The sequence below is a fragment of the Zea mays genome, chromosome 4 (assembly GCF_902167145.1).
Source record: "Zea mays cultivar B73 chromosome 4, Zm-B73-REFERENCE-NAM-5.0, whole genome shotgun sequence".
Taxonomy (NCBI): Eukaryota; Viridiplantae; Streptophyta; class Magnoliopsida; order Poales; family Poaceae; genus Zea; species Zea mays.
The window spans coordinates 87,801,171-87,873,259 of record NC_050099.1 but is presented as its reverse complement, the minus strand read 5'-3'; the positions used below and the strand labels follow the sequence as shown (position 1 = coordinate 87,873,259).

Sequence of the window (72,089 nt, the reverse complement as noted above, 5' to 3'; positions counted from 1 at the left end):
ATTTTAAGCTTCGGAAGCGTGAGGCAGGAATTCTGAAGGGATGTCTGAGGAGAAGAAGGTTGCTGCCGAGATGAAGCTGAGCCTTTCTGAGGAGAAAAATCTTGGCTTTCTTGAGTCAATATCAAAGACGAATATGGAGAAGATTACAAGGGAGATTTTAGAAGGTTTGTCTGAAGATACCGGTGATAGTGACAGTTATGATGCAGACAGTGGGGGTGAAGATTCCGAAGATCGACCATGGCGACCAAGCCATTCAGTCTTCGGAAAATCAACTATTGGGCAAAGTCACCTTGAAAACATGAGGGGGAGATATTTTCGAGATATGTCCATTGTGAGAGCAGATGACGGAGAAAGAACTGTGCCGACTCCCGAAGATAATGAAGTCGTTATCTTCCGAAGCTTTTTTAAAGCTGGGCTACGATTTCCTATAAGCAGGTTTGTGGTAGAAGTTCTGAAAATATATCAGGTTTACCTTCATCAACTTACCCCTGAAGCAATAATAAGAATGGGAATCTTCGTCTGGGCTGTGAAGAGTCAGGGCCTAGAGCCAAGTGCGAAAAGCTTTTGCAATATACATGAATTGTTATACGAAACGAAACCCTGGGGTAAAGAGCAATATCATAACAACTTTGGTTGCTACAACTTCGGTGCTCGCTCTGGATCAAGCTGTCCCGTGCCCACCTTTCGGAAGAGATGGCCCGGAGAATGGATGAAAGAATGGTTATATGTAAAAATGATTTGAAGGTTCGAGAAGATATTAAGGATGTCATCATGTGCCCCATCTGGCAGCGCTTTGGACTCCGAAAACCGAAGGTAGAAATGGATGAAGTAGCCGAAGAATGCCAACGGGCCTTCGGCGTAGTCTGCTCTTTTATTGGGACAAGGGATTTAATACAAGAACACATTGCCTTCAGAGTGTGGCCTCTTGCAGATAATTGGGAAATGCCGAAAGAAACTGTTAAAGAAACTGACGAAGGTGGGCTAGTCAGGCTGAAGTATACATTCAAGTACGGAGACAAGTTCGTTGAACCAGATGATGATTGGTTAAAGAGCATTGAGACTGTAAGTGATGAATTGCTTGGGGTATATTCGAAGGCCGAAGACACTGCATTGTCAGCGGCCTTCAGAGGCCAAAAAAAGAAAAGACTCAACCGAGTGTTTGACGCAGTCGGGTTTGTCTACCCCGACTATCGCTATCCAGTGCAGGGGCAAAAAAGAAAAGGCACAACTTCTACGAAAGAAACAGCTGCAGCTGCTCCTAGCGAGCCAGCGCCGAAGAGAAAAAGGGTAAAGGTTCTCACACACCGGCCACGCTACATTGAACCGGCCACGGTGCCTGCATTCGCCGGTGAGACCTCTTCAGCCACCAAAGCTAAAGAGCCAACCCTGCTGCCAGAAGTCAAAGAAATGGCCGAAGTGCCAGCGACAGAAAAGATGGAAGAACCAAAGACGGAAGAAGCGAGAGCATCAGCTGAGGGAGTGAAAATATTAGAAATTTTAAGTCCTTCAGAAGAAATTGAAGCAGCAAAAATTAAAAAGGGGCCAACAGTGACCCCAAAAAGAAAAAGAATGGTTAATGTGTTGGATGTTTTGGAAACAATTAAACTTCCAAGCACAACCCCAAAGAAGACTGCTGAAACTTCTGAGGCGCTTGCTGAAGTATCCGTTGCTGAAGCTCCAAAGCAACAGACTGGAGTTGAAACCGGGCCTCCAGAACCAACCAAGGTAATACCTTTGGAAGCAGAAGAAGCAAAAATTGCAAAGGCAACCGAAGAAATGAAAATGTCAGAGCCAGCTTTGGTCGAAGAAATTGATACCGCTGCCCCCAAAGCATCTTCAAAAATATATGATTATATCGTGCGACATGCTTCGGGGAAAAAATTATCGGAAGAAGAAGTTTTTGAAGCTAATCACTATGCCAAAGAATTGAAATATCCGAAGGGGGCACTAGTGTTCAATGGGACGAACGAAGAAGATTTCCTATACTGCCTCCCAGACAACAAAGAATTATCCGTCTGTCGGGAGATGGCTAGAAGTATGGGGTTTCCGAAGCTCGAAGCTGGATTATGTGCTATGACGAAGGACGATCTCGCGGATAGTCTTGCGTACAATAGCCTGAAGGTATGGGAATTGGGCGTTTGGAAATTTTATAATTCGCAACTCATTCTTTTATTCTTATACCAACTCTTTTACATATAGGGTTTAATTCTAAGCAACGCATTGAGAGCACAAAAGAATGCCGAAGACGAGAGCTATGAAATTGCGTTCAACAACCTACGATCAGAAGTTATTAAACTGAGAAACGAAGCTCTGGAAAAGGATAAAATCCTGCTTACATTAGTGGACAAGGTAAAAAAGGACGAAGCTGCCTCAAAGGCCCAGGCCGAAGCCCAAAAACGTGAAATTAAAGATCTTCAGAAACAGCTAGCTAGAGCTAAAGAAGAACGTATACTTGAAGAAACAAAACGAGAGCTTAGTGATCAATTGGCCAATCATTTAGAGATAAGTGTTAAGGAGCTTCGTGCATCCCAGAGAAAATGCTATGTTAAATCCATAGAGTGCGTTAAGAAGATAAAATCCAGCTTCGCCAGCGTTGGCGCATTCTCTAGTGAAGAGAATTTCTTAAGAGGCAATCCTGAAGGTCCAATGGAATGGATCAGTCACGAAGCAGAGGCCTTCAACGAAATCCTGAATAGCCGCGGTGACATCTGCGCTTTTTTGGGTGCTAGAGGGATTGCTGCTGTTTTGGAGAGGAAAGGTTGCGAGCATGTAAAATCCTTAGCGCAGTCTGAAGCTACCTTGTCCTCTGAAGACATTAAAGACCCCTCACCCGAAGCAAGCATGGTCGGCGGGAAATTCTTCACCGATATCTGGGATAACGGCGGCCGAGAAATGGCACAAGAAATTATTCAAAAGAGTGAAAAAGGCATCCACGTTGCTAGAAAAGTAGCAGAAGCTGCCGAGAATAGTACAGAGCCCGAAGGGCAAATAGGTATTAATTAGTGGTTTTTATCATGCTGTAATTTTTAATTCCAGACTTTGTTCGCGGTTTGTAATAGTAATATAGCTGTATCTTCTCTTCCCTCAGAACCTGCTGAGGCATCTCCAGGCCCCCACCCGAAGGGGGATGATGAAATTAGAAAAATGGCCGAAGCCATTATGGACAAGGTTGTCGACCAGCTACTGAACGAAGCTGCGGAAATAGTTCTTAAGGAGGACTAAACGCTATTGTAGAAACATTTGGAACGTAACATGTGTAATACATTGTAACTTTGAATGTAATATATAATTTATTTATAGTTTAATTCTTTACGATGCATGAAATTTTGCATACATACCATTTTTTGAGCCTTCGGCGAAAAAACACCTTCCCTTCTTTTCATGGTTCGTGAAGAAAATCTTTTCTATATCACAAGAATTTGCTTACGTATCTGATGAAGAATATCCAAGCTTCGTGAAATATTCTCCGAAGCTATAAAAAAGTTTTGCGTTGTATCTCCGATGAGGCTACACTTCGTCTCGATTTGTCTTGTGCCTCAGCACAATTTTCTCTTTTCCGAAATATTCTCCGAAGACCAACACTGTATCCCCTTCTTGTTCCTCATGCAATATGTTGTATGATGCTTATGTTATGCAGAATGATGTGATGATGTTATGTTATGCAAAATGATATTTGTGCCGTAGATACACATCCCTATAATAGAGCACACACACTTTTATCTCAGCGCTGACTTTTCGCTGTAAGCCTCCCTTAGGAGCTTCTTCGCCTTTTACTTTCAGCGGAATCAGCGTTTATTTTTCGCTGTAAGCCTCCCTTAGGAGCTTCTTCGCCTTTTACTTTCAGCGGAATCAACGTTTATTTTTCGCTGTAAGCCTCCCTTAGGAGCTTCTTCGCCTTTTACTTTCGGTGGAATCAGCGCTTATTTTTCGCTGTAGTTTCAGAAAACTTACACTGCGTTCCCTTAGGAATGACTTTTTACTGTTTCGAGGAATTTGTACTATGTCCGTTAGAACAAATGTTTGATAATACAAAGGTCCTTCATGCCACCATAAATTTGTATGCTTCGGCAAATCAAGCCTATGGAAAAGACATATTTTTATTACGGTAATAGACGAAAGTGTTACAAGAAATCAAAAAACGATAAAAGACACTTAAACTCCTCATAATTGTTCCTTATGAACAAAAAGGTAGTACTGAATGTAAGAATGCGAAAGAACTGTTGTTGAGGTAGGATATTTATCAATAAATGTGCTTCGACTCTGGCACAGTGCTATTGACTGTGCGAGCTTCGGACTCCTCTCTGAAATCCCTCTGAAGGTGATTGTGCTGACTCCCTTCTGCCTGCTGTCCTCGCTGCGTCGGCGGTGGTGGTGGAGGGTGCTGCCAAGATGCTTGGGGTTGGCTTGCCGAAGCAACAGAAGCTGCGGGGTGGTTGCCTACATATTCTGGAATATAAGGCGAATGATACGAAGCAGTATGCATGACCTGCTTCGGCTGACTTTGTTGCGCAGCTGCTTCTGCTATCTCCTTCTGCTTCTGGATGGTAAGGTGACACATCCTGGTGGTATGGCCCTTGTCTTCACCACAGAATAGGCAATAAATTTTTCTTGGCTGATCTCCAAACTTTCCCCCAAAGCCCCTAGCGCCTCTGCCCCTTGGTGCTGGCGGCCGAAAAGAACTTTGCTGCTGGCCCGAAGCTTGTGAAGAGTATTGTGGCCTTTGCTGCTGACTCCCTCGATCATCAGTTTGAGCAGAGTTATGAATCGACCTGACGTGCCTTGGGTGAAATCTTCCTCCGAAGCCCCTGGTCATTTCAGAGAACCTGAATGCTTCCTCCCTTCTTTGGCGGAAGTCATTGTCAGCTCGAATGTATTCGTCCATCTTCTGGAGCAGCTTCTCCAACGTTTGTGGTGGTTTCCTGGCAAAGTACTGCGCTGAAGGTCCCGGCCGAAGCCCCTTAATCATGGCCTCAATGACAATTTCATTGGGCACTGTTGGCGCTTGTGCCCTCAGACGCAGAAACCTTCGGACGTACGCCTGGAGGTATTCTTCGTGGTCCTGGGTACACTGAAATAAAGCTTGAGTAGTGACTGGCTTCGTCTGAAACCCTTGGAAGCTAGTTATCAGCATGTCCTTCAACTTCTACCAAGAAGTGATTGTCCCTGGCCGAAGAGAAGAGTACCAGGTCTGAGCGACGCTCTTGACGGCCATGACAAAAGATTTTGCCATGACTGCAGTATTACCACCATACGAAGATATGGTTGCTTTGTAACTCATCAAGAATTGCTTCGGGTCTGTATGACCGTCATACATGGGGAGCTGGGGTGGCTTGTAAGACTGGGGCCATGGTGTAGCCTGCAATTCTGTTGAGAGAGGAGAAGCATCATCGAAAGCAAAGTTTCCATGATGGAAATCTTCATACCAGTCGTCCTCATTGTGGAAGCCTTCCTGATGGAGCTCTCTGCGTGGAGGCCTTTGGCTCTGATCATCTTGAACAAGATGACGAACCTCTTCAGAAGCTTTGTCTATCTGTCTCTGAAGATCAGCTAGACGAGCCATCTTCTCCTTCTTGCGCTGCACCTGTTGCTGAAGGATCTCCAGGTTTTGGATCTCCTGATCCAGGTCATCCTCCGGAGGTGTTGGACTAACAGCCTTCCTCTTCTGGCTTCGGGCCTCTCTAAGAGAAAGGACGTCCTGATTGGGATCCAGCGGCTGTAAAGTACCAGCCCCTGTCGCTGAAGCTTTTTTCGGCGGCATGACGAAGGTGATGCTTGCCGAAAGTGTTCAAGACTCAAAAAATGGAAGTGAGTTCACCGGAGGTGGGCGCCAATGTTGGGGACTTGTTCTCAAATGCTATGAATCAAGAACAAGGCAACATAAAATGTTAAATATCAAAAGCCCTTCGTCCTTCAAATCATTATTTCCCTTCAGATATAACGAATTTAGGACGAAGGTCATGAAGGATGTACCTTCATGATCATGATAAAAAATGGAGAACATTCAAGCAAAATACAGAAAGTAACATAATATCTTTAAACATTATTATTATTCTATTTCTATTCGTATTACTTGTGTAAACAAAGATAAATTACAAATGTACCTTCGGCTTGAAGGGAAGAAAATACAGGTGTGGCGCAAAAGCGAATGCCAAGTCAGCGTGAACAGTACGGGAGTACTGTTCATCTATTTATAGGCACGGGACGCAGCCCGTGTAAAATTACATTAATGCCCTTTACATTTATCAATAACTTTATAGTAATTCTTCGAGGTCTAATTTGGATTTTCATCTTTAAGTCGGTTCCCCTTTTCTGCTGTCATGCCGAAGCTTTTCTGCGCATAGCTTCGTGATCATCTTATCCTTCGTCATGGTCGCCTTCCGTCCCACTCAAGCTTCGTCTTGACCATGCTCTTGTATACCCGTATCCCGATTCCGATGATACCTGTTTGCATATTTCACTTGGAAAACATTGTGAAATCATGTTTTTGAGGACCTTCGGAAGCCGAAGGCCCCCAACAGGCCATTTGTAGTAGCAGAGGTCACTCAGCCAGAATCATATAGGCTTACGCAAATGGATGGCACGGAAATAGGGAATTCATGGAATATAGAGCATCACAGGAAATTTTACCCTTAGCAAGATTTCAAAGGCTATCGGGGGAGCATTGTATTCTGTAATTGGTAAAAACCTCATCAATAAAATATTTCATTCTCAAGGACACTTGAACTGTTTATTATCAATCAGAACGCTTACTCGACTTAGGGTGACCACTATACCCTACTAATGGATCAATCGGCTTAAGTCGGCAGTGACTTAAGACGGTGCAACATGCTCACGCTTACTCGACTTAGGGTGACCACTATGCCCTACTAACGGAGCAATCGGCTTAAGTCGGCAATGACTTAAGACAGTGCAACATGCTCACGCTTACTCGACTTAGGGTGACCACTATACCATACTAATGGAGCAATCGGATTAAGTCAGCAGTGACTTAAGACGGTGCAACATGCTAACGCTTACTCGACTTAGGGTGACCACTATACCCTACTAACGGAGCAATCGACTTAAGTTAGCAGTGACTTAAGACGGTGCAACATGCTCACCCTTACTCGACTTAGGGTGACCACTATACCCTACTAACGGAGCAATCGACTTAAGTTGGCAGTGACTTAAGACGATGCAACATGCTCACGCTTACTCGACCTAGGGTGACCACTATACCCTACTAACGGAGCAATCGGCTTAAGCCGGCAATGACTTAAGACGGTGCAACATGCTCATGCTTACTCGACTTAGGGTGACCACTATACCCTACTAACAGAGCAATCAGTTTAAGTCGGCACTGACATAAGACGGTGCAACATGCTCATGCTTACTCGACTTAGGGTGACCACTATACCCTACTAACGGAGCAATCAGCTTAAGTCGACAGTGACTTAAGACGGTGCAACATGCTCACGCTTACTCGACTTAGGGTGACCACTATACCCTACTAACGGAGCAATCGGCTTAAGTCGACAATGACTTAAGACGGTGCAACATGATCACGCTTACTCGACTTAGTGTAACGTGCTCGCGTTTACTCATCTTATGGCGATCTCTATGCCTTACTAACCGATCAATTAGCATAAATGAGAAAAAGATTCCAAAACTAGCACACTGCACTTACTTCTACGATCATTCGTAACAACTGTTGAATTCTAACAATATAAACAAAATGTTATGGTTTTTCAGCTAAGTATCTTCTAAACACAGTGAAACATCTCTACTTGGTAATGTCTTTTGCAAGAGTTATCGAGGAGGAAGGGGGACTCGAAGCATCAGGCGCAGCCTTAACGTCCACCACAATGTCATCAGGAACAACTACACCAGGCCTTCTCATCAAGATTCATCCCGCGCGAATGGCTTTATCCATAGCCTTGTCTCGCTGGGTCTTCAAAACAGCACAGTTGTCCTCAGCAACCTTGGCCGCCAGTCGAGCGACCTCTAGCTCCTGGGTGACTGATCTCTTGGAGGCACGCAAATCCTTAATGATAGAGTCCTTGCTTGACACCAGCTGCCTGAGCCGCAGGATCTCATCCTAGGATACTTGCAGTTCATGGCGATGATGATCCAGATCTGCCATGGTGAAGCGGTGGCTCCTCTCCAAGATGGTTAGAGAATTACTGGCGTCACGATATAACCTATCCAAATTGTCGCGAGAAGCTGCAAGTGCTCGTTTCTCCTCCTGCAAACAAGAATCAACCCTCAAATATCCAGAAATTAGTAAAAGCATAGCAGATCCAACTAAGTAAGCTTACCTCGTTAACCGCCCTTTCAGAGTCAAGCTGAGCATTAAGAGAGGAATTCAAGGAAATCACGTCGTCTAAAGAAGCAGAAACCCGGGCCAGGTCGATCTGACCTAGGGAACATCTCTCCTCAAGCTCAGAATACCGCCGAGTTAACTCAATTTGATACTGAAGATGTTTCTTCTCGAGCTCAGAGTATCTTTGGGTCATATCTGACAAAAAGCAACCGAAGAAAGATACATAGTAAAAAAACAAATTAGTCAATCAGCCAAGAAAAAAGCAAAGGTACCAATCAACACTTGACGCTTTCAAATTAGCTATCTGTCTCTAAAGCAACAATGGATTCCACTGCGTCAGAGACAGAACTCCTTCTGGAACAGCAACGCCATGTGATCTCAGTTGAGCAGACATCCCATCAACCAAAGCCTGTTATAAAACAACAAGTGAGTACGAAGAAAGTAATTTACCAGGAGGAACGACAGAATGAAAATGCTGATTTACCTGAAGATTAGAAAAGAACGAAGGCAATCCCAAGTCATGAGAAGTCGTGTTATGACTCGATGAAGGAAGATCAACTGGGACAATCTGAAAAGCATCGTCAGGGGTTGATTCAGCTCCTCCAGCAGATACCAAAATCTTGTCATTCGGTGCGCCGACCACTAAGGCGACTCCCTCACTTGAAGCTAAAGGAGTATGCATCACTATCACTCCATCAGAATGTGGTGGAGACGACCCGACGTGGACATCCATGGAGGTATGGGAAGGAGAGCTCGCTCGGGCACCCTCGGGGGCTAGGTTGTAGCTCGCACTACCCATCGGAGCCGGATCGCTACCGACAACACCCTCGGGGGCTGGGTTATAGCTTGCGTTACCCACCTGAGCCGGATCGTCACCGGCAACACCCTCGAGGGCTGGGTAACCGCCAGCACCACCCTTGAGGACTGGGTTTTCTTCAACAGCCACCTCTAAGGCTGAAGGATCCGCGATCACCTCCATGGGAGTCGGGCAATCTTGACCAACCTCTTGACACTGAAGACCGCCCTCCAAGGTTGACGACGCGCGAGATGCTGCCCTCGAGCTTGGAGCACGCGACGGCCCGGATGTACATCCACACCTCGGTGGCGATCCCCTGGGAATCGTCCGAGTCATCGGACGACACCGGGGTAGAGGCATAGGCTGGCGACCCCTCGGACTCGGAGGAGAACTCCTCCTCCGAGTACTCGGAGTCACCGAAGTCTTCGGAGGGGGGACTCGGCTCGCGCTTCCGCTTGTCGCCGGAGTGGTGCGATGAACTCCCGCCTTTCTTGCTCTTGCCCATGGTGGAGTAGAAGAGAAGAGAAAGAGGAGAATAAGCAACAAATGGCCGAGAAATGTGTGAAGACACCAGTGAGGCAAGCGCTCTATTTATAGGGGCGGGAGGCAACCGCTCATCTCCTACCACGGTCACTGAACAGTCGCAAATATTCAATATGCAATTCAAATCGTCTGGAAACAAGTCAGGCGGTAGATGTCGTTTCACGTAACACGACACCCATTAGGACTGAAGTCAACTGCTTGGACGATATGATTACACCTCGCGGTCACGTCAAGTTACTACTCAGAGGCAGTTTGCTAAACGCTCAGCGCACCAAGCCATCCCTTGGCTACACCCATTGGGGGGGACGTCCAGGAATTTTCAATAGATTTTCCCAAGTAGTCATATCCATACAGTATACACAATGAATGTATCAAGACAGAAGGAAGATATTGAAGTACAAGTCTAATCAATAGAAGCATTGAAGCACGAAGCAAAATGAAGACCCGCCAAAGAGCCATCTACCGGACGTCCAATCTGTCGCCGATCAAATAAATTTCAAACCTAACAGGACATGGGTAGACCACATTACTGATCTCAAAGGCAAAACCATATGCTGGTCTCTAAAGCATAAAGCTGATGATATAATGCTGAATTCTAAGGCATCCGACGAAGATAAAGTGATGATTTCTAAAAACGTGAGATGAAGACCTTTGAGTAGATTATTTTCAGTAATCCACTCAAAGCTTGAGGGCTACACCCATTGGGTGCACCTTCGGTGCACCCAATGAATCATTAATCCCAGAGGACAGAATGCTGATCTCTAAAGCATGAATTGACGATGAAATGCTGGTTTCTAAAGCATAAGACAAAGATGAACCAACGACTTCTAAAAAGTAGGAAATGAAGACCTTTGAGTGGATTATCTTCAGTAATCCACTCAAAGCTCGGGGGCTACACCCATTCGGTGCACCTTCTGTGCACCCAATGAATCTTCAACCTCCAAGAACGAAGTGCTGATCTCTAAAGCATAAGCTGACCGATCAAAGCTCAGAAGCAACGACTTGACAAGCGTACTGTCAAAGTATCCACATTATAAAAATCAAAACTGCAAGCTAGACCTAGAATCTTTGGGCCGATTATTTTGAAATCAACTCAAAGATTGGGGGCTTGTGGGAGACAGATATCCCCCGGGTCCACTAGAAGGCTAGAAGACCTCGCGAAAGGCCTTGGGCCCATTGTTTTGCAAGACCATCCCTTTGTGGGCCTGGGGAGGAATGTCTGGCAGAGTGGATCGACGCAAGATTGGATCAACTCAAGCCCAGGCGGCTCAATGGATTTAAGCATTATCCACAGCAGTGATCGGATTCTCCCGCGCTGCGCCCTCAGGCGTCGGAACTGAATGATGATAAGTCGGCAGAATTATAGGAAGATAAACTCAGTTGGTTCACTATTACTTAGGCGCACGTTCTTATCATATCCGCATGTAACGCCCCACGGTCGAGTATATAAGGCCTAGGGAGCACCCCCTCAAACACAACTCACTCATTAGTCGTGCACTCAACTCTCTAGTATCCCTCATACTAGAGAACTCCCCTGTAACCCACCACATAAAAGATCCACACCAGGAAGTAGGGTGTTACGCCTCTCTAAACGGCCCGAATTTGTGTAAAATTGTCCACTATATCTCGTGCATCCAGCACGAACCATCGAGCTACAGTCGGCAACACCGTCCTACTCCAAAAAGCATCTCGAGGGGCAACCCCGGGTGCACGGTCGGACCCAAAACGCCGACAGAGCTACCGTCCGTACTATGGGGGAACCGGACCACACCTAGCCGAGCTACCAGGGAGACCCCGTTCTTCCTAGTCTACAGGGCCGAAGCCTGCCTTCCCCTAGAAATCCTTATGGGCTCCACATGTGTCCAGTCGTTTGATGAGTCTATGTAGGAACAGCTACAATGTGAGGACGTGGACTTCATCGATGAGCGCAGATGGCAAGCGGCGATCCGAAATGCACGGTACAACCAAGCGCTCAGGCGCTACCATCAATGGTTCGTGCATAGTAGGGAGCTCAGAGTCGGGGACCTAGTCCTAAGGCGAGTACTGAACCGAGAAGGGCTCCACAAACTCTCCCCCAGTCGGGAAGGACCCTTCAAGGTGACAAAAGTATGCCGACCCTGGTGTGTCCGCCTTGCCACAACTGAAGGAGTGCCTCTTCCCAACCCCTGGAACATAGAGCATCTCCGTAAGTTCTATCCATAGGAGCAAGTCTGAGGGGTTAAGGTTTCTTCTTTTTGTAACTAGGTTGTGCATATGTGTACGTCAGTCCGGTGAGGTCCGCCCTCATAAGCCCGGCCTGTTGGTCTGCACCCATGCATATCAAGTTATAAAGAAAGGATTAACCCCCCCCCAGATGTGCTTCTGTGATGGTTTTATTCTACTACAGTTTCCAGATATTATTTTTTATCTAACTCACCCATACAGTTCCCACCCTTGCTGGTATGATGACATCTGAATTGAGTATGCCAGGCTTGCAGTTCGGGACCCCTATCCTGATACAGGGGGGTCCGGCAACCTGCGGGTCTGGTTCTAGAGAATGGGTGCTTGTTTCCTGGGGTGGTCCGGAGCTGTGTAGCCGCTTAGCCTGGTCCCATACCCTAAGCCTGCACCTCCACCACTCTGCAATGGGTGCCCTAGTATTTGGAGTTGTGACCCTGTAGGTCCGGGCATAAGGTTTGGTTTCCCAGGCTAAATCCTGCAGGTCCTGTTGCATGAATCAAAGGATGGCAGATACCAGACGATGGGTCCTATGGGTGTGCTACTAACACTTCCTAGCCGAAGCTGTGTACAGGTCTAGGTCCCAGTCGAGACTAGCTCCTGGGGGGCGGGTCACCAACTCTTTCTTAGGTATGCTGGTATCCAGCCTCGACACGTCGAGCCTACATCCTAGGGGGCCAAGTACCAGGGAGGAGTTGGTAACGCCACACACAGCAAGGATAAATAGCATACAGATAAGTGTTGTTTGATTGATAGTTCCCAAAAGTATCTTACAAAAACAAAAGTTATTACATCCGCCTTCAAGCGGAGCCCTAGCCTCATTTCTACAGGTATGAACTACTCGGCATCGGCAGGGTCGCGCTAGAAGCGCGCGGCCACCATCTCCACGGTGTCTTGGACGCTCTCCCGGGCGGTGTCTTCTGTGGTGGCCACCGGACCGTCGAGCACCGACGCCAAGGACATGGCCAGGTCATGGCTCCGGAAGCACGTCAGCACGTAATCCACCACCGCCCGACAGAGCCTACTGCCCTCTGCCTCCAGGCGGATGCCGAGGATCTGGTCTAGGCGACGGAGGCGTTCGACGGTGGAGTCCAGCACCGGGAGGGTGTCGGAGATTGATGCTGGCGGCCCCAACACCGGGATGGGACTTATCCCCAGTGGCACCAGCGCCGTGCTCGCCTCGCCGGCTCACTCAGCTATCCGTTGGACCCCGGCGCATTGTTTTGCCTGGAGATCTTCGAGGGCCTTCTTGGCGGCCTCCGCCACTTGGGGACCCGACGCCGCCTGCGCCACTTCGAACCGGTGGACCCGCTCCTCCAGCGTCCGCTCCTTCTCCTCCACCTCGAGCTCATGCTCGACCAGCAACTTCTCCCACCTTTCAAGCATTTCCTCCTTGAAGGCGAGATCCTTCTCCCGCCTGATGAGGTCCGTCTCCCGCCTGGCGAGGTCTTTCTCCCGCCTGTCCAAGGACTCTCCTCTCGCTTTAAGCTTCTCCTTGGCAAGGGCGGCATCACGAGCCTTGCCCTAGAGCTCTTGCTGCAGCTTCTGCAGCCTCTCCACAGCCGCGGTCTGTTGGATCCGCTGCTCTTCCAGGATTTCGTTCATGGCACTCAGTTTGGCACTAAGCTCTGTGACGACCTCCTCCCTCTGATTCAAGGCCTCCTCCCTCTTGGCCAGCCTCTTCTCCTTCCGGCTCGCCTCCAACTCCCAGGTGTACACCTTTTGGAGGTCCTTTTTGTATTCCTTGCGGTCCCGCTCGAGCTCGAACCGCTCGGAGGCGAACTGGCGGGATGCCGCCTTGGTGCACTCCTCCAGCTAGGTGTGCCAGTCGCTGAGGCACTGGTGCTCGGCCTCAAGCGCCTCCCACTCCTGTAGGATCGCCGCCTCAGTCTCATGAAGAGCCTGATCGGCACGAGACAGCACCCAGGGGAGGGGAACTGGCGCTGCTTCTGGCTCGGCGCCGGACCGGAGCCGCCGCCCAAAGACCACCTCCGTCTCCTCCAGAGTGGGCGGCAGGATGGAGCTAGACGCGCCCTCCGCGTCGCCCTCGATGGCGGAGGTAGGTGCAATTGGGCCCTCCTCCACCGCTGCCGACGGTGTACTCGATGACATCGCCATCGTTGGGGCTGCGGTAGCCGTCGGCGCAGTTGCAGCAGCCGGGGGCGGACCGCCGGCGCCACTCCGAGCAGACGCGTGCTAATGGAAGCCAGACCCACCAGGCATGGTATCTGGCGGAGGAGGCGCGACCTTGGGAGCAGAGGGGGAGGAAGCCCTGACGAGCAAAGGAAGGGTTAAGACCCGTCGGCATGATAAATGGACTTATGGAAAAAAGGGGTTGCACTCACTTGGGGCCCTGGACTTTCCAGCGACCCTGGAAGCGGGGCGACTACGGCTGTTGCTGTTGCTACTGTTGCTGCTGCTGTCGTTGCTGCTGCTGCTGGTGCCCCTAGGGGAGGTTACCCCCAGGTGGTGGTGGCGGTGGCGGACCCGACGGTCGTGGTGGTTGTGGTGGTGGCGGACCCGATGGTGGTGGTGGCAGAGGACTGACGTGCCTCTGTGCGCCCTAGGCCTGGGAGCCGGCCTCCTCGGCCCCACCAGCAGTCCTCTGACGCTTCTGGGGGTCCAAGATAAATGACCCGTCAGCGCGGCGCAGCCGGTGTCGCCTCTCTTCCTCCGACCCCCCGGTGCCACCTGGGGCGGAGAAACTGCCTGCAGCCCCTTTGCCCTTGTCCAAGGGGCGAGGGGCCACGGCGGGGGCGCTGGGAGCCACGTCGGTAGACTGGGGGCCACCAGCCGGTGCGTCGGAGATCCGAATCTCGTGGTGGGGGTCCCGGCCGCCGGTCTGACGAACCGCCACGCCGCTCTCATCGAGGGTCGGTAGTGTGGCCAGCACCGCCGATCGCAGCCCTGGATCATCACAGAGCACCGGGATGTCCTGGGGGAGTATCAGGGATTCAAGGACAAAGGACTCACCACTAATCCCCTTCACCAAGAGTTCTAGCTCCTCCTAGGACAGGTTGGTACCCGGCCCGCGCTGGATCCGGTCGATGTCGTTCGAGCCGGTGAACCAGCAACACAGGCACGCCCTCCTCTACAGCAGCGCGATCCGACGCTTTAGGAAGTCGCCGACCACATGCTTGGAGGTCAGACCACCGGTTGCCATGGTCTTGATTCTGTCCAGCACGGGCAGGAACTCCGGTGCCAGTGATGGCTTAGCCCTCCATTTCTTCCGGTCGAGTGTTGGCCCGTCACTCAGCAGGGCGAGGCGGTCGTTGGCCTCGGCGCTGGCGATCACCCAGTCGTCGCGCCAGTTTTCCCACCTTGCGCCGCCAAGGGTGGGGATGTAGGCCACGTCTGAATCTGACCTTGTCTGGAAGTAGTAGGCACTGAGGTGGTCCTTAGCCTTCCCAGACTACTCCAAGACAAAGAAATGGTGGAAGAGCGAGGTGCAGGGGGCCACCCCCACGAACATCTCGCAGAGGTGAACGAAGATGGCTGCCTGGAGGATGGAGTGGGGCGTGAGGTGCTAAAGCTGGAGCCCGAGCTCCTCCAGCAGCAGCAGAAAGAAAGGCGAGATCGGCAGCGCCAACCCACAGGAGAGGTAGGAGACGAACAGCACGAACTCCCCGGCGGCGAGATCGCCGAGGGGAGTGGCACTGGCGCGCTCCATCCGAGCAGGTGGCGCACCAGGTTGAGCGCCCCCTCAGACTGGAAACGCTTGGGATGAACTAGCGAAGCCATGGCGACTACGGTGGCGGAAACCAGAAGAGCGCCAATGCAAAGGGGTGCAGAGAGCTCGAAGGCAAAAGGGCACAACAATTGGGAGAGAATGTGAAAGCGTAACTGCTGCACGCTGGGTGAATCCCTCTTCAAGGCAGACTCTCCCGCTCGCGCCCCGAGACGCTATAGGAAATCCCGACAGACACACACCTGACGCCCAGGCGACCCAGTCTATGACACGGGGGCCCGGGTCCACAAGTCATACGGATTGTGCGCTGAACTCCTGGTACGGAAAAGGCGAACCGCCGCGTGCGCCCGAAAAGCAAACTGCTGCACGCGGTAGCACGCCTCTTCATCTCTGCCGCAAGAAACAACAGTCAAGTCTATGACACGGGGGCCCAGGCCCACGAGTCATACTCCTTGGGTGCCGGTTCCCGAGTGCAGAAAAAGCGAACCACCGCACGCGCCGGTAGTGCGCTTCCTCGGGGTCGCGGCAGAAGACAGAGAAGGTGATTTTTTTAAACCAATACAGCCGTATCGAGGCACCTCACGTGTGGCCTGGCGAAACCACCAGGCGTGGGGGCCACGAGTCAGTCAGCCGTGGGGACAAATATGGCAGTTGGCGTGACCGAAGGCGGATTGACGGCGAATACGTCTGCAGGCGCACGGAAGCGTTGCGCCAATCACCAATCAGGCTATTGGCCCCACTTGCAGGCTCGCATCCTCCCCTGAGGTGGGCCTGGGGGCCACTATCAGTACCCTAAAATAGGGGTACCCCTTACTACTGTATGAAGACGTAGTACCCACGCGGCTATCTGTAGTAGCGTGGTAAAGGAGTTGTACGTGGGACCAGACCATGGCTCACCCCAGCCTCGGGCGACTACTCTGGGCCAGCAACAGCGCCCGACCCCACCGCGTGGACGGTTCCGGGGCCGCCACATGGCCAGAGAAGATTATATACTCCAAGGTATCAACAGTGAGTCTGGACCCCTATGGGAAAATGTCGGACCCCTGTATATACAGACCGGGCCTCCAGGTAAGGTCCAGGACCTCCACAGGCACAAATCGAACCACTAGGATGGGTTCCAGACCCCTCTGTGTGGGGTCTGGGCCACTCACAGCAGGGTCCTAGGGTTCAGGGACAGAGAATACCCAGGCCTTAATCAAAGGCCTAGTGGGGGTCCGGAGCCGACACGTGTCTGGACCTTATCGTATACGCTTCTGCTCCCCGCCCAGGCAGAGACCCGATGCTGCCGTGTGGCCTACTACACGTGACGTAAGCCAACAGGCGGAGCCTGACGTAAGGCCTCGGGACTGCACGGCCTCTGCATTTATTGCGGATAAGGCGCACCGCCTGTCCATTCCACTGATAGGAGATGTGCCGCCTCCGCATTTAATGAGCCATGTCCATTCCACTGGCAGGCGATGTGCCGCCACGACATTTATTGAGCCCTGTCCATTCCGCTAGCAGGCGGCGACCAGTCTATTCCGCAGGCAGCGTGTTTGTCCATTCCATTGACAGACAGTACATCCATGCTGCAGCGTGCACTATGCTCATCATCACTCGCGCATTACCAAGGAAGCAGCCGCCGCATACCAATACTGCATGGACTGCGGACATCGAGGCGCATAGGAGATTGCACAGGCGTTAGTTACTCCTATAATATATTCCTTCCGTTATGTTCCTGGGCCCACATGTCGGGGCTCAGCATCCTTGTATGTGCCTCCCTTGAGCTATAAAAGGGAAGGCACGCGACGTTACAAGGCAGATTCACTCAGTATCTCAGACTCACAAGTTCATACAAGCTCTCAAGCTCACAGACTCAATACAACACATAGTGGAGTAGGGTATTATGCTCCGGTGGCCTGAACCACTCTAAACTCTCGTGTCCTCGTGTGTTCTTCCACCTTCCAATAGACAGGCAAAACGCTTAGGCCCCTCCTGATCTTAGGATTTAGGGCGGGTGCATTCTGCCACCCAGCCGGAGAATTTCCTCTCCGGCAATCACATAGTGTATCTGTTTTGACATGAAAACCATATTAAAATTTATCTCTTAATTAATCTTGTATCAAATACATGAAACCTTCGGAAATTCATAACATCCCCATTTTTATTCTGAATTGACTCGTTCCAGTTGCGTTGGCTTCGTAATAAAATTGTCTACACAGTAGCGAACCTTATTTTGTTATATCACATACTTTTATAATTAGATATTCGTGTACCCTATGTATAATAGATCTATTTTACTAAATAAGGTTAACATGTCTACATTTATAATTTGACTATAATAGGTTTTCTAAACAAGTATAAATTAAGAGTATATTTTCTCATATGATGTATATTAATCAATTTATAATATAGTTTAAATCACGTAGATCCTCCATAGATCATAACTTCATAACCCTCACTTCAATCTTAGTAGTTCTCGATCCCACGAGCTCGTAGCTTCGCGTAGATTACTATTATTCAGTTTGTACTTATGTTTGATGTGATGTTAATTTTGCCTATACCATGTTTGTTTGTATTGCTACGGCTAGCAGTGAGGTCACGAGTCACCTGAAGATCATCCTGGTACCTGGAATCTCAAGTCCCAGGCAAGTTGTGCCCTTGACCACATTTATTACCCAATAATGTTCTTTATATCACTTATTCATGCATAGGTTCAATTTTGATAGGACCCAATAGGTCACCCTAGTCTGATTATATTTTACCTTGGTTACCCCTAAATCACATGGGTAGTTTTGCTATTGCTTTATATGGTTTTGGGTTAATATTTCATTATATCCATGTTCCAATTATTCTATTATGTTATTTATGTTCATTTCAAGATCATTATATTTTTAATTGGAACATGGAGCTTAACTTGAGAAACACGTGCCACCACAAGGGTGGAATGGGACGCCCTTGGCTAACTAATTAGGAAAGCTAGTGGAAGACTACCTTACCCGAAAGGGGCAAGGGCAGTAGGGGAGTTGCATGCAAGGAGGTTCTCGGGTTGATTTCGCTGCGATGGTGGTCAGACGAGGGATTCTTGCAAGTGCCCTTCCCATAAACTGTAGCGGGTTTTCGGAAGCTAGTGGAACTTTGTAAAGGCCTCGTAGTGGATCCCTAGCCATTCACCTCGGTAGTGTCTAAGGGTCTAGCTAACCCTGGCGACATGGGATACATGACTTGTGGGTACAGGGTACAACCTTTGTAGAGTGTAAAACTGGTATACTAGTCGAGCTCACGGTCATGAGCAGCTCAGGACTCTCACATGATTAATTTATGGAACTTAAATTCAATTTGTCATTTGCATTGCATGGGATTTATTATTAATTTTGTTCTATTATTTTTATTATGGTTTGGTATTTACTTACATTTATTAATTGCTAATAAAATTTGACCAACTTATTAAAAGCAATGCTCAGCTTTAACCTCTATTGTTGATCTGCCTTACACAACACATGAACTCCCACCTTTGGTGAGTTCATGCACATTATTGCCCACAACTTGTTGAGCGATGAACATGTTGAGCTCACCCTTGCTGTCTCACACCCCCCCACAGGAAAAGAACAGGTGGTTCAAGAGGAGCCACACAATGAGGAGTTCGATTTGATCTAGGTGGCGTCTCCCAGGTGACTTATTGGCGCCAAAGATGGATTTTAGTTTGATTTATATTTATCGTGTATTTTTTGAAGACTTCCGCTATGTAATAAGTACTCTGATTATATTGTGACATTTATCTATATACACTCTGTTATTATATATGTTGTCTTCTTTGGCGCATGTATGAGATGCACCCGGCTTTGTCCCTTAAATCCGGGTGTGACAGAGGTACATCTGTAGATCAAAAGGTATACTGGTCGATGATAGGTTCTTTACTCTATTTATGTGCTTCACAACCGAATATTATGCTTTTCATATGCATGTGTGCAAGGTTCCAGGTAAATCCTAAGGAAGTTTATCTTAGGCCATGAAAAGAATCATGAGATATTTAGTTTATACTCCTAAGTTTGGGCTATGGTACCCCAAGGGATCTACCTTTAATCTAATTGGGTATTTCGATGCCGATTATGTCGGATGTAAAATTGACAGGAAGAGCACATTAGAGACTTGTTAGTTTCTAGGGAGATCCCTGGTGTCTTGGGCTTCAAAGAAACAAAACTCAGTCGCTCTATCCACCGCCGAAGCAAGTATATTGTTGCAGGACACTGTTGTGCATAATTACTCTGGATGAGGCAAACCCTTAAGGACTACGGCTACAGGTTGAGCAAAGTCCCTCTCCTATGTAATAATGAGAGTGCAATCCCCATGGTGGATAATCCCGTTGAACACAGTCGCACTAAGCACATAGACATCCGATATCAGTTTTTGAGAGATCCCCAATAGAAGGGGAATATCGAAATTGCTTATGTTAGCACCCACAACCAATTAGCCAATATTTTCACCAAGCCACTATATGAAAAGTCTTTTAGCAAGCTTAGGAATGAACTCAATATCCTAGATTCTCGGAACTTTGATTGAAATCTTGCACACATTGCTCATTTATATACCTTTGATCATGTCTCTTTCATTTGGTACAAATACATATTTCTTATTCTTCTTATGCCAAAGCTAAGACTAATGTGCTTCCAAGTGTATTTCTATCCTTAGTCTTAGATTGAAAGGGAAATGGAGTAATAGGCAAAGGCAAGGCATCCACTACGACTCTGTTAGTATCATATTTCATTTGCCCTACTAATGTATTTACATTCATATCTTGTACAAGGCCTCTGGTTTTCTTCGTTTTTGGCGCTTAATGCCAAAGGAGGAGAAATAAATAGGCCAAAGAAAAAGGACCGCACCACCACCCTATTTTCTAAAAACTTTTTCAAAAACAGGAGAAATTAATAGGCATTTGCAAAAACCCTCATGACAGCTAAGGGGAGAAACTCTTCAGGGGGAGCTTTTATTTAGCCAAAGGAAAAGCAATTGAAACAGGGAGAGAATTTTCAAAAACTTGAAAATGCTTTTATAAATCATATTCTTATACCATTGGCTAATTGAAAAAGAATTTGAAAAGACTTTCCCGAAAGATTTGCAAAAACAAGGTAAGTGGTGCAAATGTGGTCCAAAATGTCAAATATGTCAAAACAACCATGTATGCTTAGAAATGCTTTCATTTCAAAAGTAACTTATGCACACCTGACAAAATGAATCTAGTTACATTTCTACACTTTATATTTGCTTTGGTTTGTGTTGGCATCAATCACCAAAAAGGGGGAGACTGAAAGGGAAATGGCCTCAACATTTCCTATAATCGATTTGGGTGTTTGACGTCCAACACAAACCATGTGGACTAACTAGTTTGCCTAGTTGATATTTTTCTCAGGTGCATATAGTTCAAATACATATACAAATAAAATGACCGTGGGACAATTCTACAAGTTTGGAGCAAACAGACTTGCTGCAGCCAGTGGCGCATCGGACAGTGTTCGTGCCCTGGCTGTATCACTCCGCGAACTGGCTGCTCTCGGGTTTTCTCAGCGCTCGTCCACTAAAAATCACCGGACTGTCTGGTGTGCCACCGGACTGAATGGTGAGACAACGTGCAACAGTCAACTTCACCCAACGGTCAACTGTGCGACTATGCGCGCAGTTTGAAGCGTCAGAAGTCAGAAGACAGTCTGCGACGATAGGTCGCACCAGACTGTCTGGTGTGCCACCAGACTATCTGGTGCATCAAAAGGATAGACGACTTCAATGGTCAACCGCTCCAAAACCCAATGGTCGGTTGACTTGGCACGCACCGGACAGTGAACAGTACTATGTTCAGTGCACCACGGGACTGTCCAATGTGCCCATGGACAAAGCAGTCAGCCAATGGCTAGAATAGTGGTTGGGGCTATAAATACCCCCAACCACCACCATTCAATCCATCCAAGCATCCCACTCTCCTCATTCAACACAAGAGCAAATAATACATTCCAAAGACACAATAAAAGCCTTCAATCCTCTCCAAATTCTAAAATCAAGTCAAGTTATCAAAAAGTGTTTAGTGACTTGAGAGAGGGTGACTTGTGTTTCTTTTGTTGCTCTTGTTGCTTGGTTGCTTTCTTCATCTCTATCCAAACATTCTAAGTGATTTGTAAAGCTAGCAAGAGACACCTAATTGTGTGGTGATCCTTGCGGGGTCTTAGTGACCCGTGAGATTGAGAAGAAACACTCAATCGGTCTAGGTGACCGATTGAGAGAAGGAAAGGGTTAAAATAAACCCGGCCTTTGTGGCCTTGTCAACGTGGAGTAGATTCTTTGGAACCAAACCTCGGAAAATAAATCGTTGTGTCCATTTGTCTTGATCTTCACTATTTGATTTGTTTCTTCCCTCTCCCCTCTCACTAAAAGTTCTCTTGCTCACATTGTTTTGAGTTAGCTCCAAAAGTTATCCGTATTGATTGAGCAACTCATAGCAAGAAGAACTATCTTCCGCACTCTGAATTTAATATCATTTATTCCTAACCCTAACCTCGGGTGAAGTGCGTGGTCAAAGTTTATAATTTTCAGGTTTCGCATATTCACCCCCTCTAGGCGACTTTCAATATGCGACCATGTGTGACAAGGATCTAATTGCACTAGTGTAGAGTCATGGCTGACCTGAACCCTCAACGGAACCAACTTGGAATGAGCTAGAGTACTCACAAGAAAGCCAGAACCATTCATGAACTAGGTCACCGGTTCTTGTGACATGCAATCAACATGATACAACTCGACTAGGGGCTTGACCTCCCCAAGACCAAGACCAGACCCCACCACATGGTGGAAATCATCATGCTGAGTTAGACAAATGTCATAGATAGCAGAACCAAGTCCATACTAGACTTCAGGACCAAGAATATGATGGCTATGTAGTTGAACATGAAGACTTAAACTATGACCAAGTCCATCAAGACAGGCTCATGAAGGCCTCTCAACATCTATTATCAAATTATTCATAGGTCGTTTGAGCATATTCAACAAGCCAAAGTACTTTAAGCCTAATCTAGTTAAATCATACGATAGTCATACCAATCCATGAGACTGGCTTGGGATCCATCAGTTGTCTATCACAACAACAGGAGGGGACTCTTTAGTTATGGTTAACTATCTGCCCATGTGTCTTGTCACTATAGTGAGGAAGTGACTATTTGGTCTTCCTGCAAACTTTATTGGCTCATGGAAGGATTTGAAGCGTTAATTCATCAACAAATTTAATATGGCTTGTGATCAGGAAAAGACTCACTGCGATCTCAAAAAAAAGTTCTTCATAAGGAGGATGAATCTCTATATAGTTAGTGGTGCAATGTGAAGGACAACCTCTCCAGCATGTCAGAGGAAACAAGCATCTATCTTTTTCGTAAGGACCTTAGGGGTCGGGAGCGATCTCATAAGCTTGTATGTAAGGCTTGAACCACTCCGGCCTCTTGATTTAAAACCATAGAGCAAGCTTAAATTTGTTGATTGTAGCATGGTGCCTAACTATTACCCTAAACTTATCCATCCTAGGGTAACTTATGCCAATTGTCATCTCAAGATTATTCATGTCCCATTCATGTATTGGATCTTCATCAACTATATCACCAACATCCACAACTACTTCATTCGTATTTGTCTGCATCTCTTCTAACATTATAGAGATAGGAAACTCTTTTGTATCACCTTGTGCTATTGTATCTACTTTTTTTAATCACAATGCCTAATAGACTTTGTCCTCATCATCAAGTTCTTTGGCTAAGACATCGTCATAAGGCCACAATAAATGGTTAAAGTACCCTAATTAACTAGTACATGCTCTTCAAAAGGTTATGGAGGAGAGTTGCAAGTATTACCAATGCCTAAGAATTGTTCACATGAGACACACATTTCGCTTTGAAGAAGTAGATCTAGCATTGTCATTATACACATCTTTGCTCACAACTTATATTCCAGTAACAACCAACCTCTCATCCCATCTGTCCTTAATCATCTATTGGAAATTATGATCCCTTCTAATCTTCTACTTAGACCCAATATCTTAGTTAAGAATCCACAATGCAAGTGCTTGAGATGGACCCCATATAATATTTGTAGCTAAATCCTCATAGAATTTAACCAAGAATATTGACAAATTATATTCACCAATATCTCATGTTCCTTCTATGCCATGTTGCCATACTCACCATTTGCCATGTACTTAGCACACTTAACAGGTAGTCTAATGTAACACCCTAAAGTTCAATTTTGTGAAGACAAGGAAAATTTCCCAAAGGTTTTAAATCAAAACTCCTTTCCTTAAAGATAATCATAATTTGGAAGTTTCTACTCCCAAAATGAATATGTTAAAAAATATTTATAATTAAAGATCCTTAGATAAACTAAATTGCCTTTGGATTAGAATATATATAAGAATTAGGATTAAACTATTTCGTAACATATATAATCTATAATATGAATTTTATTTCCCTAGAATTAATAAGGTGTGGACTATTCTCTATTATATGATTGGAAGCTTGTCTAAAAGAACTAAAATAAAATAAATATATATAATTTGTTTTTGCACATCATGCTGAACTTCTATAGGTATATCTAAATTAAGGTTTGAACTTCAATCTTGGGTTGATTGGAAATTCAAATAGAAAACAAAATAGAATAAAAGAAAAGAGAAAAGGAATAGCAAACCTGCGCATGGGCCGACTTCTCCCCTGCCCCGGCCCATCATCCCCCGTGTCTTCCTCGTTTGCTCCGGTGTATGGCGCGTGGGCCCTGTTCGTCTGTCTCTGAAACGCGCTCGTTTCTGTGTGTCGCTGGCTCGTGAGGCCCGCTTGTCATCTCTATCCCCACCTCCTCCAACAGATCGCATCTGGGTCCGTAGCTCGCGTGCGCATCATCGCGATTTCCTGGATCCGCGCGCACTTGATAGGATCCGGGATCCTGGCACCCACACGGACTCCGCCCTCAACCATAAATATGGCCGCGACCCCCTCGTCCTCGCTCGCAAGCTCCTGATCGCCGGGCACCTGGGCATGGTGGTGGTGGCCTCTGTGACGACTTGATGCCTGGGCGATTGCTCGCCATGGCCAGACTGGTCGTCGTGGCGCGCGTCGTGAGCCATCTCGTCACCCTGAACAGAGATGCGTGTGCCGCCGCTGTGGATTCCGCTCGCTCGCTGTCGCCATGGAAGTGAATTCTGCCCGCCACTGGACATCCGCGCACGACCCGCGTCGTGCTCTGCTGGACCCTTTCCCCGGCGCCTGAAGATCTTGCGCCACCACCCTGCCTGAGCCTTCGTCAACAACCGGAGAGAGAGGGTGGTGGGAAGAACCGCCTGTATCGTCATGATTCCGGTAGGTGGCCGCTCCTCTTTCACCACGGTTCCGCCTGGTGCGGTGGCCGACATCACCCGGGCATCAATTCACGGTATGAAACACCCCACTCGTTTAACCTTGTTCTCCTATTCGCATTTTGCTTAAAAGACTTTTCGGTATGCGCTCTAGTCGACGTAGGAACATCTCCGGCGTGAACATGGCCACGGCGGTGTTCGCCGCTGTGCTTGGTCGTGGCTGGAGGAAGGTGATGGCGTGCCAACCGTTGGATCCATGGTGGGCGCGCACGATTAGATCTGGGTGGCCTCTTGGCATCGGGCGTCGTGGACCGTCCGATCTAGATCGGAGGGGTGCGGATAGGTTGGCCTTCATTAGTTTTGGATCCTTAGATCTGGATCTGATGGTCATGCTCGCATACCGGTTCGGGCACGATTGTTTTGATCTGTGTGGTCGGATCATGATCGGACGGCTCACCCCGTCCGATACCCCTTCGGCCTGGAAATCTTTCTAAAGAGACCCTGTCCTTTTCCCGAATCAACCCGCTACCCATTCGGTGTGTAAAGTATTTACCATGGGCCCCTGGTTTCTTATGAAACGACACCTGAACTCTCTGCTATTTGTGCGCGTAGTACAGAGGATTAGAAAATCATAATAATCAATTTAGGAAACGATTTTTAGAGTGAAAATAATTCCCGAACCTTGTTTAATTCCTAGAAAATCCATATTAGGTCCAAATTGACCCATTCCAGTTTCTATAATTTAGTAATATTATTGTTTATCCATTAGTGCCACTGTTTTAACATGAAAGTTACATTAAAATTAATATCCTATTTAATTTTATACCAAACACATAAAATCATTAGAAATTCATAACTTCCCCATTTTAATTTCGATTTGACTCGTTCAAGTTGCGTTAGTCTCGTATAAATATTTACTACGTATTAACAACATTTATTATACCATGTCTCATTCTTTAATAATTAGACCTTTATTTAACTTATGTTGATTAGTTTGTTAATCTGCTTATTAATGCAATATAAGATGATTTATGGTAAATTTATAACTTAAAGATAATTATTTATAGAATGACCTCTCATATGATTTATATTAACCAAATTATAATATAGTTTAATATTTTAATCAAACAGATCTTTTATAACATTTTAACTCCTTAATCGTAACTCCGATGTTAGTGGTTCTCGATCCCACGATCTCGTTGCAACGCGTAAAGTATTATTATACAATTTGTACTTATGTTTGGTGTAATGTTAATTTTGCCTATACAATGTTTGTTTGTATTGCTACGACTAGCGTGAGGTCACGAGTCATCTGAAGATCATCCTGGTACCTGGAATCTCAAGTCCCAGGCAAGTTGTGCCCTTGATCACTTCTTTTTACCTACTCATGTTCTGATTAATCATAATGATCTGCATAGGTTAATTTTGATGGGACCCAATAGGTTACCCTAGTTTGATTATCTTTATACCTTGTTTACCACTGAACTTTTTGGGTAGTACTTGCTAGTGCTTTATGTGGTTTTGGGTATAAAGATACATTATTCATGATCACACTTTTTATCTGTGTTATTATCACTGTTCATGATAAGATCATTATGTTAATTGGAACATGGAGAACCACCCGGGAAAACAGTGCTACCACAAGGGTTTATGGACGCCCTTGGCTGATTAATTAGGAAAGCTAGTGGAGGACTACCTTACCCGAAAGGGGCAAGGGCAGTAGGGGAGTGGTCAGTGTAGGGAGGTCCTTGGTTGATTTTGCTGCGATGGCGGTCAGGCAAGAACCCTGCATTGGAGCTTCCTATAAACTGTAGCGGGTTTTCTGAAGCTAGTGGAACTTTGTAAAGGCCTCGTAGTGTTACCCTGCCTCGCCTCCTCGGTAGAGGTGTATGGGAAGTCGCGATCCCTTGGCAGATGGGTAACATGACTTGTGGGTAAAGATGCGCAACCTCTGCAGAGTGTAAAACTGGTATACTAGCCGTGCTCACGGTCATGAGCAGCTCGGACCCTCACATGATTAATTTATGGAATTAAATTCAATTTGTCATATGCATTGCATTGCAAGTGATGTTGTTACTTTTGTTCTACTACTTAATTGGGTTGGTATTTACTTATACTTAGTAATTGCTAATAAAATTTTGACCAACTTTAAAAGCAATGCTTAGCTCTAACCATCTCCTTTGGTAAGCCTTACACTTCACGTGAGCTCCCACCTTTGACGAGTTCATGCACATTATTCCCCACAACTTGTTGAATGATGAACGTATGTGAGCTCACTCTTGCTGTCTCACACCCCCCACAGGTAAAGAACAGGTACCACAGGATGAGGCGCGTGGAGGATGCTGCGATGTGTTCGTGAGAGGTCTAGGTTGTCGTCTCCCAGTCAACTTTGGTTTGCTGGACCATTGTCTCCTTACAATGTAATTATTTATTTATTTTGTATAGAACTCCTGTTATGTAGTAAAGATGTGACATTCGATCTTGTGCCATGATTCATCATATGTGTGAGACTTGGTCCCAGCACACCTGGTGATTATGTTCGCGCCCGGGTTTTGGACCCCTGAAATCCGGATGTGACAGAAGTGGTATCAGAGGAATGTTGACTGTAGGACGAAACCTAGATAGAACTGGACAACCATTATCTACTTACCTTTACTACTCTGATTCTTTTCTAAACTTCTCTTAATCTTTTCTCATCTATTTCCGCTTTACTCTGATTATTCTTACCTTTTCACTTTCCAAAGACAAATATGGATTTCACACTTTGAAATCATGTGCCTAAAGTGACCTTTAGGAATAGGAGACCTATTCCTAGGAACAAAAAAAACACAACTATTTTTGTATAGATATCTATGAACTTGAATGTTTGTTCTTATGATACTTGTCTGATTTGGATCTTTGATTGAGTGTGATGGGTTGTGGAGTAATGTCCACAATACCATCTGCATATACATATAGGCATAAAAAAATTATAAAATAATTAAACAACCTATATTATCTCTTCATAAAAAATAGAGCTACTATCCCATATCTATCTTATCTTGGCAGATTCCATTTTACCTTTTGAGATTCATCTTATCTCTAAAGATTCTACCTTATCCTTATGAATTCATCTTGCCCTAATTAGTATATTTATCTCATCCTAGTATAACAACCATGATCTAATCCAAAATAATCAGATCTTAACTAGTTTAATCTAGTCACACCAACCTAATCTAGATTCTATCTAATCTATTATGATCTAATCTAGAGAGAGTTACTTAATGCTGGTACAAAAAAATAAGACCATACTCCTAATTCACCTAAGCTTAAATCGGTAACTTAGATCAACCCGGCCATACCCAACAACCTGGCCTACATAATAGGTTACATAACCTATCCCAATCATTCAGAAGCAAAACAACCAAACCAGATTATGACTAATATCATTTAACTTATAGCCACCTACTAAACTAGCTGCTCCACCTACTACTTTATCTTAACTACATGTCCCTAATTCGGATAACAACTTCAAGAACGAAGATCGAAGATGGTCGAGCTCTACCATGCTACATAAATATATATATACACTACTACTTATAAGATCTAAGTGTTACCTTAGTTAGTAGCTAGTATTTTACTATATTGAGAATAATAGTAGGGTCTAATTGACCCTATGTGTTGCTAATGAATTATGCATCATGCTGAGATTTTGTTTGTGCATATGTGTTGAGATAACATGGTTATACACCCCTTTACCTTACAAATCTCGAGGACGAGATTTCTGTTAAGGGGGTAGGATTTGTAACACCCTAAAGTTCAATTTTGTGAAGACAAGGAAAATTTCCCAAAGGTTTTAAATCAAAACTCCTTTCCTTAAAGATAATCATAATTTGGAAGTTTCTAAACCCAAAATGAATATGTTAAAAAAATATTTATAATTAAAGATCCTTAGATAAACTAAATTGCCTTTGGATTAGAATATATATAAGAATTAGGATTAAACTATTTCGTAACATATATAATCTACAATATGAATTTTATTTCCCTAGAATTAATAAGGTGTGGACTATTCTCTATTATATGATTGGAAGCTTGTCTAAAAGAACTAAAATAAAATAAATATATAAAATTTGTTTTTGCACATCATGCTGAACTTCTATAGGTATATCTAAATTAAGGTTTGAACTTCAAACTTGGGTTGATTGGAAATTCAAATAGAAAACAAAATAGAATAAAAGAAAAGAGAAAATGAATAGCAAACCTCTGCATGGGCTGACTTCTCCCCTACCCCGGCCCATCATCCCCCGTGTCTTCCTCGTTTGCTCCGGTGTATGGCGTGTGGGCCCTGTTCGTCTGTCTCGGAAACGCGCTCGTTTCTGTGTGTCACTGGCTCGTGGGGCCCGCTTGTCATCTCTATCCCCACCTCCTCCAACAGATCGCATCCAGGTCCGTAGCTCGCGTGCGCATCGTCGCGATTTCCTGGATCCGCGCGCACTTGATAGGATCCGGGATCCTGGCACCCACACGGACTCCGCCCTCAACCATAAATATGGCCGCGACCCCCTCGTCCTCGCTCGCAAGCTCCTGATCGCCGGGCACCTGGGCATGGTGGTGGTGGCCTCTGCGACGACTTGATGCCTGGGCGATTGCTCGCCATGGCCAGACTGGTCGTCGCGGCGCGCGTCGTGAGCCATCTCGTCACCCTGAACAGAGATGCGTGTGCCGCCGCTGTGGATTCCGCTCGCTCGCCGTCGCCATGGAAGTGAATTCCGCCCGCCGCTGGACATCCGCGCACGACCCGCGTCGTGCTCTGCTGGACCCTTTCCCCGGCGCCTGAAGATCTTGCGCCGCCACCCTGCCTAAGCCTTCGTCAACAACCGGAGAGAGAGGGTGGTGGGAAGAACCGCCTGCATCGTCATGATTCCGGTAGGTGGCCGCTCCTCTTTCACCACGGTTCCGCCTGGTGCGGTGGCCGACATCACCCGGGCATCAATTCACGGTATGAAGCACCCCACTCGTTTAACCTTGTTCTCCTATTCGCATTTTGCTTAAAAGACTTTTCGGTATGCGCTCTAGTCGCCGTAGGAACATCTCCGGCGTGAACATGGCCACGGCGGTGTTCGCCGCTGTGCTTGGTCGCGGCTGGAGGAAGGTGATGGCGTGCCAACCGTTGGATCCATGGTGGGCGCGCACGATTAGATCTGGGTGGCCTCTTGGCATCGGGCGTCGTGGACCGTCCGATCTAGATCGGAGGGGTGCGGATAGGTTGGCCTTCATTAGTTTTGGATCCTTAGATCTGGATCTGATGGTCATGCTCGCATACCGGTTCGGGCACGATTGTTTTGATCTGTGTGGTCGGATCATGATCGGACGGCTCACCCCGTCCGATACCCCTTCGGCCTGGAAATCTTTCTAAAGAGACCATGTCCTTTTCCCGAATCAACCCGCTACCCATTCGGTGTGTAAAGTATTTACCATGGGCCCCTGGTTTCTTATGAAACGACACCTGAACTCTCTGCTATTTGTGCGCGTAGTACAGAGGATTAGAAAATCATAATAATCAATTTAGGAAACGATTTTTAGAGTGAAAATAATTCCCGAACCTTGTTTAATTCCTAGAAAATCCATATTAGGTCCAAATTGACCCATTCCAGTTTCTATAATTTAGTAATATTATTGTTTATCCATTAGTGCCACTGTTTTAACATGAAAGTTACATTAAAATTAATATCCTATTTAATTTTATACCAAACACATAAAATCATTAGAAATTCATAACTTCCCCATTTTAATTCCGATTTGACTCGTTCAAGTTGCGTTAGTCTCGTATAAATATTTACTACGTATTAACAACATTTATTATACCATGTCTCATTCTTTAATAATTAGACCTTTATTTAACTTATGTTGATTAGTTTGTTAATCTGCTTATTAATGCAATATAAGATGATTTATGGTAAATTTATAACTTAAAGATAATTATTTATAGAATGACCTCTCATATGATTTATATTAACCAAATTATAATATAGTTTAATATTTTAATCAAACAGATCTTTTATAACATTTTAACTCCTTAATCGTAACTCCGATGTTAGTGGTTCTCGATCCCACGATCTCGTTGCAACGCGTAAAGTATTATTATACAATTTGTACTTATGTTTGGTGTAATGTTAATTTTGCCTATACAATGTTTGTTTGTATTGCTACGACTAGCGTGAGGTCACGAGTCATCTGAAGATCATCCTGGTACCTGGAATCTCAAGTCCCAGGCAAGTTGTGCCCTTGATCACTTCTTTTTACCTACTCATGTTCTGATTAATCATAATGATCTGCATAGGTTAATTTTGATGGGACCCAATAGGTTACCCTAGTTTGATTATCTTTATACCTTGTTTACCACTGAACTTTTTGGGTAGTACTTGCTAGTGCTTTATGTGGTTTTGGGTATAAAGATACATTATTCATGATCACACTTTTTATCTGTGTTATTATCACTGTTCATGATAAGATCATTATGTTAATTGGAACATGGAGAACCACCCGGGAAAACAGTGCTACCACAAGGGTTTATGGACGCCCTTGGCTGATTAATTAGGAAAGCTAGTGGAGGACTACCTTACCCGAAAGGGGCAAGGGCAGTAGGGGAGTGGTCAGTGTAGGGAGGTCCTTGGTTGATTTTGCTGCGATGGCGGTCAGGCAAGAACCCTGCATTGGAGCTTCCTATAAACTGTAGCGGGTTTTCTGAAGCTAGTGGAACTTTGTAAAGGCCTCGTAGTGTTACCCTGCCTCGCCTCCTCGGTAGAGGTGTATGGGAAGTCGCGATCCCTTGGCAGATGGGTAACATGACTTGTGGGTAAAGATGCGCAACCTCTGCAGAGTGTAAAACTGGTATACTAGCCGTGCTCACGGTCATGAGCAGCTCGGACCCTCACATGATTAATTTATGGAATTAAATTCAATTTGTCATATGCATTGCATTGCAAGTGATGTTGTTACTTTTGTTCTACTACTTAATTGGGTTGGTATTTACTTATACTTAGTAATTGCTAATAAAATTTTGACCAACTTTAAAAGCAATGCTCAGCTCTAACCATCTCCTTTGGTAAGCCTTACACTTCACGTGAGCTCCCACCCTTGACGAGTTCATGCACATTATTCCCCACAACTTGTTGAGCGATGAACGTATGTGAGCTCACTCTTGCTGTCTCACACCCCCCCACAGGTAAAGAACAGGTACCACAGGATGAGGCGCGTGGAGGATGCTGCGATGTGTTCGTGAGAGGTCTAGGTCGTCGTCTCCCAGTCAACTTTGGTTTGCTGGACCGTTGTCTCCTTACAATGTAATTATTTATTTATTTTGTATAGAACTCCTGTTATGTAGTAAAGATGTGACATTCGATCATGTGCCATGATTCATCATATGTGTGAGACTTGGTCCCAGCACACCTGGTGATTATGTTCGCGCCCGGGTTTTGGACCCCTGAAATTCGGGTGTGACATCTAAACATATTGCTAAGATTGAACATGGCATAATGATAAACAATTAAAGAAATAAGGAGTTAGACAATACCTAATCTACTTATCAAATCCATAGTGAAGTAAACACTCACCATGGATGACAAAGAATGCTATCTAGTCACAACACCCCTACTACATCAGAATGCTATCGAGTCACAAGACCTACTACATCAGAATGCTATCCAGTCGCAACACCTACTACATCAAACACATGGACTCGTTCATTGTCAAAAACCCTTATCATAACCTGCATCCCTAAGGCCATGGCCAACAGACCGTGTATATGGTCGTGCAAAACATTGTTTTGCATTGTGTACTGCACTATTAACATAGATAAGGATGAGTAAGCTACTAGAGATAGCTTAACATGAGTAAAGTAGGAGCACATACCTTCAGTGAGTCACAACAACAAGATTTACATGCTACCGCCATCACCGATTGTGTCTGTCGTGGTTACTAACGGGGGAGGATGGGCTGGCATTGAGCAAGAGTGAAGAACACATGGCAGTGACCTAGAGACGAAAAGAAAGAGGGAGAATAAGGGCATGGACCAAATTCTAGAAAAAAATCTCTGCATACTAGCTCCAAACAATCGGTGATGCAACCCCTCACACTAGGAACAAAAAGGCCCACAGAGCAATTATCATGGTGTGAGGGCCTATTATGTGGGCCTTTTTATTCCCGGTGTGAGGGACTACAACGCTAGTTATCTAGAGCCGTTATGCACATAATTGTTTTCCTAGACTTCTACTAAACATGGCAGGAGGGACATTGTAACACCTTGAATTTGGGGGGTATAAAATTTCTTTCTAATTATCATCCAAATTCAGGTGTTACTCTTCTCTCTCTCTAGTTTCCATCTCTCTCTAGCTTCTCTCTCTCTTTTTCATTTTGAATAGAATTAGCTTAATTATGGAGGGATTAATTATTTATTTTTGCCAAAACATTATGAGTCATGAAATGTTGCATCATGCTGAGCTTAAATATTCTTTGAATTGTTGCACATGTTTGAATTAGTTTGAATTTGAAACTTGGTTTGAATTTGAATTGAAAACCATAGAGAAAAAGAAATAGAAAAGCAATTAGAAATTCTAGGAAAATAGAAAAACCCAAAGCAGCCCAAGCCGGCCCATCCAGCCCTGGGCTCCACCTGTCAGCGGTGTTTCCCCTCCGCCCACGCCTTCTCCCTCTCTCCCTCTGCCCAGTGGGGCCGCGCTATCGGCGCGAGTTGCCCTCGCCTGCGCGCTCCTCTCCCTCTCTGCCTCGTGGGCCCGCCTCGTCAGCTCGCTGAACCGTTTCCCCCGAGCGCTCGTTTCCTCTCGCTGCGCTGTGGGACCCCCCTGTCAGCTCCACCTTCCCCGTGCCTCGTCGTGGACCAGACGCGCGCACTCGCGCACGCACGCCGAGATCCCCGGCCACGACACCCGCCCACGCGCCCCAGCTCCTTTTTGAGCACTGCCCGCACCCGCACTCACTCCCCCGTCCCATTTCGCACAGCCTCGCTCTCTCTCGCGCTCTGCCCTCTGTAACACCCCTGGTGTTACTAGAACTAAAACTTGAGCATGACATCATATGCATTGACATTTCATTTTGTTTGTCACACCTAGAATGCATTCACTAGGTAAAATTTCAAAACATGTGTGATGTGGTGACTTGAAGTGTACTTAACCCTAGGGTAGAGTACCCAACCCTGGGATTAGGGCATATGGGTAATAGTAAGCCAAAATGAGTAATATCTCAAAAGTCATTGGACATGTTCACAAGATATCAAGCTTGGTGGATTTGAGTGACACGGAAACCCTAATGTGCCCAAAACCCTAGAAGGAACCTTAGAACACCCTAAATTGTGGCCTATGAAGTAATTTCAGTTTCTATACACTTTTGGACCAAAGAGTATATATATCAAAGTGGTAGAACATCAAAAACTAAACAACTTTTACATTGGAGGATTTTCAAGTATGGTGGAACAAATTCGAGAAAATGGTAAAAGTCTACAAGTGCTTCCAAATTAGGACCTTGAGAATAAGTGGCACTGCGCCAACTTTGGGCTCTTGTAGCTTTTATATCATAAGGATTTTGTGGTAGGTCATCATAACAAAGTTGAGAAACCCAACCCTAAAATCCTATGAAATCTAATGAAAAACACATCCCAAAACAGAGCTAGCAGAAGTATGAATTTTCAGATAGGGAACAGTAGTCTGAAAACCTGTAATGCAGTATGTCGAGCTAGGTTTGAAGTCCTTTTGTGACCAATCTAGGGGGTTTAAGGTTGTGAGTTGTGTAGACAAAATAGAGACCATCAGAAGGTGATTAAGTGTTCTTAAGACAAGTAAGCTTGATCCTGTGCAAAAATTAGGGAAAATGATGCTCAAAGTCGGGCTGTCAGGCTGGTGGATTCTGACTGACAATCAGGCAGACCTACTATGAATTTCTGCCTGTCTGATCAACTTTGAGGCCTTGCAGAAACTATTCTACGTGACTTGGGGCCAGGTTGGTTAAAGAAAAGTTGGAGAGCTAGTATTCATGAGCAAGTTTTATTAGGAGACACTAGCTTGACATCATACATATTTAAAAGATAAGGGTGCCCAAACTATCTCTGACGAAAAGGGAGGAATCAGATGAAGACTGAAGATTAAAGTTTAGAAAATTGAAATGGTACCAGTGTGTTGCAGCTGATTTTTGGGTACTATAACTTGTAATCTATGAGGTTTGGGTCCAAGAAACCTATAGTAACTTTGCAGACCCTTGATTAGTGAACAAGTTCTGTTAATGGGGACTGACCTGTTCTTAATCAGAATAAGGAGAAAAGGATGACTGAAGAAGGGAAGATTAGTCAAGTGTTGTAGATTCAAAAGTGCAGAAATATCTATCCCTGATCTTTTTCCCTTGCCGTGTCTTACTTTGGAATAGAGTGAAGATAGAGATGAGGAGATGGAAGGGATGTTCAGAACTTTTGTCATCACTGAAATATCACCAAGTCTGAAATATCTACTACAATGCCATCTTATCTCCCTACCCCCCCCATGCGAGGGATAAACTTCACCTTGCCTTGTTGTGCTCTAGGAATCGGCATGGGTCTTCAGGATTGAGCCACGTCTCCACATCCATGCACTCTCTGACATGCCCCAAGTTCTCCTTACTGTAATCCTAAGAAGTCAGCCATTCATTGATCTTTTAACTACCTATTTAAGAGTAACCGAGGGGAAGAAGCAGGAGTAAAGGAGAGATCCTTACCTCTATCGTCAACCACAGTGTGTAGCTTCAACGTAGTGTTGTTGCCTTCCTTTCCCCAAACTATACCCCGGACACGCCCAAATTCCTTGGTCAAGAGACTCAACGTGTCTGGTGACCACGTCGCCGACGCATCAACCTCACGTGGCCAGACGACTATGGTATGGTTCGACGCATATGAATCAATGTTCTAGTGTCCTTATAGGCTAGTGAAGCTCACCGAAGTATCCGTTTAGTCTTTACAGTCATAGTTTGGTCGGAACACGGGCTCGGCGCCACATGAACTGCTCCGGTGTCAACCCACCAAAACTCAGTTAATCCGATGCCGATTCATGTAAGCATCGCATCATTTGTGTCCTACTAGTGCTCCCTGTGCCCTTAATTTGAATCCTCCGGTACTTGTGTCGTGTGGATAGAAACCGCGGAACCGATACCCCACCGTGAGCGTGGTTAGGTCGCTCTGGGGGTTTATGAGCTAAATCCATGCCTAAGACTACCTGGTTTAGGTTAGAATTAGGTCTGGCAGGTGTCTAATGGGCAATTGGGCTCTTCGCCACCGTGGTATGGCGGGAGGTTCTTCCGTGCCGCCGACCGGATTCGAGGACCCAATTTTAAAAGACAAAGAACTTAGATGGGGCAGAGGGTAAAGTGTCAGTAACACATTAAAGTCAGATAAGGACTTCCTTTCAGATATTCAAACCGGCAGGGGCCTTTGCGCAAATCTAACCGTGCGGTCGCGGGCTGGGTTGGTTTCGGCCCAACACTGTTGATAGCTTTCTCCTTTTATTTTTCCTATTAAGTTTGGGAATCCATAGTAATTAGTAGAAAAATGATAAAAATATGGGACCAATTTTACTAGACTCCTAAATTCCCCTAGTATTTAATAAAAATAGTTCCAAGATTTTTAGTCCCAACCATGAATTATTTAGCAATTACGAATGCCTAAACCTAGTTTTAGAAGTAAGTTGGTAGCTCCAAAAATCATACAACTTTTTGGGTAAGCTTAATATGATAACTAAAGCCGTTGGGTAAAGTTTGGCATGTTTTGGACATTGTTTGATCCCAAACCCAAAACCCTAGCTTCCTAAGGTAGAATTTGCCTAACCCTAATAGGGTACTAACTCAGGAAACCCTAGTGACTCAGTGCTACCGTGAAGAAAAGTTATATTCAAGACACAAATTAATGTGTTTCTATTACATATTCATAACATCACATGAGCATTATGTATTGTTATATATAGAAAACGAAGAAGAAGTGACTGTCGAAGAAGAAACTGCCCCACAAGCTGAAATTCCACCTGTCGAGAACAGTTTCTACTTTCATATTTGTGGAACGGATCCCAAGTCTCCTACAACACAAGGCAAGCCCCTGTGCATTTACCCCTTCCTTGTTATTTTAAAATCTTTATCACTTGAAATGATGCATTAGGTGATAGGAGTTGTGTGCTAAACAATTGTTGCATTTCCCTTCCTTGGAATTGATTATCATTCCTTGTTACCTATTTTACTTAAAAGTTTTCTAATGCTTAGTTGTGCTTTAGAAAACAAAATGTTTTGTTTTTAAACAAAAGGTGGTGCTTCATATGGGATGGGAATTTTCAAAGAAAAGACTTGATGGTGAATCCATCATGGCCATGATGGGTTCAACATCTGAAAAGATGTACCTCTGCTAGGTACCAAACTTTGGGTTTTAAATTATAAAGTTGATACCGGGCGGGTGACTTGCACGAGAAGGAAGTCTCAGTGTAGTGTCTCCGTCTGAGTCGATTAAGGACCGTGTCGATATAGGCTTGATGATCGAGGACCTTTTAACTGGCTACATGCCTCGTCATGGGTAAGCTTTGTCTCGGTAGGACCAATACCAGAAAGGCCAACACGCAATGGGAGTGGAGAGATGGTGAGAGTAGCGTGTACCCTCCGTGGCAAGAGGCTGTACGGTGGTGTATCTGTGCTCTCGGTTGGCGTGAACCCATTCTGGTCTTGAGAAACCCGGTGGCGAGTTGACATATGCAAGGGTTAAGTGCTACATATGTCGTGAGGTTGGAGATCCCCAGCTGGGTATTAATCGATTCAGATCGCCGTTACTTCTCGGACATGAATACTTGATCACTGACTTACACTTAGCAATCCAGTGAACTAAAGGGTTGATAAAAAGACGGCTAGTGTAGGCCAAGTGCTTGAACTAGGGTAGAAAGAACTCTAAATGCAGGTAATGACTTAACCTAATAATAAAACTGGATTTTTAAGGATCCATTGTTAGTAAGCATTTCTGCAAAAAAGAGTCTTTGATTCTTGATTAGCCTTACCTTGACTCCCTCAAGCCAACATATCCTTGAGAGTCTTTTCCTTTGTCGGGTAAGACTTGCGAACGTACACATCATACTCAGGGTTTTTGAACCCATGTTGTTGTAGGTGAGGAAACAGCGGAGTTTTGTTGTTTCTGTTCAAAGGTGGTACCAAAAGAGGAGCCAAATCCGTGATCGTGTGTGCGGGAGGATGCTTGCCTCCTAGTTTGAAAAGCACTAAGCTTTTGTGCGGGAGGGTGTTTTGCCTCCCTGGTTTGTAATAATACTTTATGCACTCCTAACACCCGGTACTGTAACAATACTCTCTTTCTATATTTTATGAATGTAAATTAAGTTATTGTAATCTGCTTCCGCTTATTCTATCCTACGATGTGATGTAATATCTGCGTGATGGGTGAAGCGCTCTTGGGCGATTTGATGATGATACAGATGACCGAACTTGTCGAGTGATTATATGCATCTACATGATTGTCCGAGGTCCTTAGGACAAGGAAATCTGTAGGTGGGCCTAATACCTTCGGAGGTTCCGTGACACCCTCGCTGCTCGGCCTCGCCAGAGACCCGCGCCCACCATGCCGGTCATCTAGCTCACCAGACACCGCGCCAAGCGACCCCGAGCTTCGCCCCGAAGTGAGACATTTGTCCCTATGCTCAATTTCCCCGATTATGCTTTGTCGTCGGCCAATTTCGGCTTCATCGGAGTTCGACCGTGCTGAAGCTTGCTTAAGCCAGTATGAAACTTATACCTGTTGCTTGCCATCTCTTGTAATTACTTTTTATCTTATACTGCTTGTTTGCGTTCAGGATGGTGGTGCCCAAGATTGATAGTCTGAAGCACATTCCGAAGGCTACTGAAGCTATTTTTTAGGCCTACCTGCATAGAGCTTAGAAGCATTTGTATTATCTTTGTAAAAGACATTGTAATCAGGAATTGAACATTAGTTTGTATACTTTTCCATACCTTGTAATATATTTTTACCTTTCTGTCCATGTATAAATTGCTTTGTTGTGGACGAAACTTGTATCTTTTGAGTCAAAGGCGAAAAACACCTTCTCTTCTTTTCATACACAACGAAGCATATCCTTGCTTCTCATGCTCATCGAAGCATTGTTGTCAAAGCTGAAGTATTTCTGTTTGTGCTTCATGTTATGATGATGATGATCCTACGAATGTCTACATGAATGTGTATGAATGCAATGAATGATGTAATGTAGTGTGCAAATGAATGTCCCGAACACACACACGAAACCACACCCAGACTTAGCATCCCCTTAGGAACGACTTTTGAGTCTTTTAAGTTCTGCATCCCCTTAGGAACGACTTTTGAGCTTCTTCACCTTCTATTTCTATGGCATTTAAGTTCTGCATCCCCGTAGGAACGACTTTTGAACTTCTTCACCTTATATTTCGGTGGTATTTGGCTCTGCATTCCCTTTGGAACGACTTTTGAGCAGAAAACTTAGTCTGCGCTCCCTTAGGAACGACTTTTTCATCTTCGTCAAATTTTTGGCTCTGCATTCCCTTAGGAACAACTTTTGAGCAGAAAACTTACGTTGCGCTCCCTTAGGAACGAATTTTTTGCAGCTTCGTCATGCTTTGCATCCCCTTGGGGACGTCTTTTGAGCTTCTCCCTATTTTTCTTTTTGCACTCGATGGTGTAGGCTCAGATTTTACATATTACATCTTTGGGGATTTGGCCCTCGTAGGGCTAAATAAGAATGAAAAATTACAAGCTATGGCTATGACAGAACCTCCCAAGTCATTAGGCCCACCTATAGTTGTTCTTGTTCAACGGACCTCAGACAACCCTGCAGGTGCACCTGATCACTTGACAAGTTCGGTATCTGAATTCCTTACCTTTCCCAAGAGCGTTTCACCCGTCATGCAGACATTACAATACATCGGAGGTACGAAAATGCGGAAGCAGTTACAATAACTTACTTTATTGAAAAGTAAGAAAGAGTAGTATTTATTACAGACCAGAACCAAATATAAGAGTGTTGAGTATTATTATTACATAACCTAGGAGGCAAAAACCTCTCCCGAATAAACATTAAAAAGTTTTTAGTGGAGGACACTTCCTCCCGAGTCTTCAGTCTTGATTTTCTTCTTTGGGCACCACCTTTGAACAAAAGCAGCAAAAATTTGCCGCTTCCTCACCTAAAACAACATGGGACAAAGCCCTGAGTACGAAGTGTACTTTTGCAAGACTTACCCGTCAAAGTAAAAGACTATCAAGGATATGCTGGCCTTTGGGAATCAAGGTATGGCTTATCAATAATCAAAGACTCTGTTTGCAGAAATGCTTACTAACAGTGGATCCTTAAAAATCAAATTTTACTTGTCAGGTTAAGTGAAGTTACCTGCAGCTAGAGTTCTTTCTACCCTAGTTCAATCACTTGACTTATACTAGCCAATTTCTTTTCAACCCTTCTTATTGACTGGAATGCTACGTGTAGGTCAGTGACCAAGTCTTGATGTCCACGAAGTTACGGCGATCCGAATCGATTATACTCAGCTGAGAATCTCTGATGACACGACATATGTAGCACTTAACCCTTGCATATGTCAACTCGCCACCGGGGTTCTTAAGACCAGATCAGGTTCACGCCAACCGAGAGCACAGCTACACCACCGTCCAGCCTCTTGCCATGGAGGGTACACGCTACTCTCTCCATCTCTCCACCCCCATTGCGTGTTATCTTATTCTGGTATTAGTCTGCCCGAGGCAAAGCTTACCCATGACGAGGCATGAGACCAGTTAAAGGGTCCTCGATCATCAAGCCTACATCGAGAAGGTCCTTAATCGACTCAGACGAAGACACTACACCGAGACTCTCTTCTCATGCAAGTCACTCGCCCGGTCTCAGCTTTATCATTTCAAACCCAAAGTTTGGTACCTGGCAGAGGTACATCTTTTCTGATGTTGAACCCATCATGGCCATGATGGATCCACCATCAAGTTTTGTTTTTGAAACATCCCACCCACTTTGAAGCATCATCTTTTGTGAAAACAAAACATTTTGTTTTCTAGAGCAAAGCTAAGCATAAGAAAAACCTTTTTGCAAATCAGGGATTAAGGAGAAGTAATCAAATCCAAGGAAGGAAATGTAGCAACTGGTTTAGCACACAACTCCTATTACCTAATGCATCAAGTAAGTGAGAAAGATTTCAAAATAACAAAGGGGTGGCAAATGCACCGGGGCTTGCCTTGTGTGATAGGTGAATCAGGCTCTGTTCCGCAGTTATCAAAGTAAAAATAGATTCCTGCCTGAGGTTCTTCAGGTGGTGGTGGTGAAGTTCTCTCTTCAACTTCTATTTCCTCCTCGTTTTCTAGATATAACCATATATAATCATGAATGCTCATGTAATGCTCATGAAAATGCTAAGATAATAAAAGTTTATTATCTAATGTCTTGAAAATAACTTTCCTTCATGGATCTCCGAGAAATTAGGGTTTTCGGAGTCTATAGTGAAGTTCATAGAGCAGGGGGCTAGGGTTTTGGGTTCTAAGTATCAAACATGGTCCAAATCATACCAAAATTTACCCAAGGCTTCTAAATACTATTTAAAGTTTACCTAAAAAGTTTGGTGAATTTTGGAATTATAAACTATTCTCTAAAATTCCAGAAGTATGGTTTTTGGCTATTTAAAATGCCCCAAAATTCCCTATTTGAACTAAAAATCATGAAACTATTTTTATTAAATACTATAGAAAATTAGGAGCCTAGCAAAACTGGTGTGGTATTTTTAGCAATTTTCTACAATTTTCTAGAAATTGTTAAACCCTGACAGAAAAAGAAAAAGAAAAAGGCATGAACAGTTCTGGACCGGAACTGGCCCAAGTCAGCCCAACTACAGCCGAAAACGTGCGCGCCCGCGCCCGCGGTATTGACTTTGCGAATAGGCCCCCGTCGTTTTGAATAACCTGAAGCGGGGTTGCAGTACTATTCCTCGAGTCACTGATAGTTTACAAAAACCTCCCCCATGTTCTATTTCTTCACAGCCCGAAGTCCACGACGATGCACAGCGCAGGGCCGAGCTCCGGTGAGCTTGTACCGGCCGATTTAATCGATTACTGGCGTTCTTCTTTGGCAGAGACCGAATTCAAGTCCTAACGAGAGTTTCCCCTCAACTAATTTCACTAATGGCGCTCTAACACGCTCTGTCCACTGTGGCAGCGGACACGACGAACATTCACACGCGTTCCCGGCGATCTAAGGCAGCTTAGCTCAATCGAGTAGGGCGAGGAGTATCAGGGGCACACAAGAACACTAAAACGAGAGTGCAGAGGGTATGAGCGGACCTGAGACGAGCTGACCGCGGCGAGATCACACCGCTCGGTGTTCTTGGGTGATTTGGGGAAAATCCCAAATTGGGAGTTCTAGTGGATGATTCGAGGCACTGGTTGCTCTGCTGGGTGCACAATTACATAACGAAGCAGGCGGGGTCAGGAATTTATAGCAGGCTTGAGCGGTGGCCAGTGAATTTGGATTGGGCACTGTGGTGGTCGGAGAAGGAATGAGTCACTGGTGTGGTGATTTGTGGCCTTCACCATGGCGGCCTCACCGGCGACAAACCAGTGACTTACAGTGACTCACTACGACGTGGTAAAACGTTGAGGCACGTAGCCCGGCCGGATAACGGTGAACGCCGGTGATGCCAATGCGACTGACCATGGCGGGACACGACGGCGGTGAGAACAGTGGCCGGAGTTTATCTCTAGCGCGATATTTCTTACCGAGGAGCGCTTATCTGAGTTTGGTCGGGCGTGAATCGCGACGCCGGTGTGGATCTGGGCGCAAGATCACCGGTGGCGAGGTCTCTGAGCTGGCGATCCAATCCGGTCACTGTACCATCGCGAAGTTCATTCAATCGGCCTGACAGACCAAGTTTGGGGCGAATTTCTCCTGATTTCACATGGCAACTAGACCAACATTCTGCAGCAAAGTTGTAGCCTAATGATCCAGCTACAAACTTACAATAGCAACCATAGCCAAACACTGACTGGATTATGGTCGAATTTAAGTCCAAAGATTGCCCAATCACACTTTTGGCCTGAATTCAGACCTAAGACAGTCTGATAGCCCATCTTTGGGCCTAATTATCTCAAAATATTTCATGGCACCAAGGCATAATCCCAATAGCAACGTTGTCCTCCTTTTATAGCTCTAAAAACTTGATGTGTTGACCTATGGCAAAACCTTCATAATTTGGAAGATATAGGGCTTCAAAGTTGAGCCAATTCACTGAAATTCAGACTTAACTCAATATAGTTTAAGTGGGGCTTTTTGCAAATAAGTCCAAATCTCAAGGTTTAATTTGCAAATCCACATACATGTGAACCATATGAGTTAAGGTACCCTAATTTCATGGTTTTTGCACTTAGGTCCACAAGTAGGCAATATTTGCATATAACCCCCTGGGGTTTCAGTTCAGGGTTTTTCAGGGGTCTATTTAGGATTTTTGGTACTTCTAGGGTGTGGATGCTACTTAAGTCCATCCATGGTGACATTTTATGATCATTACCAATAGGTTTTGAAGTTTTCTCTTATTAGGCTTTACTTACTCTTCTGAGTCCAGTTTAGGGTTAAGTACTGCATCCTAGGGTTTCACCCACAAAATGTCATATCAAAACAACTTGTTTGAAATTTTTTTGCCTAGTGAATGCACTCTAGGTGTGACAAACACATGATATGCCAATTCTTATGATGTTATGCTCAAATTTTAGTGGTAGTAACACCAGGGGTGTTACAATGGCCCCATTAAAAACCTTTCTCCCCTCTTGAAAGGAAAAGGGTGCCATAGAAAAAATGAAAAAAGATTACATCAAATTACACATAGTATCGCCAAAGCTCATCCGCATTCCAAGATCTGGGTATGTCGTTGCTGTCCATATCCTTCAATCTATAAGAAACGGGTCTTGATGAAGATATTACCAGAAAAGGTCCTTCCCACTTCAGTTGCAACTTGCCACTGTATCTTGGTTGTCCATTCTCTGAAGCACCAGATGTCCTGGCTTGATGTTTTTCAATCGAACTTTTCTATCACACCACCTTATTGTTTCGGCCTGATATTTATTGATGTGCTCTATAGCCTGAAGTCTGGTCCCTTCTATAGTATCTTTTGTTATTTGATAATCAGCTTTGTCTTCTGCCGAAGTTGTTGTTCTTATTGACCATGTCTTTGCTTCTTCTGGAGTTATTGCTTTGTCGCCAAATAGGAGCTTGAAGGGTGTAAATCATGTTGACCTTGACGCAGTTGTGTTGTGGCTCCACACTACTTTAATTAATTCATCTGGCCACTTTCCTCTGTGCTGATTTAAGATTAGCTTCATTATTCGTGTCATTATAATGTCATTTGCTCTTTCTACCAGCCCATTTGATTCTGGATGCCTGAGTGATGCAAAATAAATCTTCGTACCAATTCGGTCACAAAAATCTTTGAATGTTTCGGCATCAAATTGTGTTCCATTGTCCACAGTTATTGCCTTCGACACACCAAAGCGACAAACAATATTCTGCCAGAAGAATTTTTGGACCGTGACCAAAGTTATTGTAGCCAAGGGCTTTGCCTCAATCCACTTAGAAAAATATTCTACTGCCACTACAACATACTTCAAGTTGCCTTGTGCTGGTGGGAGTGGACCTAACAAATCCAGGCCCCATCTTTGCCATGGCCAGGTTGGCTGTATTAACTGGGTTAGTGACGAAGGTTGTTTCTAGTCTCTTGCACATTTTTGACAATTTTCGCACTTTTGAACCAGATCTGCTGCATCTGAAGCTGCCTTCGGGCAATAAAATCCTTGTCTGAAAACCTTCCCCAGCAAAGGCCTAGACCCAATGTGAGATCCACAGAAACCTGCATGTATTTCCTTCATCAGCTCTATACCTTCGGTTCTTGATAAACACTTGAGAAGTGGAGAGCAGACTCCATGTTTGTATAACTCCCCTTCTATTATGATATATGGTCTTGTCCTTACTTCCATTCTTTTGTTATAAACTTCGTCATCCGAAAGACAGTTTCCTTGGAGGGAAGATATGATTTCAGTCCTCTAATCTTCACTATGTACAGGTGATATTGCAAGTACTGCTCTCTCCAGAAGTTCAACCGAAGGTGCCTTTATTGTCTCAAAAAATACTTCTGAAGGTAGAGGGAGCCCATGTGCCGCTGACTTAGCTACCAGATCCGCATGCTCATTTTCCCCTCTTGGAATATTTTTTACAGAGAATCCTTCAAAGGAAGCCTCCAATCTTCGGACTGTATCCAAATATTTTTCAAGCTTCGGATCTCATGCCTTGCTACTTTTGTCTATATGACCAGAAATGACTTGGGAGTCAGTTTTAAGGATCGCCCTTCTTATTCCCATTGCCTTTAGCTTCCGAAGCCCCAACAGAAGAGCTTCATATTCAGCAATATTATTTGTAAAACTAAAGTCCAACCTTGTTGCGTAGCATGTTCTGACTTTAGAGGGCGCTACTAGGATAGCAGCCGCTCCTGCGCCGAAGGTTCCCCAAGAACCATCACAGAAGACTGTCCAGGCTCCGGCGTCTTTTCTTACTTCTTCTTCCTGAGCCCCTGGCGTCCAATCAGCAATGAAATCCGCTAACGCCTGGGACTGAATTGAGGATCTATGTACATAATCAATAGTGAATTCATTGAGCTCGGCAGCCCATTTTCCGATCCTTCCAGTAGCTTCTCTATTCCTCATTATGTCCTCTAGAGGTTGTGATGAAGGAACAATTATATGATATGCTTGAAAATAATGCCGAAGCTTCCTGGAGGCCATCAACACAGCATATAATACCTTCTCCAATTCTGTATAATTTTTCTTTGATAAGCTTAGAACTTCGGAGACAAAATATATTGTTGCTTGTCTTTTGACTTGGCCATCTTGCTTCTCCTGTACAAGCGCCGCACTGACTGCAGAGTGAGAGGCTGCTACATATAGGAGTAACGGAGCCCCTGGCGAAGGTGGAGTTAGACTTGTCAAGTCTATCAAGTATTGCTTTAACTCTTTGAAAGCCTTTTGCTGAGCTGGACCCCATTGGAAAACTTCGGTTGACTTTAGTATTTCAAAGAATGGTAGATTCCTTTCTGCTGATCTTGATATAAATCTATTTAATGATGCCATCCTTCCTACCAATCGTTGAGCCCCCTTCTTTGAATTTGGCGGCTCCATCCAAAGGATAGCTTCGATATTATTTGGGTTAGCTTCGATTCCCTTCGTTGATACCAGACAACCAAGGAACTTGCCCTTCTTTACTCCAAAAACACACTTTTCTGGATTTAATTTAAGACCAGCTTGCCTAAAATTGGCAAATGTCTCTTGCAAGTCAGAAATATGATTTCTTGCTTCGTGCCTTTTACTATGATGTCATCAACATAAGTCAGCACATTCCTGCCTATTTGAGAGTGAAGGACCTTGGCTATCATTCTGCTGAAGCTTCCTCCATCATTCATGAGCCCCTCAGGCATCCGAAGGTAGCAATAAGTACCACTGGGAGTTATGAAGCTAGTCTTTGGCTCATCTTCCTTCTTCATCCAAATCTGATGATAGCGTTAGTAATAGTCCAATAAATTCATGAGCTCCGAAGAAGCGGCTGCATCTACAAGGGTGTCTGTTCTTGGTAACGGGAGCTCATCCTTTGGACATGCTTTGTTGAGATCTGTAAAATCAATACACATTCTCCATTTGCCATTAGCCTTCTTCACCATAACAGTGTTAGCTAGCCATTCTGGATATGTTACTTCTCTGATAACACCAGCACTGAGAAGTCCCTTTACTTCGTTCCGAGCACATTCAGCTTTATCCTCAGACATCTTCTAAAGTATTTGCTTCTGTCGGAGAGGAAATTCTCCAGTCGGGTGGCGGAACGTACCCGCCCTAAATCCTAAGATGAGGAAGGGCCTAAGCGTTTTGCCTGCTAGATGGATTCAGGATGAACACAAGAACACGCAAGGGTTTAGAGTGGTTCAGGCCGCCGGAGCGTAATACCCTACTCCACTGTGTGTTGTATTGAGCTTGAGAGCTTGTATGAACTTGTGAGTCCGAGAGTCTAAGTGAGTGTCTGAGCGTGTGTAAGTTGGATCTGCCTTGTAACGTAGTGTGCCTTCCCTTTTATAGCTCAAGGGACGCACATAAAAGGATACTGAGCCCCGACATGTGGGACCAGGGGCTAATGCCTGTAACGCCTGGGCGATCTCCGAGCGCCATAATGTCTGTAGTGCATACAATATTGATATGTCGCGGCTGCTTCCTTAGTAACATGTGAGTCATGATGAGCGTAGTACACGTGGCTGCATGGGTGTACTGCCTGCCAATGGAATGGACAGGCACGCCGCCTTCAGGATGGCCTGGTCGCCGCCCATCAGCGGAGTGGATAGGGCTCATTAAATGTTGAGGCGGCACATCGCCTGCCAGTGGAATGGACAGGGCTCATTAAATGTCGAGGCGGCACATCACCTGCCAGTGGAATGGACAGGCGGCACGCCTTATCCGCAATAAATGCGGAGGTCGTGCGGCCTAGAGGCCTTACGTGAGGCTCCGCCTGTTGGCTTACGTCACGTGCACCATGCCACGTGGCAGCATCGGGGCTCCGCCTGAGTGTGGAGCAGAGGCGCATACAGTATGGTCCGAACACGTGTCGGCTCCAGACCACCGCCTGGCCTTGATTAAGGCCTGGGTATTCTTTGTCCCAGAATCCCGGGACCCTACCGTGAGTGGCCCGGACCCCACGCAGAGGGGTCCGGAACCCATCCCAGGGGTCCGGTTTGCACCCGTGGAAGTCCTGGACCTTACCAGAGGTCTGGTCTATATATACAGGGGTCCGGCACTTTCCCATGGGGGTCCGGACCCACTGTTGATACCTTGGAGTATATCGTCTTCTCTGGCCACGTGGCGGCCCCGGAGCCGTCCACGTGGTGGGGTCGGGTGTTGTTTATCATGCGACTAGAGGTAGCCGCGCGGGTACCGCGTCTTCATGCTCTAGTAAGGGGTACCCCTGTTCTAGGGTACCGACAGTGGCCCCCGGGCCCACCTCAGGGGAGGATACGAGCCTGCAGGTGGGGCCAAAGATTGATTAGCGATTGGTGCGCCGCTTCTGTGCGTTTGCTGACGTAATCACCGCCAATCCGCCTTCGGTCACGCAAACTGCCATGTCTGTCCCCGCGGCTGACTGACCTGTGGCCCCCACGCCTGATGCTTTCACTGGGCCACGCGAGAGGCGCCTTGATACCGCTGCATTGGTTTTAAAAAATCACCTTCTCTGTCTTCTACGGTGGCCCTGAGGAGGCGCAGTACTGGCGCGAGAGGCGGTTCGCTCTTTCTGCACCCAGGAACCGACGCCGAAGGAGTATGACTTGTGGGCCTGGGCCCCCATGTCACAGACTGGGCCGTTGTTTTTGCCGGAGATGAAGAGGCGCACTACCGCGGGAGGTGGTTCACTCCTCGCGTGGCGGTTTGCCATCTTCGCACCTGGAGACCAGCAGACCAGTTGTATGACCTGTGGACCTAGGCCCCCGTGTCATAGGTTGGGTTGCTTTGGTGCGGGTCGGGCGAGATTTTCTGCAGCATCTCGAGGTGCGAGCGGGAGAGTCTGTGGCAGAACCACCCGAATTATTCTAGCTTAAGTGCCTAAGTCACGCCTCAGGGGCCGCAACACACTTAGATCGGAATAACCCGTCAGTCCTTCAGATCTAGTCTGATAGAGCCACTTAACCAGGATCAAATTCCACAATCTCACTCGAAGGTGAGTCACAGAAGAAATACAATAAAATAGGAAACCTCAAATTAAGTGCTGAATTATTACATAGATCGGAGTTTTTGAGTAGCAAAATAAGAGTTCACAAAATAAAATGCAGCGGATAATCGATGTCGTTGGTATCGAGGAAATGGGCAAGGCCTAGCCCACTACTCCTCGTGCTCCTCTCCTGCCGGAGCAACATCCCACTCGACCGTCCAACCCGGTGGCAGGGTGGTAGGCCAAGTCACACCATCAACCATTTCCTGAATGGTACCTGCAAAAATTATGCCACAAGCAAGGCTGAGTATACTAATACTCAGCTAGACTTAACCGGTGTGAGGAGTCTACTCCTCTACCTCTAGACTATGCAGCTGTTTGGCTGAGGGATTTGGTTTGCCAAAAGCACTAGCGGTTTCTAAAATCCATTTTTAGCTTTTTCAAATTCTATCCTCATTAACTTAGCTAGATTTGCTCCTTCTAAGCATACATGGTGACAAGCATTTAGTTCAATCAACAAGTTATCTCATGTGACCTCATTTCACTTCTTACTCGATGCAGTACAAGGGGTCAAGCAGTCTCATTAGCTGCGAGAAGCAGACGATGCGAATCGAGTTTTTAACCTTGCAAGGTAAACCTAAACACACGGCATGTCAGGGTACTCCGACCCCACACATGACAACCGTCCCCATCGATTCCCCGTTCGCGTCCAGGCCTCACCGCCTTGGCATACAATGCTCCACTGACCCCGGCTGCCGTCGTGCAGTGACCGCACTTGTACCCACCATAGCTAGCATGGGAGACCCAGTCCCAGGTCGCATGAGGGATAAAGTCCGCGCCCGGCTTCACTCAGGTACTAGGTTTACCGGTTACTATTTTTCCCGGCATGTGCTTAGTACGTTCAAAAGCTTGACTCAGGTATCCACACATTAATCCTTAATTCCTTTTTCCCGTCTCATGGACAAGGCATCCTCCCTGGATCCAAGTCCATAGACTAACATATATCCTGTTATCAAGATGAATACAATCAATTCCTGACCTCGCGCGAGTGCTAGAAAAATCACTCGACTTCTACCGAGATCCTGATTAGCAAAGCAGCTACTCGACCTAGCATACTAGTATTCATCTCAAAAAGGATTCCTAAGTTCATGCAACTAGAGGTTTCAAGCAACTCCTACACTTAAGTGCACATTACAATCCTACAAGCATTAAGTGTAGTAAAGTAGCATATAATAATACGGTTATGCATAAGACCGGGGCTTGCCTTCAATTGCTGGGGCTGCGGGGAGATCCTCAATAGCAGCCTCGGAAGCCTGCTCCTGGTCCTCCTCTTGGACAGATCCTTGCTCTGGGATGAACACGTACTCTCCGTCGGCAAGATTACAATCTAATGAATGCAATGCGTAAGATATATGCATGATATGATAGGTGCTTTAGAAATTACAACTTTGACGGTGTATGATCTACTTGAGTTAGACAAGGTTAACTTCACTTATGTAAGACCCTTGGGTGGTATACCTGGTAAATTGGGTCAAACTTAGCTAAGGTAAGTGGTAGGTTTATTTTTGGGGTTCCACTGAATTGTTTTAAGCCTTAGTGAGAATTGATAAGTACTCAAGTTAGACTTATTGGGGTGAGGTTTATTTCTTCTTTCCTTTTCTTTTATTCTCTTTAATGTTTTGGAGTGGGTTTGAACTACAAGTTGCTTAAATAAAATTCTAAAAATTCTGTAAAAATTACAGTGGCTTGGTACTGGTGTATATTTCTCTGTCTCAAAATTTGGGGATCCGAAAGTGAACAGTTTTCTCTGGACAAAATTATCAAATTTTAGGGCAGAAGGGGTGCTTTGAACTACAACTATTATTTAACAGCGGGTAATTCTCTAAAACTTATTTTTGCTGGCTTTTAGGTGCTATAACATGACTTGGCACAAATTTCTAGCCATTAATACCTTTTAGTTATTTTACTACGGTTTTCTCAAGTTTCAAGCCAAATAGGTGCTTTCTACTACCACTATATTTGAAAAATATCAAACAACAGAGTTCTTATTTTTCTTAGTTATTATTTTGCGCAAGAGCAATCATTCTGAAGTTTGGCATCTTTTTGCTTAAGGGAAGGGGTGGTATGCATTATTTGAATTAAGTGACCTTTCTCTTAAATCATTAGCAATAGGTATGAGTTTGCTTCTTTTCCATAGGTTTGCATTTTTCACTGGTGGTTTATCTTATTATGGACTTAGCAAATTTTTGGTTGCCCATTATTGCATCATTAGGGGTTATTCATGAGTTATTTGAAAAATGCCTCATTATCATTTTATATTTATTTTCCTTACTTAAAATGTTGGGCTGAGGTGTTCTTTATTTTTGTAGTGGGGCTCTGGTGGTTGTAAGTCCACTGGATTTTTATTATTCATTTTGGGTATAGTTTTGTAACTCTAATAATTGATTTTCAGTTCAAATAAGGCTAAATAAAACATTTTAATTTAAAACTGATCTGGACTAATGGTCTCTTTATTTTTCCTAGGTTCTCTGTTACTTAAGCAAACTAGGAAAAATAATTTCACTCACTGTTCATTACTTTCTAATGCCTTTCTGATTTTTCCTAAGTTTTGGGCAAAATAGCTTTAAATGAATATCTACATCATATTTTTCAATGCTGGGGTTCCTACTATTTTTAAACAGTGTCTAAATGAGGTTTGAATACCTACAAATTTTCTTAGGTTCAGTACAGAAGAAAAACTAATTTTCCTTAATTAAACAAGGTTTGGTGAGTTTCTGTTTTTAATTTTAAACTCAAAAAATCAGAACAGAAAGCATAAGATTTATCATTTTTAAATGATAGTTCATATCATTCAGGATCTAGCAAAATTAGTTTGACAACTTTTTATTAAGAATTCATCAAGTTATGGATTTTCTAAGTTCTCTGGTTATTTAAAAAGATTAACAGAATTGATTAAATGGAAAACTACTTTGCACTGGGGTCCCTGGCGGGTGTTTTAAGTTTTCTTCGCGGATCAGTCCCTAGGCTACTATTCAAATGAGTCATTGATGTTACAGAAAACCCCTCGGGTTCTTCTAATCCTAACCCGAGGTCCTTCTCCTAACTTAAACAGTAACCGCGGCGGAAGAAAGGGCGGAGGGGCTTACCAGCGGCGAGATTGCTCCGGTGAGGTGGTCGAAGAAGTAGGGGAGGTCTTGGGGATTACAACGGTGTGCGGGTCGCCGTCGGGGATGGTCGGAGTTGGCCGGTCCACGTGCGCAGGCGGGGGAGCTTGTCGGCGGCGAGGAGTACGGCCTATCTAGGGCACAATTGACCAATCAAACTGGTCAAGGAGCTTCACTAGGTGCTAGGGAAGACATGGGTGCGAGGAATTGAAGAATGGCTTACCGGAGAGCTCGGTCTACGCGCGGGGGCGGGCGACCGAAGTCCGGCAAGGGTGATCTCGGGCTTCCGGTGAAGTCCGGCCTAGTCCGAGGGCTTGGAAAGCTTCATGGGCCACTGGCGGAGCTAGCCGAAGCACTGGCTTGACTTGGGGGTGGCTGGAGTGGGCTGGTCACGGTGGCCGAAGCTCTGAAAGCTTGGCGGGCGGTGGCACGGCGTGCTCGGGGCGATTTCCTGTGATCTCTGACTTGGGCAAGTCTTGAGAGCGCGCGAGGATGAATGGCCGAGGCTTGGGGCGGCTTTATAGGCATGGCGCGATGCACGGGCGGCCGTGGACCGGTGAGCGCGCGCGGGCGTGCACTGGGAGGCGCGGTGCGCAAACGGGCGTGAACCGGAGGTGTCAGCCACGGTCGAACACGTGTGCCCGTTGCCTCTGCCCATGTTCAAGCGCTGGTTGGGTGCAAATCTTCGCGAATTTGGGCAAGATCGTTGTGAATGATTTGTTCACCTGACCTTGCTGTCTTTTGTGTATGGACGTCGCGCGGTTTTAGGCTAGGGATAGGGAGTTGTAGCGTCACCAAGGTGCCAGTGTCAGAATGTCTGGTCCTGAGGTCAAACTGCGCCAAAACCGTGTCAAATGAATTTGGTTTGAGTTCAAACTTTTCCAGGACGTGTTCAAGGGAATTTGGCACAACTTTGATATTTGGATCTTCTAGTTTTGAGTTTCGAAAAACAGAGAACGCAGTTGATCTTTGAAAAGAGGTCTGAATTTTAGAAATTCAGAAATCTGAATTTCTCCAAGGGTTCATGGTTCAAGGGCTGATTTGGGAATTTTAAAAAGACCAAAAGGCCAAACTCTCTTACTATGATTTGTTAGTTATTTGGTGAACTAAAGCTTTGTAATTTGATCATATCTAAATTTTTGCATTTTCCCTCATGACTTCTCCCAATTACCCTTTATGCTTAACTTGGCTTACTTAGGGTTTATTAGGGTTTGAGGGTCTTTCTCTCTCAAAGTTCATAACAAGATTAAGGAGAGTTTAAGAAGATTCATTATAAACCTTTATTCTGAATTTTCTTTTGATGTTCACCCTTTTACTGAATTTACATGTGATAATAGGTTGGATTAGCTTAGGGAAGAACCCTAGGTGACATTGCGGTGTCACAGCCTTCCCCCTTAAAGGAATCTCGTCCCGAGATTCGGGCCAGAGTCCTCCCGGGGTGAAGCGAAGGGTGAGACTTAAAGGAAATGGGTGATTATTGTTATTATTAGGGTAAAACTGCTCTTCGAATGTCATTCTCTTTGCAACTTCAGAAGGAAGCCCTTTTAAGTTTTACTTCCTAGTTACTTCATTCTGAATTAAGATCATATTTTTGAAAACTAGATTCGAAGGGCAGGAGGAGGGGTTGGGTGTGATTACGTACCAGCTTCCTTAGGTAGGCAATCGGGGAAGTTGGATCTCAAGAATTCCTCGGTTTCCCAAGTAGCTTCCTCCTCTGAGTGATTACTCCACTGGACCTTGTACATCTTGATCGATTTAGCCCGAGTTGATCTTTCTTTGCAATCCAGAATCTTGGAGGGGTACTCCTGGTACGATAGATCTGGCTCTATATCTAATTATGGCTCTGCTATGATCTCGGTCGGCAATCGAACACACTTCTTCAGCTGAGATACATGGAATACACTGTGAATGGCAGACATTTTTGAAGGTAACTTCAGCTTATATGCCATGGGTCCACATGCTTCTATGATCTCATAAGGTCCAATGTAACGAGGGGCTAGCTTGCCTTTGATCCCAAACCTCTGCACTCCCTTGGTGGGGGATACCTTAAGGTATACAAAACTTCCCACTTCGAACTGGAGAGGTTTCCTTCTTCTATCATGGTAACTCTTCTGCCTGGCCTGAGCAGCTTCTAGATTCTTCCTGATTAGTTTGACCTTCCTTTCGGCTTCAGTCACTAAGTCAGGTCCAAAAACTTCTCTTTCTCCAAGTTGAGACCAATTGAGCGGTGTCCTGCACCTTCTTCCATAGAGAGCTTCAAAAGGTGCCATCCTTAGGCTGGATTGATAACTATTGTTATAAGCAAACTCTGCCAAGGAGAGGTGCTTATCCCAGTTCCTGCCTCAATCGATTGCACAAGCTCTCAGCATATCTTCCAGAATTTGGTTTACCCTTTCCGTCTGACCATCAGTCTGTGGGTGGTAAGCTGAGCTTCTGATTAGCTTGGTTCCCAAAGACTCCTGCAACTGTTCCCAAAATCTGGCAACAAATTGGGCTCCTCAGTCAGAAATAATGGTCTGAGGTAATCCGTGCAAACACACGATCCGGTCAATATACAATTCTGCATACTTCTGAGCCTTATCAGTGGTGTGCATAGGAAGAAAATGTGCCTCTTTCGTCAATCGGTCCACAATAACCCAAATCGAATCAGGATGACGAGAGGTGTTGGGCAGACCTACAATGAAATCCATGCTGACGTCATCCCACTTCCACGAAGGTATGGACAGGGGTTGCAAAGCTCCAGCTGATTTCAAGTGGCTTGCCTTTATCCTCTGACAGGTGTCACATTCTGATACATACTGGGCTATCTCCCTCTTCATTCTGGTCCACCAATACAAAGGCTTCAGGTCATGGTACATCTTGGTGCTTCCCGGATGCATAGAGAATTTGGAGAGATGAGCCTCGTCCAAAATTTTCCTCTTGAGGTCCTGGTCTTTAGGAATTACCAATCTGCTTTTGAACCATAACACACCCTTTTCATCTTGGAGGAAACAATTATACTTCTCAATCTTCTGATGGAGATTCTTCTTGATAATTTGCACTCCCTTGTCACTGAGTTGGGCCATGATAATCTGGCTCAACAGAAATGTGAGACAAGGAACCAGAAGGAATCACTTCAATTTGCATCTTGCTCAACTCATCACACAAGGTGTTAATGCGAGAATCCATCAGAATGCAATTGCATTGCAACTTCCGACTCAAGGCATCTGCTACCACATTAGCTTTTCCTGGGTGATAATGTACCTCTAGGTCATAATCCTTGATCATCTCTAGCCATCTTCTCTGCCTCATGTTGAGATCAGCCTGAGTAAAGATATACTTAAGGCTCTTATGATCAGTGAAGATGTTGCAGTGGGTTCCCATTAGATAGTGCCTCCACATTTTTAATGCATGAACCACTGCTGCCAACTCGAGGTCATGAGTGGGATAATTTTGCTCATGAGGCCTGAGTGCTCTTGAGGCATAAGCAATGACTCGGTTGTCTTGCATCAAGACACAACCTAGCCCGGTGCCAGAGGCATCACAATATACATCAAAAGGCTTGCTGTTGTCGGGTTGCGCTAATACTGGTGCTGTGGTCAGATGCTGCCTTAATGCATGGAAGGCATCTTCGCACTTCTGACTCCAAACAAATTTGACTTCTTTCTTCAGCAACTCAGTTATAGGCTTTGCAATTCGAGAGAAGTCTGGAATAAATCTTCGGTAATAACCAGCTAATCCCAGAAAACTCTGAATCTGACGGACAGTTGTTGGTGGCTTCCAGTTCATCACCTCTTGCACTTTATCAGGATCAACAGCTATTCCAGCCTGAGAGATAGTGTGACCCAAGAATTTGATTTCCTTTAGCCAAAAATCACACTTGGATAACTTGGCATAAAGGTGGTGCTCTCGCAGACGTTGAAGCACTACATGCAAATGCTCGGCATGTTCTTCTTCGTTCCTTGAGTACACCAAAATATCATCAATGAAAACCACTACGAACTTGTCCAATTCAGGCATGAAAACAAAATTCATCAGATACATGAAATATGCTGGTGCATTTGTCAGCCTGAATGACATCACCAAAAATTCATATAGCCCATATCTGGTTGAGAATGTCGTCTTCGGAATATCACTCGCTCGTATCTTGATCTGATGGTAGCCAGAGCGAAGGTCTATTTTGGAAAACACCTTGGCCCCGACCAACTGGTCAAAAAGAACATCAATACGAGGCAAAGGATACTTGTTCTTGATAGTTACCGCATTAAGAGGGCGGTAATCTATACACAGCCTCAAGCTTTCATCCTTCTTCTTCACAAACAGTGCTGGACATCCCCAAGGCGAAGTGCTTGGGCGAATAAATCCCTTATCCAGCAGCTCTTGCAATTGCTTCTTCAATTCTGCCAACTCAGCGGGTGGCATTCGGTAGGGCCTCTTGGAAATTGGTGTCGTTCCCGGTTGCAACTCGATGGTGAATTCAATATCCCGGTCTGGTGGCATTCCCGGCAATTCATCAGGAAAGACATCTGCATACTCACAGACCACTGGGATTTTCTTCAGAGGTAACTCCGTCATAGAGAAAGCACATGACTGAGTAGAAGCTTGACTGGGCAGAATTAAGGTGAAGTTCCCGTAGAACGGAGAATTAACTTCCACGGTACGGCTGGCTACATCAAGCACAACTTGGTGCAAGGTCATCCAATTTGCTCCTAGAATAATGTCCACATTTTCCAAACCTAAAACAAGAAGAGTGGTTTTGATAATGTGGCTTCCCAGTTGAATAGGCACACTTTGGTTTAATTGATTGGTTGAAATTTTACCCCCAGGTGTGACTATCAAGAATGACCCTTTAGAGTGAGAGAATGGCAGTTCACATTTAGCACTGAACTTTTGGCTAATGAAACTATGAGATGCACCAGAATCAAACATAATTAAAGCAGGTTGATTATAAACTGAAAAGATACCGGTCATGATAGGAGCTCCTTCAGGTACTTCCTCCAGAGTAGTGAAGTTGAGCTTCCCTTGCCTGACTTGCACCTTCTGCTTTCTTCCCTTGTCTTGATTTGGTGCTGGCATCTGCCTCTGCTGGTTCCTAGGACAATTCTTGGCATAGAGGCCCACATTGCCACAAGTGAAACACTTGCTCCCATTGCCCTGGCGGAACTGATGCTGCTGCGGAGGCTGATTGTTCCTTGGGGCGGGAGCTGGAAAGCGGTTGGGTGCCGGCTGCTGCTGCTGAGGTGGCCTGACCACCCATCTGCCTGCGTGCTGCTGAAAACCCCTGCTCTGATTGTGAGAAACAATCCGGAACCTCTGAGCCTGAGCGGATGGTGCTGCCATTGGTGCCTTTCTCTTCTTCTCTGCCCGGTGAGCAACAATGCAATCCTCCTGGGAGATGGCCATGTTGACCAACTCATTGAAGCTATCAGCCCGGACAGTGTTGAGTCGTTCCCGCAGCTTGGTATTGAGACCCCTGCGGAAGCGATCTCTCTTCTTTTCATCAGAATCAGCATGGTACCCTGCATACTGGCATAAGTCGTTGAAGGCTTGCGCATACTGCAGTACCGTGTGGATTCCTTGATTAAGGGCCAGAAATTCATTCAACTTCCGATCAAGAATGCCAGCTGGGATGTGGTGTCCTCTGAAGGCAGTCTTGAATTCCTCCCAAGATACTTCACGATCAGCGGGGAGCATGGCACGGAAGTGGTCCCACCAAGTCCGAGCAGGGCCGCGAAGCTGCTGTGCGGCGAAGCGAGCCTTGGCCTCATCAGGGCAGTCTCCCGTGAGGAGGGGAAACTTGGACTCAACGACGCGAAGCCATACGTCGGCGTCCAACGGATCCTCTGCCTTGGTGAACAAGGGTGGCTGCGTGCTCAAAAACTCCTGGTAAGTTGCCATTGCCGGAGGTCGCTGATGCTGACCTCCACCATGCTGCTGAGGGTGGGGCTGGCGCTGCAAGAGCTGTCGCAGAATCTCATTCTGCTGGGCCATCAGCTCCTGCACTGTGGGAGCTGGAGGAGGTGGCGGGGGAACCTGCTCGTTATGCCCGCGACGCTGCCTAGCTGCCATCTGAAAACAGAGATTGCCGCCATTGTTATCCCAACTCACAGTTTCGAATGACAAGATATCATCTCATATGGAAGGAAAAATGCCATAATCATAATATTAGGTTCGAAGTGAAGATAACATGGTGACAAATATCCCACAGATTTCAAAGGTTCACAGGGTTACATCAATCAGTGGAAAGTACCCATAAGCCTAGTCCAAAATCTAACATTAACTAAGCTCGCATAGGTTTCTATCCGCCTAAAAGTGTCGAAGGGACTGCTTAACCCTGAGCGGTGGAAGCGACACTGGATACGGGTGAAGGAGGCATCGCGGAGGTAGTCCCATTGGCACCAGGGGCTGGTCCTAGCTCCTCGGGAGCCTCTTCTCCCTCCCTTCCTGCTTCATTGGCCTCCATCTCCAGGTGGTGCATGTCCAAGTGGTCATTTGCTTCTTCGAGTTCCCTCTGCACATCGTGAAGCTAGTTCTCCAAGACATCAATAGTGTTGTCTCGGATCTCCACCTGCTGCTCCAAGGTGGTGATGCGCTGGCTCAGCCTTTCCACCTGCAGATCCTTCTCTACCAACTCGGTGGATAGATCGACCACAAAATCTTCTCGACTGTCGAGAGTGATCTTGGCAGTTTGAGCGGTGTTAGCAAGGAGTGCCATAGCATCGCTCTGAAGGGCCTGAAGGCGGTACAGCGCACTCATGCACTGAACGGTGATCCTCCCAACCAGGTCAGGATACATTGCCCACACATCCTTTACATGGCTCACGCGGTTACACCACATGGGATCATCCTTCTTCTTAGAAGGGAAGAGTCCCAAGGGGTGCATCACCATCTCCAGGGGATGGTAGCCACAGAAAGTCGTCAGAGTCTTCATGGCTGCTGCTTCAACGGTGTCGTCCGTCCTGAGTCCAATTGTCTCAGAATCAAGAGAACGCCAACCCGGCTGAAGGGGATGAGCCTCCAAAGTCAGCCAGACCCGACAACGAGGTACACGATGCTCCTCATACAACTGCACCGTGTACAAAGGGGGCGTAGGGTAACCGGCGGAGTTAAGCACTTCCCACAAGATGGAAGGAAAGCCATCACGAGAAAGGAAGTCAGAACTGAAACGAGAGTCTTCTCCACTGGCGGGGGTGGGTGAATTCATCTGCGGAAGGGAATCAAAGGTAAAGATTATGGTGGAAGGAAAAAGAAAAAGAGAGCCCGGATGGTTTTTAAAGAAAGTGGGTTAGCTCAATTTTTTAATTCCTCTTTGTGTTTTATAATGCATGCATGTTGAAAGTAACGTTGCCTCGCAAAAGAAAATAGGGTGCTTTTTAGGGCATCCTCAAAAATATAAGTACTGGCCCACGGGGCCTAATTAGTTAGCCACCTATTTCTCCCTCTATGCCTAAGGCCTTTCGTCCTAGGTCTAGCGGTCTAGTCCTGACGATCCGTAGCAGTTTCTAGGCAAGTTTTAGATTTTGAAAACTGGTATTCATGGTTTATTGTCCTTCTCTATGGTGGAATTTGCTCTAATACCAGTTGTGGCAGAACCACCCGAATTATTCCAGCTTAAGTGCCTAAGTCACGCCTCAGGGGCCGCAACACACTTAAATCGGAATAACCCGTCAGTCCTTCAGATCTAGTCTGATAGAGCCACTTAACCAGGATCAAATTCCACAATCTCACTCGAAGGTGAGTCACAGAAGAAATACAATAAAACAGGAAACCTCAAATTAAGTGCTGAATTATTACATAGATCGGAGTTTTTGAGTAGCAAAATAAGAGTTCACAAAATAAAATGCAGCGGATAATCGATGTCGTCGGTATCGAGGAAATGGGCAAGGCCTAGCCCACTACTCCTCGTGCTCCTCTCCTGCCGGAGCAACATCCCACTCGACCGTCCAACCCGGTGGCAGGGTGGTAGGCCAAGTCACACCATCAACCATTTCCTGAATGGTACCTGCAAAAATTATGCCACAAGCAAGGCTGAGTATACTAATACTCAGCTAGACTTAACCGGTGTGAGGAGTCTACTCCTCTACCTCTAGACTATGCAGCTGTTTGGCTGAGGGGTTTGGTTTGCCAAAAGCACTAGCTGTTTCTAAAATCCATTTTTAGCTTTTTCAAATTCTATCCTCATTAACTTAGCTAGATTTGCTCCTTCTAAGCATACATGGTGACAAGCATTTAGTTCAATCAACAAGTTATCTCATGTGACCTCATTTCACTTCTTACTCGATGCAGTACAAGGGGTCAAGCAGTCTCATTAGCTGCGAGAAGCAGACGATGCGAATCGAGTTTTTAACCTTGCAAGGTAAACCTAAACACACGGCATGTCAGGGTACTCCGACCCCACACATGACAACCGTCCCCATCGATTCCCCGTTCGCGTCCAGGCCTCACCGCCTTGGCATACAATGCTCCACTGACCCCGGCTGCCGCCGTGCAGTGACCGCACTTGTACCCACCATAGCTAGCATGGGAGACCCAGTCTCAGGTCGCATGAGGGATAAAGTCCGTGCCCGGCTTCACTCAGGTACTAGGTTTACCGGTTACCATTTTTCCCGGCATGTGCTTAGTACGTTCAAAAGCATGACTCAGGTATCCACACATTAATCCTTAATTCCTTTTTCCCGTCTCATGGACAAGGCATCCTCCCTGGATCCAAGTCCATAGACTAACATATATCCCGTTATCAAGATGAATACAATCAATTCCTGACCTCGCGCGAGTGCTAGAAAAATCACTCGACTTCTACCGAGATCCTGATTAGCAAAGCAGCTACTCGACCTAGCATACTAGTATTCATCTCAAAAAGGATTCCTAAGTTCATGCAACTAGAGGTTTCAAGCAACTCCTACACTTAAGTGCACATTACAATCCTACAAGCATTAAGTGTAGTAAAGTAGCATATAATAATACGGTTATGCATAAGACCGGGGCTTGCCTTCAATTGCTGGGGCTGCGAGGAGATCCTCAATAGCAGCCTCGGAAGCCTGCTCCTGGTCCTCCTCTTGGACTGATCCTTGCTCGGGGATGAGCACGTACTCTCCGTCGGCAAGATTACAATCTAATGAATGCAATGCGTAAGATATATGCATGATATGATAGGTGCTTTAGAAATTACAACTTTGATGGTGTATGATCTACTTGAGTTAGACAAGGTTAACTTCACTTATGTAAGACCCATGGGTGGTATACCTGGTAAATTGGGTCAAACTTAGCTAAGGTAAGTGGTAGGTTTATTTTTGGGGTTCCACTGAATTCTTTTAAGCCTTAGTGAGAATTGATAAGTACTCAAGTTAGACTTATTGGGGTGAGGTTTATTTCTTCTTTCCTTTTCTTTTATTCTCTTTAATGTTTTGGAGTGGGTTTGAACTACAAGTTGGTTAAATAAATTTCCAAAAATTCTGTACAAATTACAGTGGCTTGGTACTGGTGTATAGTGCTCTGTCTCAAAATTTGGGGATCAGAAAGTGAATATTTTTCTCTGGACAAAATTATCAAATTTTAGGGCAGAAGGGGTGCTTTGAACTACAACTTTTATTTAACGGTGGGTAATTCTCTAAAACTTATTTTTGCTGGCTTTTAGATGCTATAACATGACTTGACACAAACTTCTAGCCATTAATACCTTTTAGTTATTTTACTATGGTTTTCTCAAGTTTCAAGCCAAATAGGTGCTTTCTACTACCACTATATTTGAAAAATATCAAACAACAGAGTTCTTATTTTTCTTAGTTATTATTTTGCGCAAGAGCAATCATTCTGAAGTTTGGCATCTTTTTGCTTAAGGGAAGGGGTGGTATGCATTATTTGAATTAAGTGGCCTTTCTCTTAAATCATTAGCAATAGGTATGAGTTTGCTTCTTTTCCATAGGTTTGCATTTTTCACTGGTGGTTTATCTTATTATGGACTTAGCAAATTTTTGGTTGCCCATTATTGCATCATTAGGGGTTATTCATGAGTTATTTGAAAAATGCCTCATTATCATTTTATATTTATTTTCCTTACTTAAAATGTTGGGCTGAGGTGTTCTTTATTTTTGTAGTGGGCCTCTGGTGGTTGTAAGTCCACTGGATTTTTATTATCCATTTTGGGTATAGTTTTGTAACTCTAATAATTGATTTTTAGTTCAAATAAGGCTAAATAAAACATTTTAATTTAAAACTGATCTGGACTAATGGTCTCTTTATTTTTCCTAGGTTCTCTGTTACTTAAGCAAACTAGGAAAAATAATTTCACTCACTGTTCATTACTTTCTAATGCCTTTCTGATTTTTCCTAAGTTTTGGGCAAAATAGCTTTAAATGAATATCTACATCATATTTTTCAATGCTGGGGTTCCTACTATTTTTAAACAGTGTCTAAATGAGGTTTGAATACCTACAAAATTTTCTTAGGTTCAGTACAGAAGAAAAACTAATTTTCCTTAATTAAACAAGGTTTGGTCAGTTTCTGTTTTTAATTTTAAACTCAAAAATTCAGAACAGAAAGCATAGGGTTTATCATTTTTAAATGATAGTTCATAATATTCAGGATCTAGCAAAATTAGTTTGACAACTTTTATTAAGAATTCATCAAGTTATGGATTTTCTAAGTTCTCTAGTTATTTAAAAAGATTAACAGAATTGATTAAATGGAAAACTACTTTGCACTGGGGTCCCTGGCGGGTGTTTTAAGTTTTCTTCGCGGATCAGTCCCTAGGCTACTATTCAAATGAGTCACTGATGTTACAGAAAACCCCTCGGGTTCTTCTAATCCTAACCCGAGGTCCTTCTCCTAACTTAAACAGTAACCACGGCGGAAGAAAGGGCGGAGGGGCTTACCGGCAGCGAGATTGCTCCGGTGAGGTGGTCGAGGACGTAGGGGAGGTCTTGGGGATTACAACGGTGTGCGGGTCGCCGTCGGGGATGGTCGGAGTTGGCCAGTCCACGTGCGCAGGCGGGGGAGCTCGTCGGCGGCGAGGAGTCCGGCCTATCCAGGGCACAATTACCAATCAAACTGGTCAAGGAGCTTCACTAGGTGCTAGGGAAGACATGGGTGCGAGGAATTGAAGAATGGCTTACCGGAGAGCTCGGTCTACGTGCGGGGGCGGGCGACCGAAGTCCGGCGAGGGTGATCTCGGGCTTCCGGTGAAGTCTGGCCTGGTCCGAGGGCTTGGAAAGCTTCACGGGCCACTGGCGGAGCTAGCCGAAGCACTGGCTCGACTTGGGGGTGGCTGGAGTGGGCTGGCCACGGTGGCCGAAGCTCTAAAAGCTTGGCGGGCGGTGGCACGGCGTGCTCGGGGCGATTTCCGGTGATCTCTGACTTGGGCAAGTCTTGAGAGCACGTGGGGATGAATGGCCGAGGCTTGGGGCGGCTTTATAGGCACGGCGCGGTGCACGGGCGGCCGTGGACCAGCGAGCGCGCGCGGGCGTGCACTGGAAGGCGCGGTGCGCGAACGGGAGTGAACCGGAGGTGTCAGCCACGGTCGAACACGTGTGCCCGTTGCCTCTGCCCATGTTCAAGCGCTGGTTGGGTGCAAATCTTCGCGAATTTGGGCAAGATCGCTGTGAAGGATTTGTTCACCTGACCTTGCTTTGTCTTTTGTGTATGGACATCGCACAGTTTTAGGCTAGGGACAGGGAGTTGTAGCGTCACCGAGGTGCCAGTGTCAGAATGTCTGGTCCCGAGGTCAAACTGCGCCAAAACCGTGTCAAATGAATTTGGTTTGAGTTCAAACTTTTCCAGGACGTGTTCAAGGGAATTTGGCACAACTTTGATATTTGGATCTTCTAGTTTTGAGTTTCAAAAAACAGAGATCGCAGTTGATCTTTGAAAAGAGGTCTGAATTTCAGAAATTCAGAAATCTGAATTTCTCCAAGGGTTCATGGTTCAAGGGCTGATTTGGGAATTTTAAAAAGACCAAAAGGCCAAACTCTATTACTATGATTTGTTAGTTATTTGGTGAACTAAAGCTTTGTAATTTGGTCATATCTAAATTTTTGCATTTTCCCTCATGACTTCTCCCAATTACCCTTTATGCTTAACTTGGCTTACTTAGGGTTTATTAGGGTTTGAGGGTCTTTCTCTCTCAAAGTTCATAACAAGATTAAGGAGAGTTTAAGAAGATTCATTATAAACCTTTATTCTGTATTTTCTTTTGATGTTCACCCTTTTACTGAATTTACATGTGATAATAGGTTGGATTAGCTTAGGGAAGAACTCTAGGTGACACTGAGGTGTCATAGAGTCTATCTTGAAAAGGGATTCACCCCGCGTGCAGCAGTTACGCTTTCGCATTCTCTCCCAACTGCTGCGCCCTTTCGCCTTCGAGCTCTCCGCGCCCCTTTGCATTCGCGCTCTTCTGCTTTCCGCCACCGTAGTCGCCCATGGCCTCGCTGGTTCATCCCGAGCGCTTCTAGTCCGAGGGGGCACTCAACCTGGTGCGCAACCTGCTCGGATGGAGCGTGCCGGCGTTCGCCGGAAGGATCCGCGCCGGCGCCACTCCCCTTGGCGATCTCGCCGCCGGGGAGTTCGTGCTCTTCGTCTCCTACCTCTCCTATGGGTTGGCGCTGTCGATCTCGCCATTCTTCTTGTTGCTGTTGGAGGAGCTCGACCTCCAACTTCAGCACCTCACGCCCCACTCCATCCTCCAGGCGGCCATCTTTGCCCACCTCTGCGAGATGTTCGTAGGGGTGGCCCTCTTCCACCAGTGCTCAGATGAAAGGACGTTGCACAGCGACCTTCTGGAGATGGAAAGCGAGTTGAGCTGTGACTCCACCCATCGCATGAACTCCCTCGCCTCCTGCAGCAGCCTTGTCAGCTCCTCCCTGAATTTCACCAGTATCTCGTGGTACACCTCCATGAACTGGTCCAGCTCCGGCTCCGTCGTAGCGATCAGGCTACCGAGCGCTGTGCGTTGCCATGCCTCCACCTCCTGCGTTATCTCTGTCAACCTCGCCGACACCTCCGGTGGTGCCCCCACCTTGTTGCAATCGAGGTAGGCAGTGAGGAACGAGTAGTAGTGTGGGTGCGGGATGATCTTGGCCTTGATGGCCTCAACGTCGCCTCCGCAGGGAGACGACGACGATGGTTCCAGGCGGCACAGGCGGCACTAGGGCCCCAGGCGGTGGAGGCGACGAAGAAGGCACTTGAAGATCTCTAGGCGGAGCATCGCGCCGGGGTCCAGCGCATTGCTGCATGGGCCAGCGAGGCGAGCACGGCACCGGTGTCGCTTGGGATGAGTCCCATCCCGGTGTCGGAGCTGTCAGGGTCCTTGGAGCTGGTGATTGCTGGTCCGGCGGCCGACACTGAATACGCCGCCCGGGAGGGCGTACAAGGTGTCGTAGAACTGGTGGTCGAACGCCTCCAGCGGGATCCTGCTGATGATGAGTAACAAGATCTACAGAGAGAAGGCAAGGGTCCTGCTGGGAAGCGGCTTTGTAATATTTTTTGGTCTTTGTAAGATACTTTTGAGTACTATTTGAGCACAACCTAGTTACAAAAAGAAGAAACCTTAACCCCTCATACTTGCTCCTATGGATAGAACTTACGGAGATGCTCTATGTTCTAGGGATTGGGAAGAGGCACTCCTTCAGTTGTGGCAAGGCGGACACACCCGAGTCGGCATACTTCTGTCACCTTGAAGGGTCCTTCCGAACTGGGGGAGAGTTTGTGGAGCCCTTCTTGGTTCAGTACTCGCCTTAGGACTAGGTCCCCGACCCCAAGCTCCCTACTATGCACGAACCGTTGGTGGTAGCGCCTGAGCGCTTGGTTGTACCGTGCATTTCGGATCGCTGCTTGCCATCTGCGCTCGTCGATGAAGTCCACGTCCTCATGTCGTAGCTATTCCTGCATAGACTCATCAAACGACTGGACCCCTGGGGAGCCCATAAGGATTTCCGGGGGAAGGCAGGCTTCAGCCCCGTAGACCAGGAAGAACAGGGTCTCCCCGGTAGCTCGGCTGGGTGTGGTCCGGTTCCCCCATAGCACGAACGGAAGCTCGCTGGCCCAATTTGCACCATGCTTTTTCAAGCAGTCGTAGGTGCGTGTCTTGAGTCCCCTGAGGATTTCTGCGTTTGCCCTCTCCACTTGGTCGTTGCTCCTTGGATGAGCCACGGATGCAAAGCAGAGCTGGGTGCCGATGTCCTCGCAATACTCCTGGAAGATCCGACTTGTAAACTGGGTCCCGTTGTCCATAATGATACGGCTTGGGACCCCAAATCTACAGACGATCGATTTGAGGAAAACGACAGCAGCACCCTGGGTGATATTGACCACAGGGGTGGCCTCTAGCCACTTTGTGAACTTGTCGATGGCGATGAAGAGGGACTGGTACCCGCCGACGGCCCTGGGGAATGGTCCTAGGATATCCACCCCCCATACGACGAATAGCCAGGAGGGTGGAATCATTTGCAGAGCCTGAGCTGGTGTGTGTATCTGCTTTGCGTGGAACTGGCACGCCTTGCAGGACTTTACCATCTCAGCTGCATCCTAGAGAGAGGTTGGCCAGTAAAAGCCATGCCGGAAGGCCTTACCGACCAGCATGCAGGATGATGAATGACTTCCGCACTCTCCTCCATGGATCTCCGTGAGCAACTCACGGCCCTCCTCCTGGGTAATGCACCGCATGAGAATGTCGTTGGCGCCACGACGGTAGAGATCCCCTTCCACCACCGCGTAACGTTTAGCCAACCGCACTATGCGCTCTGCGGACACATGGTCTTCAGGAAGGATATTTTCCTTCAGGTAGTCCCGGATCTCGGAGATCCATGCATCGGAACCACTCTGAGATATTGGCTGTGGCGCTAAGGGACTGGCAGGATCTCCTATAGCACACAGCCTTCGGTGGGTTCTGTAGATGGGACGCCACCGGGACCGCTAGCTTCGAGGTGCTAGTCTCGCCCCCTTCACCCAATTCAGTTGGATGTGCGGTGGGTCTCAGCAGCAGTCTTTCGAAGACGCCCTCGGGCACAGGTGCCCAAGTTGATGCCCTCACGGAGAGGTCATCTGCCGCTGAGTTGTCAGCCTGAGGAACGTGTTGCAGTTCCAGGGCAGTGAAGTCCTTTTCCAGCTTCCTCACATGAAGAAGGTACGCTGTGAGCCTGGGCTCGTTGCAGCTACACTCCCCACGGACTTGCTTGATGATCAGCTGGGAGTCCCCTTCACCAGGAGCTGGCGGATCCCTAGGGATAGGGCCGCCGACAAGCTGAAGATCAGTGCTTCGTACTCCGCCATGTTGTTGGTGGTCTTGAACTCAAGGTGCACCATGTACTTCACTTGATCTCCACTTGGGTCGATGAGGACCACTCTAGCTCTGCCAACTTGCTAATGGGTGGATCCGTCAAAGAAGAGCGTCCAGTGGGGCTTGGTGAAGACCGGACCCCTGGGCTCCGCAGGTGTGGGGTCCGAATCGGGATCCGGACCCCTAGGAGCGCTCGGGGGAGGCGTCCACTCCACGATGAAGTCAGCCAGGACCTGGCTCTTGATGGCGTGGCGAGGCTAGAAGTCCAGCTGGAACTCAGCGAGCTCTGCGGCCCACTTGGCGATGTTGCCTGTGGCGTTAGAGTTGTGGAGGATGGCCCTTAACGGAAAGGAGGTCACCACCACGACCCTTTGTGCCTGGAAATAGTGGCGCAGTCTCCTGGACGCAATAAGCACAGCATAGAGAAGTTTGTGCATCTCAAGATACCTGGTCTTTGCCTCATGGAGGACCTCGCTGACATAGTAGACTGGCTTCTGAATGGTCCGGACCCTTGTAGCCAATCCCGAGACCTCGGGTTCCTGGCCCTCTTGCACCACCTGGTCTTCTTGCGCCGTCCTTTCAACGACCAGCACCATGCTCACTGCTTCTGCAGCCGCCGCGATGTATAAATATAATGGCTCCCCAGGTTCTAGGGCTACTAGTATTGGTAGGGATACCAGGTGCTGCTTCAACTCTTGAAAGGCTTGTTCCGCCTCTTTGGTCCAAGAGAATGAGTCGGACTTCCGCAACAACTTGAAAAAAGGCAGCGCTCTCTCAGCCAGCCTTGAAATGAAGCGGCTAAGGGCGGCTAACGACCCCGTAAGCTTCTGGATGTCCTTGATACGGGCTGGAGGCCTCATTGCATCAATCGCCTTGATCTTCTTCGGGTTTTCTTCAATGCCCCGGTGCGAAACCAGGAACCCCAGCAACTTTCCTGCGAAGACACCAAAGACACACTTGTCTGGGTTTAGCTTTGTGCGGGTTGCCCACAGCTTGTCAAAGACCAAGGTTAAGTCTTCCACTAAGGTCGACCTCCTCTCAGTCTTGACCACGATGTCATCGACGTATACCTCTACTCTGTTCCTGATCAGGTCCCCGAAAGTCTTACTCATCGCCCGCACAAATTTCGGAAAGGCGTTTTTTAGACCGTAAGGCATTACAACATAGCAGTAAAGCCCATCCACTGTTACAAAAGTGGTATGCTTCCTATCTTCCCTAGACATTTGGATTTGATGGAAACCAGAGTAAGCATCTAAGAAGGACAAAAGGTCGCACCCGGAGGTAGAATCCACGATTTGATCTATCCGTGGAAGTGGATACAGGTCCTTGGGACAAGCCTTATTAAGGCTGGTGTAGTCGATGCACATCCGAAGCTTCCCATTCGCCTTGGGGACAATGACTGAGTTGGCCAGCCATACTGGGTGATGAACCTCTTCGATGAAGCCGGCGTTGTTGGGGACTTGTTCTCAAATGCTAAGAATTAAGAACAAGGCAACACAAAAAATGTTAAGTGTTAAGGTCCTTCGTCCTCCATAACGATATATCCCTTCGGGATATAAAGCATCTCGGACGAAGGTTACGAAGGACATACCTTCGTAAGCATAACAACGAAGAATGAAGCATTTACATAAATCATAGAGTATGAAATAAACATTTAAGTATTGTTATAGAATTATCTCTACTCGTTTTAATGAATGTAAATAACTTTGAATTACAAATGTACCTTCGGTCCTGCGGAAGGCAAAAGTACAAGCGTGGTGCGAAAGCAAATGACAGGTTCGCGTGAACAGTACAGAGGTACTGTTCATCTATTTATAGGCACAGGTCGCAGCCTGTGACAAATTACAATTATGCCCCTTGCAAAAGTTTACAGCATTGACTCAGACCTATATGTATAAAAAGGTCATTCTATCTCTATGTCGGTTTAAAACGCCGAAGCTCCATGAAAAGGGACCTTCGGCCATCTCTTGGAGACGACTTCAGCCGAAGCTGCTTCTTCGTGTGAGACCTTCGGCGCACCGAAGCACGACCCCAACAGTAGCCCCTTTCGCGGTGCTAGATCGTTCTTCGTAGCGAGCTTGACCCGTGAAAAAAGCCTCTTCAGCTTCGGGAAGCCGAAGGTCCAAAAAACACCTTCCCTGAGCTCGTTGCGGAGAAACGATCCGACTTCCGAGCGCGTGTCGGTCCCACCTTGCAGAGTTACTGTTTGATCCTTGCGGTCCACTGCGCAGCGGGTATGAGTTACTGCGCGCCTGGTGTAACAGTTCCACCGCTTCGCCTTCCTACCTGCAGCACTATATAAACAAATAGGTGGGTGTGAAGTTACCACAGCATTCATTGCTATTTGCACTGTTTCGCTGCCAAAATTTTTCACCATAGCCGAAGCTTAAGTCTCAGAATCGAACGAAGGTGCTTCTCAACGTCCGCTTCGTCAGAAAGAAGAGCTTCGGAGAGAGAAAAAAGGAAAAAGTTTTTGACTTCCCCAACTTAGAATCAAATGGCGAGAATACGATCTACTGCCACAGTTGTACGTGAGGGAGACGAAGCCGAAGGTTCAGACACTGTGCCCATCTCCGAAGCAATGCAGCGTTCCGGTCTACTGACTACAGAAGAAATGCCTGCTGCTGAAGCAGGCCCAACAACTGCCGAAGGAAAAGAAAACATTGAAGGGACTGACTCCGAAGATGACTATCACCTTGCTACGCCCAGCAAGCCCAGTCACCTAGATTTTGGGAAATCAACTGTTTCAAAAGCTGACCTTTCGAAGATGGTGAAAGCAGGTTATTTCAAAGAGGACCAGAAGAAGCTACTCCGCTTCGGGGAAGAAGAAACCACCCCGAAGCCAAGGAAGGATGAGATTATTATTTTCAAGAGTTTTTTAAAGGCTGGGCTTAGATTCCCTCTCCACGGTATTGTTGCGGAGATACTAAGGAGGTTTGGTATCTACTTTCATCAATTGACTCCTAACGCCATCGTTAGGCTCAATGTTTATATCTGGGCCCTCCGAAGCCAAGCTGTGGAACCATTTGCTGACAGCTTCTGCCGAGCTCACGAATTACATTACCAAACAAAAGCCAGAAAAGATGGGCTTCATGATAATTTCGGTTGCTATAATTTTGCCTACCGGAAGACAACAAAGTGTCCTGTCATCAGCTACCGAAGCAAATGGCCAGCAGGTTGGAAATCTGAGTGGTTTTATGTAAAAGTCGATGAAGGCAAAGAAAAATTGGTACAAAGCCCTCTGGAGTTAATCTTCGGAGAGACAAGGCCGCAATGCCATATTGGCGACCTAAAAGGTCCCACCTGGGCTGCTCTGGGTGAATTTGAAATTATCTCAGAACATATTGGCACCAGGGATCTAGTTCAAGAGTTCTTGGCATTCAGAATTTTCCCTACTCTAAAAGAGTGGGAGATGCCGAAGCTGGAGGGAGAGAAGAAGAAGGGGGAGCTTGTCCGGCTTCCCTATTACTTCAAGTTCAAGAAGTTCTTCAAAAAACCCTGCAAAGAATGGTTAGACACTATTGAGGTGATGTGCAACGAAATCCTGGGGAATTACTCCAAAAAAGAGGATCAACTAATGACAGCAGCCTTCGGTGCCCGACCGAAACGAAGGTTGAACCGAGTGCTTGACGCCCTAGGCTTCGAATACCCAGACTATGAACAATTGAACAAGGGTGCCGAGGGCCTTAAAAGAAAAAGAATAGCCGAAACTCCGATCACGGATGAAGAAAGACCAGCAAAGGAGAAGAAAATTCTCAAAAAAGGAAAAATATCTGCTCCGAAGCGCAAATCACCCGAAGAAGAGGGGACCCCCACACAGCCTTCTACCAGCGACGTGGAGGAAATTTTAAAGGTAATGACTGAACCCATGCCTACGAAGCTAAGTCCATTAGGGCTCCAACTGACGAAGCTTTTTGCAAAGGTGGACGAGCCGGATCAATCGAAGATAAACAAACCCAAACGGCAAAGAATTATTGCGGTAACTGAGGTTATCGACAAGACGCCGCCAAGGGCATCAATTCAAAAAACGGCAGCTGCCGAAGGTACGGCAATCGTCGAAGGCGTAGCTTCGGAGGTCGCGGCTGCCGAAGCCGCTACAGCCGAAGATACAAACTTAGAAACCACGATTAAGAATATCAACAAGATTTTGGAAGACATGGCTGCGGAAGAAGCTGGTGCTACTACTGAAAAAACCATGGCCACAGTGCCTGAGAAAGGAAAAGAAATAGCCGAAGACCCTTCGGACGACGAAGCCTACTCTTTCCAGAACTTAGTTGGGCAAAAACTGACGAAGGACGAAATAGAAGAACTTAAAGACTACGCCAAGTCTTGCGGCTACAAGTCAGGTGCCCTCCTCTTTGGGGGTGTAGATGATGAAAAACTAGGCTGTATTCGAGACCAGACTGGAGCTAAGGTAATCGGTACTCTATCGAAGAGTATCGGTTTTCCGAAGCTAGAGACAGACATCAGCCGCTACCGACGACAACATATCGTCGGCAGCTTGTTTTATTCCAACTTCAAGGTAAACAACCTTTTTCTCTGGTTTTTATTGCCGTTAACAATGAAAATATTACTTAACATAAATTGTCTCTGTTCAGAGCATGCTACTGAGCAAAGCTCTGAAGATGCAACAAGACTTGGAGGACAAAAAGCACGAAGCTATAATTGAAAATTTGGAAAGCAAAATAAAAGAGCAATCTGCCATCATTGAAAAGAAAGACTTCGAGCTCCAATCGACCGAAGGCTTGCTGGCTGAAACTGAGGCTAAAATATTAGAGTTAAATTCGAAGCTTATCAATCAATCAAAACAATTTGATCAGGAGAAGCTAGAACTGAATTCGAAGCTTAAAGCCGAAGTCCAGACCAGCTCAGAATTGAAGAAAGCATTAACAAGCCTTCAAGACAAATGCTTGAACTTTGGCAATAATTGTATTGGACGATTAAAGAAGATATTTTACTCTGTTGGAGCCAGCAGTGGGAAATTTAACCCTTCGGCG

At 46.1% G+C, this 72,089-nt stretch overlaps 1 pseudogene; it reads right to left on the bottom strand.

Annotated features, from left to right (window-relative positions):
- Positions 1-14,421: 14,421 nt before the first annotated feature.
- On the bottom strand, positions 14,422-65,022 carry LOC118477063 (uncharacterized; annotated as a pseudogene).
- Positions 65,023-72,089: the final 7,067 nt, after the last annotated feature.